This window comes from Aulostomus chinensis, chromosome 1 (genome assembly GCF_037954235.1).
Source record: "Aulostomus chinensis isolate RoL2024-O1b breed Wild chromosome 1, RoL_Achi_v1.0, whole genome shotgun sequence".
NCBI lineage: Eukaryota > Metazoa > Chordata > Actinopteri > Syngnathiformes > Aulostomidae > Aulostomus > Aulostomus chinensis.
The window spans coordinates 9603521-9675609 of NC_141320.1; the positions used below are offsets into that span (position 1 = coordinate 9603521).

At 41.9% G+C, this 72089-nt stretch overlaps 7 non-coding genes and 1 pseudogene across 7 annotated transcripts; 1 reads left to right on the forward strand and 7 right to left on the reverse strand.

The window, feature by feature from the left end:
• Nucleotides 1-19185: 19185 nt before the first annotated feature.
• Nucleotides 19186-19258, reverse strand: trnar-acg (transfer RNA arginine (anticodon ACG)). Its single transcript has one exon. It is a non-coding gene; the product is annotated as a tRNA-Arg (tRNA).
• Nucleotides 19259-32965: 13707 nt separating this feature from the next.
• Nucleotides 32966-33156, reverse strand: LOC147270271 (U2 spliceosomal RNA). The gene has a single exon (XR_015116482.1). It is a non-coding gene; the product is annotated as a U2 spliceosomal RNA (small nuclear RNA).
• Nucleotides 33157-33742: 586 nt separating this feature from the next.
• Nucleotides 33743-33896, reverse strand: LOC147270272 (U1 spliceosomal RNA; annotated as a pseudogene).
• A 284-nt stretch (nt 33897-34180) lies between these two features.
• Nucleotides 34181-34371, reverse strand: LOC147270273 (U2 spliceosomal RNA). Its single transcript, XR_015116416.1, has one exon. It is a non-coding gene; the product is annotated as a U2 spliceosomal RNA (small nuclear RNA).
• A 589-nt stretch (nt 34372-34960) lies between these two features.
• LOC147270274 (U1 spliceosomal RNA) lies at nt 34961-35124 on the reverse strand. The gene has a single exon (XR_015116761.1). It is a non-coding gene; the product is annotated as a U1 spliceosomal RNA (small nuclear RNA).
• A 542-nt stretch (nt 35125-35666) lies between these two features.
• LOC147270275 (U2 spliceosomal RNA) lies at nt 35667-35857 on the reverse strand. The gene has a single exon (XR_015116417.1). It is a non-coding gene; the product is annotated as a U2 spliceosomal RNA (small nuclear RNA).
• A 586-nt stretch (nt 35858-36443) lies between these two features.
• On the reverse strand, nt 36444-36607 carry LOC147270276 (U1 spliceosomal RNA). Its single transcript, XR_015116863.1, has one exon. It is a non-coding gene; the product is annotated as a U1 spliceosomal RNA (small nuclear RNA).
• Nucleotides 36608-61740: 25133 nt separating this feature from the next.
• On the forward strand, nt 61741-61812 carry trnaa-agc (transfer RNA alanine (anticodon AGC)). The gene has a single exon. It is a non-coding gene; the product is annotated as a tRNA-Ala (tRNA).
• Nucleotides 61813-72089: the final 10277 nt, after the last annotated feature.

Here is a 72089-nt window from a genome sequence, read left to right on the forward strand (position 1 = left end):
GTCAGCATCACTTTGAGGTTATTCGAAACTCTTACTACATTACTGTAAGCATCACTGAGTTTATTAGGAACTATCACTACATTACTTTTAGCATCATTTTGAGATCATTAGCAATTCTTCTGACATCACTGTTGCATTATTTTGAGGTTCGTAGCAACTCTTACTACATGACTGTCAGCATTACTTTGAGGTTGTTCAAAACTCTTACTACATTACTGTAAGCATCACTGAGTTGATTAACAACTATCACTACGTTACTGTTAGCATCATTTTGAGTTCAATAGCAATTCTTCCAACATCACTGTCGCATCATTTTTTAGCAACTCTTACTACATTAATTAGCAACTCTTACTACATTACAATCAGCATCATTTTTAGGTTACTCGCAACTCTAACCACATGACTGTCAGCATCGCTTTGAGGTTATTCGAAACTTTCACTACATTACAGTTAGCATCATTTTGAGTTCATTACATTTCTTACGACATCACTGTCGCATCATTTTGAGATAATTAGCAATTCTTCTGACATCACTGTCGCATTATTTTTTAGGTTCATAGCAACTCTTACTACATTACTTTTGTATTTTTTTAAGGTTCGTAGCAACTCTTACTACATGACTATCAGCATCACTTTTAGGTTGTTCAAAACACTTACTACATGACTGTCAGCATCACTTTGAGATCGTTCGAAACACTTACTACATTACTGTAAGCATCACTGAGTTGATTAGCAACTATCACTACGTTACTGTTGTCATCATTTTGAGTTCAATAGCAATTCTTACGACATCAATGTCGCATCATTTTGAGAATATTTGCAATTCTTCCTACATCACTGTATCATTATTTTGAGGTTATTAGCAACTCTTACTACATTACAATCAGCATCATTTTTAGGTTATTCGCAACTCTAACCACATGACTGTCAGCATCACTTTGAGGTTGTTCGAAAAACTTACTATATTACTGTAAGCATCACTGAGTTGATTAGCAATTATCACTACATTACTGTGAGCATCATTTTGAGTTCATTAGCAATTCTTCTTACATGACTGTCGCAATATTTTGAGGTTCGTAGCAACTCTTACTACATTACTGTTGCATCATTTTGAGATCATTAGCAATTCTTCTGACATCACTGTCACATTATTTTGAGATCTTTAGCAATTCTTCTGACATCACTGTCACATTATTTTGAGGTGCGTAGCAACTCTTACTACATGACTGTCAGCATCACTTTGAGGTTATTCGAAACGTTCACTCCATTACTGTTAGCATCATTTTGAGTTCATTAGCAATTCTTACTACATCACTGTCGCATTATTTCGAGATCATTAGCAATTCTTCCGACATCACTGTCGCATTATTTTGAGGTTCGTAGCAACTCTTACTACATTACTGTCAGCATCATTTTGAGTTTATTAGCAATTCATAGACATCACTGTAGCATTAAATTGAGGTTAGTAGCAACTCTAACTACATGACTGTCAGCATCACTTTGACGTTGTTCGAAACTCTTACTACATTACTGAAAGCATCACTGAGTTGATTAGCAACTATCACTACATTACTGTTAGCATCATCTTGAGTTCATTAGCAATTCTTACGACATCACTGTCCCATCAGTTTGAGATCATGACCAATTCTTCTGACATCATTGTCGCATTATTTTGAGGTTCGAAGCAACTCTTACTTCTTTACTGTTGCATTTTTAAGGTTCGTAGCAACCCTTACTACATGACTGTCAGAATCACTTTGAGGTTGTTCGAAACACTTCCTACATTACTGTAAGCATCACTGAGTTGATTAGCAACTATCACTCCATTACTGTTAGCATCATTTTGAGGTTAGAAGCAACTCTTACTACATGACTGTCATCATCACTTTGATGTTGTTCGAAACACTGTCTACATTACTGTAAGCATCACTGAGTTGATTAGCAACTATCACTACATTACTGTTAGCATCATTTTGAGTTCATTAGCAATTCTTCCGACATCACTGTCGCAATATTTTGAGGTTCGTAGCAACTTTTACTACATTACTGTTGCATTATTTAAAGGTTCGTAGCAACTCTTACTACATGACCATCAGCATCATTTTGAGGTTATTCGAAACTTTCACTCCATTTCTTTTAGCATCATTTTGAGTTCATTAGCAATTCTTACTACATCACTGTCGCATCATTTTGCGATCATTAGCAATTCTTCTGACATCACTGTCGCATTATTTTGAGGTTCGTAGCAACTTTTACTACATTACTGTTGCATTATTTAAAGGTTCGTAGCAACTCTTACTACATGACTGTCAGCATCACTTTGAGTTTATTAGCAACTATCACTACATTACTGTTAGCATCATTTTGAGTTCATTAGAAATTCTTACGACATCACTGTAGCATGAAATTGAGTTCATTAGCAACTCTTACTACATGACTGTCAGCATCACTTTGAGGTTGTTTGAAACTCTTACTACATTACTGTAAGCATCACTGAGTTAATAGCAACTATCACTACATTACTTTAAGCATCATTTTGAGTTCATTAGCAATTCTTACGACATCACTGTCCCATCAGTTTGAGATCATTAACAATTCTTTTGACATCACTGTCGCATTACTTTGAGGTTCGAAGCAACTCTTACTACATGACTGTCAGCATCACTTTGAGGTTGTTCAAAACACTTACTACATTACTGTCAGCATCACTTTGAGTTCATTAGCAACTATCACTACATTACTTTTAGCATCATTTTGAGTTTATTAGCAACTATCACTACATTACTGTCGGCGTCATTTTGAGTTTATTAGCAATTCATAGACATCACTGTAGCATTAAATTGAGGTTAGTAGCAACTCTTACTACATGACTGTCAGCATCACTTTGAGGTTGTTTGAAACTCTTACTACATTACTGTCACATTATTTTGAGGTTCGTAGCAACTCTTACTACATTATTGTTGCATTATTTTAAGCACCGTAGCAACTCTTACTACATTACTGTCAGCATCACTTTGAGTTTATTAGCAACTATCACTACATTACTTTTAGCATCATTTTGAGTTAATTAGCAATTCTTACTAAATCACTGTCACGTCATTTTGAGATCATTAGCAATTCTTCTGACATCACCGTCACATTATTTTGAGGTTCGTAGCAACTCTTACTACATGACTGTCAGCATCACTTTGAGGTTATTAGCAACTATCACTACATTACTGTTCGCATCATTTTGAGTTCATGAGCAATTCTCAGGACATCACTGTAGCATTGAATTGAGTTCATTAGCAACTCTTACTACATTATTGTTGCATTATTTTAAGGTTCGTAGCAACTCTTACTACATGACTGTCAGCATCACTTTGAGGTTATTAGCAACTATCACTACATTACTGTTCGCATCATTTTGAGTTCATGAGCAATTCTCACGACATCACTGTAGCATTGAATTGAGTTCATTAGCAACTCTTACTACATTATTGTTGCATTATTTTAAGGTTCGTAGCAACTCTTACTACATTACTGTCAGCATCACTTTGAGTTTATTAGCAACTATCACTACATTACTGTTCGCATCATTTTGAGTTTATGAGCAATTCTCACGACATCACTGTAGCATTGAATTGAGTTCATTAGCAAATCTTACTAAATGACTGTCAGCATCACTTTGAGGTTGTTCGAAACTCTTACTACATTACTGTAAGCATCACTGAGTTTCTTAGCAACTTTCACTACATTACTGATAGCATCATCTTGAGTTCATAAGCGATTCTTTTGACATCACTGTCGCAATATTTTGAGGTTCGTAGCAACTTTTACGACATTACTTTCTCATTATTTTGAGGTTTTATAGCAACACTTACTACATGACTGTCAGCATCACTTTGAGGATATTCGAAACGTTCACTCCATTACTGTTAGCATCACTTTCAGGTTATTCGAAACTTTTACTCCATTACTGTTAGCATCATTTTGAGTTCATTCGCAATTCTTACTACATCACTGTCGCATCATTTTGAGATCATTTGCAATTCTTCTGACATCACTGTCGCAATATTTTGAGGTTCGTAGCAACTTTTACTACATTACTATCACATTATTTTGAGGTTCGTAGCAACTCTTACTACATTATTGTCAGCTTCACTTTGAGTTTATTAGCAACTATCACTACATTACTGTTAGCATCATTTTGAGTTAATGAGCAATTCTCACAACATCACTGTAGCACTGAATTGAGTTCATTAGCAACTCTTACTAAATGACTGTCAGCATCACTTTGAGGTTGTTCGAAACTCTTACTACATTACTGTAAGCATCACTGAGTTTCTTAGCAACTTTCACTACATTACTTTTAGCATCATCTTGAGTTCATTAGCGATTCTTCCGACATCACTGTCGCAATATTTTGAGGTTCGTAGCAACTTTTACTACATTACTGTCCCATTTTTTTGAGGTTCGTAGCAACACTTACTACATGACTGTCAGCATCACTCTGAGGTTATTCAAAACTTTCACTCCATTACTTTAAGCATCATTTTGAGATCATTACCAATTCTTCTGACTTTACTGTCGCATCATTTTGAGATCTTTAGCAATTCTGCTGACATCACTGTCGCATTATTTTGAGGTTCGTAGCAACTCTTACGACATGACTGTCAGCATCACTTTGAGGTTATTCGAAACACTTACTACATTACTGTAAGCATCACTGGGTTGATTAGCAACTATCACTACATTACTGTTAGCATCATTTTGAGTTCATTAGCAATTCTTCCGACATGACTGTCGCAATATTTTGAGGTTCGTAGCAACTTTTACTACATTATTGTTGCATTATTTTGAGGTTCGTAGCAACTTTTACTGCATTATTGTCAGCATCACTTTGAGTTTTTTAGCAACTATCACTACATTACTGTTAGCATCATTTTGAGTTGTTGAGCAATTCTCACGACATCACTGTAGCATTAAATTGAGTTCATTAGCAACTCTTACTAAATGACTGTCAGCATCACTTTGAGGTTGTTATTAGAAACTCTTTCTACATTACTTTAAGCATCACTGAGTTTCTTAGCAACTATCACTACATTACTGTTAGCATCATTTTGAGTTCATTAGCAATTCTTCCGACATCACTGTCGCAATATTTTGAGGTTCGTAGCAACTTTTACTACATTACTGTCGCATTATTTTGAGGTTCGTAGCACCACTTACTACATGACTGTCAGCATCACTTTGAGGTTATTCGAAAGTTTCACTCCATTACTGTTAGCATCATCTTGAGTTCATTTGCAATTTTTCCGACATCACTGTCGCAATATTTTGAGGTTCGTTGCAACTTTTACTACAATAGTGTCGCATTATTTTGAGGTTCGTAGCAACTCTTAGTACATGACTGTCAGCATCACTTTGAGGTTATTCGAAACGTTCACTCCATTACTGTTAGCATCATTTTGAGTTCATTAGCAATTCTTACTAAATCACTGTCGCATCATTTTGAGATCTTTAGGATTTCTTCTGACATCACTGTTGCATTATTTTGAGGTTCGTAGCAACTCTTACTACATGACTGTCAGCATCACTTTGAGGTTTTTCGAAACACTTACTACATCACTGTCAGCATCAATGAGTTGATTAGCAACTGTCACTACATTACTGTTAGTATCATTTTGAGTTCATTAGCAATTCTTCCGACATCACTGTCGCATTATTTTGAGGTTCGTAGCAACACTTACTACATGACTGTCAGCATCACTTTGAGGTTATTCGAAAGTTTCACTGTTAGCATCATCTTGAGTTCATTTGCAATTCTTCTGACATCACTGTCGCAATATTTTGAGGTTCGTAGCAACTTTTACTACATTACTGTCGCATTATTTTGAGGTTCGTAGCAACTCTTAGTACATGACTGTCAGCATCACTTTGAGGTTATTCGAAATGTTCACTCCATTACTGTTAGCGTCATTTTGATTTCATTAGCAATTCTTACTACATCACTGTCGCATTATATTGAGATCATTAGCAATTCTTCTGACATCACCGTCACATTATTTTGAGGTTCGTAGCAACTCTTACTACATGACTGTCAGCATCACATTGAGTTCATTAGCAACTATCACTACATTACTTTTAGCATCATTTTGAGGTTAGAAGCAACTCTTACTAAATGACTGTCAGCATCACTTTGAGGTTGTTAGAAACTCTTTCTACATTACTTTAAGCATCACTGAGTTTCTTAGCAACTATCACTACATTACTGTTAGCATCATTTTGAGTTCATTAGCAATTCTTCCGACATCACTGTCGCAATATTTTGAGGTACGTTGCAACTTTTACTACATTACTGTCGCATTATTTTGAGGTTCGTAGCAACTCTTAGTACATGACTGTCAGCATCACTTTGAGGTTATTCGAAACGTTCACTCCATTACTGTTAGCATCATTTTGAGTTCATTAGCAATTCTTACTAAATCACTGTCGCATCATTTTGAGATCTTTAGGATTTCTTCTGACATCACTGTTGCATTATTTTGAGGTTCGTAGCAACTCTTACTACATGACTGTCAGCATCACTTTGAGGTTTTTCGAAACACTTACTACATCACTGTCAGCATCAATGAGTTGATTAGCAACTATCACTACATTACTGTTAGCATCATTTTGAGTTCATTAGCAATTCTTCCGACATCACTGTCGCATTATTTTTAGGTTCGTAGCAACACTTACTACATGACTGTCAGCATCACTTTGAGGTTATTCGAAAGTTTCACTCCATTACTGTTAGCATCATCTTGAGTTCATTTGCAATTCTTCTGACATCACTGTCGCAATATTTTGAGGTTCGTTGCAACTTTTACTACATTACTGTCGCATTATTTTGAGGTTCGTAGCAACTCTTAGTGCATGACTTTCAGCATCACTTTGAGGTTATTCGAAACGTTCACTCCATTACTGTTAGCATCATTTTGAGTTCATTAGCAATTCTTACTAAATCACTGTCGCATCATTTTGAGATCTTTAGGATTTCTTCTGACATCACTGTCGCATTATTTTGAGGTTCGTAGCAACTCTTACTACATGACTGTCAGCATCACTTTGAGGTTGTTCGAAACACTTACTACATCACTGTCAGCATCAATGAGTTGATTAGCAACTATCACTACATTACTTTTAGCATCATTTTGAGTTCATTAGCAGTTCTTCCGACATCACTGTCGCAATATTTTGAGGTTCCAATTAACTTTTAGTACATTACTGTCGCATTATTTTGAGGTTCGTAGCAACACTTACTACATGACTGTCAGCATCACTTTGAGGTTATTCGAAACTTTCACTCCATTACTGTTAGCATCGTTTTGAGTTCATTAGCAATTCTTACTACGTCACTGTCGCATCATTTTGAGATCATTAGCAATTCTTCCGACATCACTGTCGCATTATTTTGAGGTTCGTAGCAACTCTTACTACATGACTGTCACCATCACTTTGAGGTTATTCGAAACACTTATTACATTACTGTAAGCATCACTGAGTTGATTAGCAACTATCACTACATTACTGTTAGCATCATTTTGAGTTCATTAGCAATTCTTCTGACATCACTGTCGCAATATTTTGTTGGTTCGTAGCAACTTTTACTACATTACTGTCGCATTATATTGAGGTTCGTAGCAACTCTTACTACATTATTGTTGCATTATTTTAAGGTTCGGAGCAACACTTACTACATGACTGTAAGCATCACTTTGAGGTTATTCGAAACACTTACTACATTGCTGTAAGCATCACTGAGTTGATGAGCAACTTTCACTACATTACTGTTAGCATCATTTTGAGTTCATTAGCATTTCTTCCGACATCACTGTCGCAATATTTTGAGGTTCGTAGCAACTTTTACTACATTACTGTCACATTATTTTGAGGTTCGTAGCAACTTTTACTACATTACTGTCACATTATTTTGAGGTTCGTAGCAACTCTTACTAAATGACTGTCAGCATCACTTTGAGGTTGTTCGAAACTCTTACTACATTACTTTAAGCATCACTGAGTTTCTTTGCAACTATCACTACATTACTGTTAGCATCATCTTGAGTTCATTAGCAATTCTTCTGACATCACTGTTGCATCATTTTGAGATCTTTAGCAATTCTTTTGACATCACTGTCGCAGTATTTTGAGGTTCTTAGCAACTCTTACTACATTACTGTCAGCATCACTTTGAGTTTATTAGCAACTATCACTACATTACTGTTAGCATCATTTTGATTTGTTGAGCAATTCTCACGAAATCACTGTAGCACTAAACTGAGTTCATTAGCAACTCTTATTAAATGACTGTCAGCATCACTTTGAGGTTGTTCGAAACTCTTACTACATTACTTTAAGCATCACTGAGTTTCTTAGCAACTATCACTACATTACTGTTAGCATCATCTTGAGTTCATTAGAAATTCTTCCGACATCACTGTCACAATATTTTGAGGTTCGTAGCAACTTTTACTACATCACTGTCGCATCATTTTCACATCTTTAGCAATTCTTCCGACATCACTGTCGAATTATTTTGAGGTTCGTAGCAACTCTTACTACATGACTGTCAGCATCACTTTGAGGACATTCGAAAGTTTCACTCCATTACTGTTAGCATCATTTTGAGTTCATTCGCAATTCTTACTACATCACTGTCGCAATATTTTGAGGTTCGGAGCAACTTTTACTACATTACTGTCAGCATCACTTTGAGTTTATTAGCAACTATCACTACATTACTGTTAGCATCATTTTGAGTTCATGAGCAATTCTCACGACATCACTGTAGCATTAAATTGAGTTCATTAGCAACTCTTACTAAATGACTGTCAGCATCACTTTGAGGTTGTTCGAAACTCTTACTACATTCCTGTAAGCATCACTGAGTTTCTTAGCAACTATCACTACATTACTGTTAGCATCATCTTGAGTTCATTAGCAATTCTTCCGACATCACTGTCGCATTATTTTGAGGTTCGTAGCAACTCTTAGTCCAAGACTGTCAGCATCACTTTGAGGTTATTCGAAACGTTCACTCCATCACTGTCGCATCATTTTAAGATCTTTAGCAATTCTTCTGACATCACTGTCGCATTGTTTTGAGGTTCGTAGCAACTCTTACTACATTACTGTCACCATCACTTTGAGGTTGTTCGAAACACTAACTACATTACTGTAAGCATCACTGACTTGATTAGCAACTATCACTACATTACTGTTTTCATCATTTTGACTTCATTAGCAATTCTTACTACAACCGCAATATTTTGAGGTTCGTAGCAACTTTTACTACATTACTATCGCATTATTTTGAGGTTCGTAGCAACTCTTACTACATTACTGTCGCATTATTTTGAGGTTCGTAGCAACTTTTACTACATTACTGTCGCATTATTTTGAAGTTCGTAGCAACTCTTACTACATGACTGTCAGCATCACTTTGAGGTTATTCGAAAGTTTCACTCCATTTTTGTAAGCATCATTTTGAGTTCATTAGCAATTCTTACTACATCACTGTCGCATCATTTTGAGATCATTTGCAATTCTTCCGACATCACTGTCGCAATATTTTGAGGTTCGTAGCAACTCTTACTACATTATTGTTGCATTATTTTAAGGTTCGTAGCAACTCTTACTACATTACTTTAAGCATCACTGAGTTTCTTAGCAACTATCACTACATTACTGTTAGCATCATATTGAGTTCATTAGAAATTCTTCCGACATCACTGTCACAATATTTTGAGGTTCGTAGCAACTTTTACTACATCACTGTCGCATCATTTTCACATCATTAGCAATTCTTCCGACATCACTGTCGCAATATTTTGAGGTCCGTAGCAACTCTTACTACATTATTGTTGCATTATTTTAAGGTTCGTAGCAACTCTTACTACATCACTGTCAGCATCACTTTGAGTTTATTAGCAACTATCACTACATTGCTGTTAGCATCATTTTGAGTTGTTGAGCAATTCTCATGACATCACTGTAGCATTAAATTGAGTTCATGAGCAACTCTTACTAAATTACTGTCAGCATCACTTTGAGGTTGTTCGAAACTCTTACTACATTACTTTAAGCATCACTGAGTTTCTTTGCAACTATCACTACATTACTGTTAGCATCATCTTGAGTTCATTAGCAATTCTTCCGACATCACTGTCGCAATATTTTGAGGTTCGTAGCAACTTTTACTACATTACTTTCGCATTATTTTGAGGTTTGTAGCAACACTTACTACATGACTGTAAGCTTCACTTTGAGGTTATTCGAAACACATACTACATTACTGTAAGCATCACTGAGTTGATTAGCAACTATCACTACATTACTGTTAGCATCATTTTGAGTTCATTAGCATTTCTTCCGACATCACTGTCGCAATATTTTAAGGTTCGTAGCAACTTTTCCTACATTACTGTCGCATTTTTTTGAGGTTCGTAGCAACATTTACTACATTACTGTCACATTATTTTAAGGTTCATAGCAACTCTTACTACATGATTGTCAGCATCACTTTGAGGTTATTGGAAACTTTCACTCCATTCCTGATAGCATCATTTTGAGTTCATTAGCAATTCTTACTACATCACTGTCGCATCATTTTGAGATCATTAGCAATTCTTACGACATCACTGTCGCATCATTTTGAGATCATTACCAATTCTTCTGACATCACTGTCGCATCATTTTGAGGTTCGTAGCAACTCTTACTACATGACTGTCAGCATCACTTTGAGGCTATTCGAAACACTTACGACATTACTGTAAGCATCACTGACTTGATTAGCAACTATCACTACATTACTGTTAGCATCATTTTGAGTTCATTAGCAATTCTTCCGACATCAATGTTGCAATATTTTGAGGTTCTTTGCAACTTTTACTACATTACTGTCGCATTGTTTTGAGGTTCGTAGCAACTCTTACTTCATGACTGTCAGCATCACTTTGAGGTTATTGGAAACTTTCACTCCATTCCTGTTAGCATCATTTTGAGTTCATTAGCAATTCTTACTACATCACTGTCGCATCATTTTTAGATGATTAGCAATTCTTCTGACATCACTGTCACATTATTTTGAGGTTCGTAGCAACTTTTACTACATTACTGTCGCATTATATTGAGGTTTGTAGCATCTCTTAGTACATGACTGTCAGCATCACTTTGAGGTTATTCGAAACGTTCACTCCATTACTGTTAGCATCATTTTGAGTTCATTAGCAATTCTTACTAAATCACTGTCGCATCATTTTGAGATCTTTAGCAATTCTTCTGACATCACTGTCGCATTGTTTTGAGGTTCGTAGCAACTCTTACTACATGACTGTCACCATCACTTTGAGGTTGTTCGAAACACTTACTACATTATTGTCAGCATCATTTTTAATTTACTCACAACTCAAACCACATTACTTTCAGCATCACTGAGTTTTTTTAGCAACTATCACTACATTACTGTTAGCATCACTTTGAGGTTGTTCGAAACACTTACTACATTACTGTAAGCATCACTGAGTTGATTAGCAACTATCACTACATTACTGTTAGCATCATTTTGAGTTCATTAGAAATTCTTCCGACATCACTGTCGCAATATTTTGAGGTTCGTAGCAACTTTTACTACATTACTGTCGCATTATTTTGAGGTTCGTAGCAACACTTACTACATGACTGTCAGCATCATTTTTAATTTACTCACAACTCAAACCACATTACTGTCAGCATCACTGAGTTTTTTTAGCAACAATCACTACATTACTGTCGCATCATTTTGAGTTTAGAAGCAACACTTACTACATGACTGTCAGCATCACTTTGAGGTTATTCGAAAGTTTCACTCCATTTCTGTCCGCACCATTTTGAGTTCATTTGCAATTCTTACTAAATCACTGTCGCATCATTTTGAGATCTTTAGCAATTCTTCTGACATCACTGTCGCATTATTTTGAGGTTCGTAGCAACTTTTACTACATTACTGTCGCATTATTTCTAAGTTCATAGCAACACTTCCTACATGACTGTCAGCATCACTTTGAGGTTGTTCGAAACTCTTACTACATTACTGTCAGCATCACTGAGTTGATTAGCAACTATCACTACATTACTGTAAGCATCATTTTGAGTTCATTAGCAATTCTTACTCCATCACTGTCGCATCATTTTGAGATCATTAGCAATGCTTCCAACATCACTGTCGCATCATTTTGAGTTTATTAGCAACTCTTACGACATTACTGTCAGCATCACTGAGTTCATTAGCAATTCTTACTCCATCACTGTCGCATCATTTTGAGATCATTAGCAATGCTACCAACATCACTGTCGCAATATTTTGAGGTTCGTAGAAACTTTTACTACATGACTGTTGCATTATTTAAAGGTTCGTAGCAACTCTTACTACATTACTGTAAGCATTACTGTTGCACTTTAATTAAAATGGACTTGACTTGAGAATGTTTTGTTTCAAAATATAGATGAATTCCCAGATTTATAGGTAGCATGAGTATGAAGTTGCACTTGCACCCGGTGGGAAAATGTCCTCTGCATTTGACTCTCACTATGTAGGAGCAGTGGTAGCAGTGTCAGCCTGGGGGCTTGGTCAAGATCAATGACAGGAGTAGCAGACAGGTAATATCCATAGCATGCATGTTGTTTTAGAGGAGTAAGGGTACACTGTTGGTCTCTCACCTGATGCGCTGTCATCAGCACAAATGATCTGTTCCTAAACATCAAAATCTACCATCCCCCTGATTGTTTTTTACAACTGGAGTACTGGTTAACACTTTAGAAAGCCTTCATTCAGAGCTGTGAAGAACCTTGAACCTGATATCCCAGACATCAAAGTGGGCCACTAACTGGCCAGATGAAGCTATGCTAGGCTGCTGTATTCTGAAGAGCTAAAGTAGCAGCTTCTGAGAGGGATGCTAACCTGGATGTGTTCATCTCCTACTTTAATATCAGCGGCCCAACTTGGAGCTCTGACAGCCTCCAGCTTTTTGTTCCTGTTTCTGCTTCAGTCAACAGGGAACTCCAACCTGCAGTAGAATCTTCAACAACAATGGAATAGAAAAGTGAGGAAGAAAAACTAGAATAAACTTACAAAGCTGAGAAATGTTCATGAAGAAGAAAGGCACACGTTATGATTGAGGCCAGAAACTAAAACTCCACACCAAATGTACTTTGACTTGTAGGATAATGAACTTGAATGTGTTGAAACAGCAGATCAGTGAATCCACTACCACACAACAAGATGATGACCCCCTACCACAAGATGGCGTCACAGATCCTGACGCTCTGAGCAGGAAACACCGAGCAAAACATTACAACAAAGCTCCTGTTGTTCCCTCCAGGAAAAACTTTGGCTCCGATGAGAAGAAGGATCCCAGCCTCCTCTGAGGATCCATGGCCGCACCATTGGGTAGAAGGACGATGGGGTCGGCACCAGGAGGAACCCTGGTGTCTCCGATGCAGGGAAGATGGAGCAGTGAAGAGGCCACATTGTGGCGTCCTAAAGAGGACATTTGGTGGAGCCTGAGACAGCAAACATCACGCCCCCTTCATCAGAAGAACCACAGCACCAGAAGAAAGAATCCTGGCAGTGACGACAGGGAGGATCAGGGTGACCTCCTCACCTCCACCTTTGAACCTTCAAATGAACTTTAAAAAGCTTTAGAGTGGAGAAGGATTTTAAAACATTTTATTTTTTTTTCCTTTCATTCTCATTTGTGCGATTGTCTGATTTATTAGAAATAAACACTGTCTGCTGGGTTTCCATTGACTGTGATTCTCTTTTTGCATGCAAGTTGAAAGTTCTGCCAATAAAAACCACGAGTATTTGAAGACCAAAGGAAGAACCCCCAAAGTCAGGACCCTGAGATCAAAGTGAGCGCTCTGATCTCAGAGGTCTGGGATATTTCCCATCCCATGGCCCTTCAAATAAGAGCCCTGTGTCTCTGTCTCAAAGTTTTCAACCGTATTTGTTTGTTAAATTAAAACCAGACGACCACTGTGGTCCTTTTTACACGGTAAGTAAAGCACAGATGCCCTGGTGGACCTGTTGGCACCCTGGACTTTGAATCCAGTGACCTGAGTCCAAGTCTCCGTTCCAGCAGGTTTCCTGCAGCCTTCAGCAGAGCTGCCATGTTTCTCTGTAGAGAACTAAGTGATGCTCTCAGCAGGTTGAGGGCACCACCAACAAGTGAGGGATGAACCTCTGACTTCCTTCTTGTCAAACAGGAAACTCCTAATACCTCATTTGAGTAAAGTACCTCATATTCCTGACATCCAAGTAGTAGTGAAGTGGAGGAAGAAGGTAGGAGATCTCCAACAGGATCCTTCTTCCCTCTGTCCTCCTTGATCTCATGGATCACCACAGTCAAGGGGAGACCCAAGCTCCCGGATGGATCTGGCACTCAGGAACTGCTGAGTTTTCCAGTGGACTTTGTTCCATCCATGGTTCAGGAACAGGACTCCTCCTGGTTAACCTGGTATCTTTCCACCCAACTGTGGGTTCTTGGAGAATTTTTCATGTCATGTCAAGAAATCAGGCTGGAGGGTTTTTCAATGAGAGAAATTCTGGTAACTTAATTAAGTGGCATGTTTGTTGAAGCAGTAATTAACTGATAAATTAAGGAAGGCCTGGCCAGTCTTTGCTCCCAGGTCATACAATGGAGTTAGAAAGTCCTGAATAAATCTGGAGTTCCATGATTTCCTTGTGGTTCTTGTTCCTTTTGCCAATGTAGTCTGGAACAAGAGCAAGATGAACCTCCAAATATCAACAGGTTGATTGCAGGTGATGTCAAGTGGTATTTTGAGGAACCACCTCCTTGTGTTTGGTTCCATGGTGGAAGGGTGAGAACTCTGGATCCAGTGATCCCAGTTCAAGTCTTGGTGGGACCTTCCTGTCTGGAAGGTGTCCCATGTAACAAACTGATCAAGAGATGCAATGTGGTTCTAATGTTCTGGTTCATTTCTTGTCCTTTAGAAAAATGAAAATCATTTCTTACTGCCATGAACTCAGACTGTGTGTTTAATGTTAACAATAAATGCAACAACTAAGGAGCCAGTAGCTCCTGTGGAAAAAATTCTACTTTGTCAGTGAATTAATTCAGTCTGCAACTGTCAGTTTCTTTCAGGATGGCCGAGCGGTCTAAGGCGCTGCGTTCAGGTCGCAGTCTCTCCTGGAGGCGTGGGTTCGAATCCCACTTCTGACAAAGGACATTTTCTCCACATTCCTATGCATCCACAATGGTACATTCCAAACCCAGTTGAAGCTGCTCTCCACTGATGGGAGTGAGTGGTTGAACTGGCAGCAGAGGAGGCAAAGGAGCTTCCCTGTGATGGTCCAACATCGCCTGGTTTCCTCCAACATGGAGCAGCCACCAAACTCTAACTTCAATGTTGGATCAAAGTCTACTGAAGGAATGTGTTTTCTTTCAAGTCACATTTTGTCCATTAATTTCATCATCAGAGTCGCCATCTCATCACATGACTAAAGTCTGGGTTCTGTAGTGGTGGTAAAATATCCTTCCATGCCCCTCACTAGTTTGCACACAGAAAAGCATATTTTACTGGTTTCAGATCTCTTAGCTTGTTCTCTCTCTTAAACCAGCTGAGGCAGCTTTCATTGTGTGATTCATTTTAAAATATAAATATGGAACAGAACCATTGGAATCAGATGTCAGGACATTTGAAGGAATGTCAATCTCCTGTTGAAATGTTGCAGTGTGCAGCTGAGGCTCTCTGGCAGTGGCACCAGGAGCCACAATGGCAGAACCTGGACCCTCCTGGAGGAGAACCACAGGTGAGGGCCTTCTTGGCTCCAGATTGATGGAAATCAAGTGTCTGAGGCTGTTAGCAGCCATGAAGTTGATCTGGTTGGCACTGGTATTTGTTCTTGCTGCAGCTCAGGAGTGATTCAGGAGAAGAGTTTCAGAACAGCCAAGGTTGGGGACTGGAATTTTAAAATTTCCCCTGGAACCAGACAACCTTGGAGGGTAAAAGCTCCAATCCTAGCCACTCAGATGCAGCAGCAGAAGAAGCTGTCATCCACCCTGACAGTCAGAGCATCAAGTCAAGAAAACATCAACCATCTTGTAGTTCCAAACCTCCACCTGTCAGATTCAGCTACTTCTTATTGTGGGACTTTAAACTTGAACACAATGGAATTTGGACAAGGAGTTTTCCTTCCAGTCCAAACATCATCGTCCAGCCTCCAACCAGAGGTCCATCAGTTATCATGGAGCCACAGGTGGAGTCTGGATTCTTTTCTAGAATGAGACGGCAATGACAGTCCTGCCAAGTGACATCACTGACATGAATGGATGACTTCAGTCACGTGACTGGATGACTTCAGTCACGTGACTGGATGACTTCAGTCACGTGACTGGATGACTTCAGTCACGTGACTGGATGACTTCAGTCACGTGACTGGATGACTTCAGTCACATGACTAGATGACAGTGTAGATGCCAATGTAGAGGTTGGGGAAATAGTCTCTGAGAATCCAGCTTGAACCAACAGCCTCCTTGTTTTCCAAAAACCCAAACAGCGACCATCAGTCTCCCTCCAATCCTGTACTTGGGTAAACAACAAAAACAGAGTAAAAGTCTCTGGCAACATATTTGTTTCCTGTAGGGTTTCTTCATGTATGTGTGGTGTACTTGCTTTCCCAGAGGACTGCCATCTTTGTTCTGTGGGCTGACATGTTTTAGTGTCAGCACAGGTCATCGCGCTGAGACTGAACTCTCATTCTCCTCCAAGTATTATTTCCACCTCACACTCCTGCAGATATTCAAGTGAACAGGGAACACAAATTTATGCACAACTTCTCCTGTGTATTCATCCACAGTCACTAAACAACAACCAAACCAAACAAAAGGGGTTTGCTAGCATGGCGATCAGCTGTAGTTCACCATCTTATCCAGGTCACATGACTCAGGAGTAGTGTGGCCGTCTGGCAACCAAAGGGTGGCTGGTTTGATCCTCACTTTCTCCAGTGACCATGTCAAAGTGTCCTTGAGTAAGATACTGAACCCCTAAATACTTCTGATGAGTAGGTTGGCTCCTTGCATGGCAGCCTTCAGCATCAGTGTGTGAGTGTGTGTGAATGAGAGGACATTGTTCAGCTCCTTGAGTGCTGCTGAGGTAGAAAGGCTCTGTACAAACTGAGTCCTTTTACCATTTCTTTCCTGCCTCTAGCAGCGCTGTCGTCACTTCCTGTGACCGTGGGAGGAAAGGGGTCCCCCTTCAGAATACGTTTGATATCATTGTTACTTCCTCTTCAACATGCCTTTAGCAGACCAACTCACAGAACAGCTCAGTGAGGTAGTGTGGCCGAGTGGTCTAAGGTGCTGGATTAAGGCTCTCGTCTCTGAGGAGGCGTGGGTTCAAATCCCACCACTGCCATCATGTCACTGGAGAGGTGTGGCAGGTCTCTCACAGCCTCTCCTCTGACTTCCAGTGGTATCTTCAAACCTGTGACCAAAAGAAGAACCCTCCTCTGAGTCCACAGACCTGAGCATCGCTGCTCTGACTACCAGGTTACCTCCTGGTGATCTGGGTGAAGTCATGGTGAGGTAGTCAGTTGTTCCTTTGTTTTTTGACAGAGGCCTCATTGTGAATTAAATAATGTTAATTCTTTACTTGAAGTTTCACGCTGTTTCGACTAAAAAAGGCGAGTTCCTGGAGGAGATCTTCTAGGGGTCCAGGTTAAAGCAGTGCCCCAGCTGGCACCAGGCGCTGACCCAGGTCCTGCATGGGAGATACTGTCAGTTCTGTTCTGCCCTGCTCACAACCACAGGCTGGTGTTGAGGCCTGCAGCAACCAGGGCCCCAGTCACCAAGAGTATAAAGGCTGGTCATTGTGGCAGTGGGAGGAGTCAAAATGAAGACAGACCAATGTGAGCAGGACGTTCCTGGAGAAGTCAGAAGAACTTGACCATGTTTCCTACAGTACCCAGGAGGCCTGGTAGTTGTTGAAGGAAGCTCCAAAAGCAAAGAGCAGACAGCAGGACATCAAAAGAAAAGATCCAGACACTAAAACTACAAGTAGAAACAAGAAGAAATACTAAAAGCTTTGGAAAGATACTACAAGGTTGGATATACATTATTATATACACTACTATTCTCACTGACTCCTAAAGAGGGACAGGAAACATTAGAATGTGGATTAGATCAGCTGATTTCAGTGCTGAGTCCATCCCTCCATCCACTTTCTGTTCTTATCCTTGAAGGGTCATGGGGGGGGGGGGGGGGGGGCGATCCCAGGTGACATTGGGCAAGAGGCAGGGTTCACCCTGGACAGGTCAGAATTCCTGATGATGTCATCAGGGCTTTGACAGTAGCTAGAATTCTGTCTTTGATCTCAGGAGGACATGAAAGAAACCCAATTGAGGAAAGTAGAGGAGAACATTCAGCTTCATTAGAAACACTTGAACTGTTGAACAGTAGAATTTGTTTGAAACAGTTTACAACACTGAGTGACAGGATTGAAGAGGGAAGGTTTTTCTACTTAAAATTTAATTCTAACTTTAAAGTGGGGATGAACATTTTTAGTAGTTCATATTCTAACATACAGAGGAAGTCATGTCATTCCCTTTTTAAAAAAAGAAAAAACATGTGAAGCTCCTCCCCCCAGCTCCAGATGGACAGACAGACATGAGAGTGGCCAGGAAGCAAAGAAGTGTTGTGCTCCTCTCCAGTGCTCTGGTGTTGTTGTGTTCTTCTCAGCTCCATCATGAAGACCTGCTGGCACTGGGCGCTGGTGGAAGTTTGCAGCTCTCACTGGAAAGTCCTGAGGCTCCTCCCACTCTGAAGCAGGCAGTTGCTCCCAGCCAGCCCACACTTTCACTCTCTGGTGTAGGAGTGAAGAACAAAATCAGAATCAAGAACCATCTCTCTTTCATTGGGGCTCCTTTCTCCTTGTTCTGATCCAGAAACTCAACAGCTTCTATCATTGATTGACAGCAAATGTTGATGACACACTGGGATTTTTGTTCTCCTGCTGTCACTGTCAAGTGCAGCTTAACATGAGAGGTAGCAGGATCATTCATGTGTTCATGTTTCCAGCAGACAAGGAGGAAACCTGGGAGGACTTCAGTGACTTTGATCAGTGGTTCTCACTTCATCTTCTCAGTATAAAGTTCAAAGCGAGCTGGCCAGGAGTTGAACCTAGAATCTTCTGAGCCGTAGTCAGACGCGTTGTCCATTGCGCCACCAGCCCTGTGAAGAAGCTGCTGTGTTCATGTGTCCTTGCTGTTACAGAAAATCCCAACAAGGTGGTGGCATTTTCAGGGGACACAATGGTGCAGTGGTCAGCACTGTGGCCTCCCAGCAAGAAGGTTCAGCTCTCCTCCTATTTGGTTGCTAGGAACCTGAATCAGGCCTCAGTGGAGCGGTGCTGCTGAGGCTGAGTGAGGCTGAGTGAGGGACTGAGCAGGAGCCAGCAGGTCCAAGCAGGTTCAGGCAAACTCCCCTCGGTCCACCAACATCAAAGCAGAGGAACTGAGTTCATCTAACAAAATGATTCATATCATCTCCTCTTGGAATGTTCTGGAACTACAAGTACACTTAAAATGGCTGACTTATGACAACAGAAGGAACTTTGAAGTAGATTTGATTTATTTAAGTCAGTGACAGTCATTTTTTCAAGAATTTAGTAACTTGATTGTTTTACTAAGATGAGCTTTTATGTTATACCATTGAAAAAAGACCTTCATGTATTTATGATGACATCACCAATAGGAGCCTTCCCAGTCTGTCAGGGGGTAGAGTTCAGTCACCACCAATGACATCAGAGTCAGAGTTAGAGATCAAAGACAGACATTAAAGTCTCACATTAAAGTCTCTTATTAAAAAAATTAAAGTGTTATATCTTTGAAAATATACTGCAATACATGAAATATTATATTTACATGAATGGTAACCTCGTTCTTATATTCTTTAATATACTGCAATAGTAATGGACCCTCTATGACACTGCAGTGATGAATCTATCAAGGAGTACAAATGATTATAATCTGAGAATTTTGAAGTCAAGTTTGAGATCAGTTTGATCCTCTCTCTCCCTCCCCCTCTCTCCCTCTGTCTCCCCCCCCTCTCTCCCTCTGTCTCCCCCCTCTCTCCCCCTCTCTCTCCCTCTGTCTCCCCCCTCTCTCCCCCTCTCTCTGTCTACCCCCCCTCTCCCTCTCTCTCTCTGTCTCCCCCCCTCTCTCTCTCTCTCTCTCTCAGGAGCTTTTAAATGAATATTTTAATAAAACAGAACAGGAGACTGAAGAGTGATCACTCAAACCCACAGGCTGAATGGGACATCTCTTAAAAACATTGAACCACTGAGTAAAACCATAGAAGCGCTCCTGTCTAGTCGGTGCTAACAAGTTAGCTGTTGAGTGAGTCCAGCTGTGCTGTCTAGGAATCCTGGTCAAAAGCCTCCACACATCAGACAGCTGGTGTGTTGGTGGATCTGTGGATCCTGCTGGAAGAAGCAGGGTGGAGCTCTGAATGGTTCCTGTCTCAAAGAGCTTCTCTGTGCAGCTCCCATCAGCTCCTAAAAACAGGAAACCAGCAGATTCACTGTTGAACGGTGGCATTAAAATGTCTCAAAAGCTGTCCTGTCCACCATTTGTTGGTGCAAAGACATTTAAAAACACCAGTTGAACATTTTCCAAAGTTGCTCTCACCTTCTTTCAAACACCTGGAATGATTTCCTCCAAATCAAAAGAAACTGGTGAAAAAACAACAACAAAAACCTCCTGGAGAATCAAACTCCACCCTCTGCTCCAACTGGACTTGGGACTTCAAATGACCCCCATTAAAAGTCTGCCTGCATCCCCATTCACTGACGGTTGTACTGTGGGTCTCCTGGACAAACATGGCAGGATCCTCTTGATCTCCAGGAGAATAAAAGAGGGAACCCTAGAAAACAAGTCAGCGTGAAAGAGGAGCAGATTTTAAAACTCCTCAACATTTCCACCTCCAGGAGTGAAGCCTCCCGGGACCCAAGAGGCTCCAGCTGGCAGAGCTCTCACTGGTTTCTCCACCACCTCGCTAACCTGAGCTGGAGCATCTGAGAACCAAACAGTGACCCCCTTCACTCCAGAGCCGACTCCACAAACTCTGAGCCCCCACTTTACCCACAGCCAGCAGGCCTCCTCAACACTGCATGACACACGATGACTAAATTGAAGACTGAAGCGTCTCATCAAGAGATCTGTCACATGAGTCTGCTGTGGAGTGTCAGTCTGTCCGTCCACATTCAGATCATTAATGCAGCGACTCCTAAGCACCAGTAGAGCCTCTTCATCGTCCCTGGGTGGGCTCGAACCACCAGCCTCTCGATTAACAGCCGAGCGCGCTGGCCGATTGCGCCACAGAGACTCTGAGTCACTGCTTTTCATGAAGAGTTTTCAGGCTAAATTCAGTGTGTGAGGTCCACACTGCACATTTGAGGGACCATGAAGGACAGAGGAGAGTCTGACTGTCATAATGAAAGCCTTCAGCACTAGAACTGAAACAGCCCCACCATCTTAACCCCCCCAGACCAAACAGGCTTCATCAGAAACAGACACACCTCCTAGAACATCCAGAGAACATCAGTCTGATTCATAGAACATGACAAACAATCAAGATCTTGTTATTGTTTGATCAGAAGCTGAAACAATGTTTCTATGTTTGTCTGTTCTGGTCTGAATGAAAGAGGAGGTTTTCTTGGTCATGTGACGTGGATGAGAGTTCAACTAGAACTTCCTGATTCAACAGGATTTTAGTTTGTTGGGATTTTTTCAAAACCACCAACCAAACCTCTGAGTGGTGCAGATGTCTGCTGCCTCCTCAGAGCAGACTGGAGCTCAGCCTCACTCACCTGTGGGAGCCCCAGCAGAGCCACCGTGTGATGGAGTTTCAGTTTAGGCTCCAAGGTCCTGGATTGAATTGGTGTTTTGTGTTTTTAGGCCTCCTGGCACCATCAATGGTAGAGCAGAGTGGTGCAGAGGAAGCGTGCTGGGCCCAGAACCCAGAGGTCGATGGATCGAAACTATCCTCTGCTAAAAGAACAAAATAAAATGAACCTGCATCTTTAGAAATGTGTGTCTGTTAAAAAGAGGTTCATAAGGATTTTGTCTTCCTCCACAATCACCAACCATTGTGAGAGTTAACAACAGTCCACTTTCTGACTGAAGCAAAAGTAGACTTCAAAAGGTTTTTCTGATTCAACATAGCAGCTAAATTTCCATTTCCATTTCCTGAACAGGACAGGTTAAAAAAAAGGGAATGCCATGACTTCCTCTGTATGTTAGAATATGAACGACTAAAAATGTTCATGCCCAGTTTTAAGTTAGAATTAAACTGAAAACACAAAAACCTTCCCTCTTCAATCCTGTCAATGTGTTGTAAACTGTTTCAAACAAATTCTACTGTTCAACAGTTCAAGTGTTTCGAATGAAGCTGAATGTTCGCCTCTACTTTCCTCAATTGTGTTTCTTTCATGTCCTCCTGACATCAAAGACAGAATTCTAGGTACAAATAAAGACACCATCAAAGCCTCCTGATGACATCATCATCAATTCTGACTTTGATCTGTGTCTGTCCAGTTTGTCCTGAGTGGATCCAACAGTTTCCCATGGGTGACTCTGTCGTGGTCTCTCTCCTGCTGTCTCCAACTCTCAGAGCGCTTCTACTGGTTTCTCTCCATCGTCCCTGTTGCTAGGCAGAGCACTGGTGAGGACTGAGGCCAGTGATGTCATCACCTCCAGCTGAGACCTGCCAAGTGATCCTGCTTCATTCGACTCTGCTGCCTCTGCCACTGCCCTGACTGGTGAGGCTGACAGCAGGTTCTCTCTCATCTAAACTCTCTGTTTACAATGGAGGCTGAAATCCTTGTGATTGGTGGTTCAATCATCAGGTCTGTTGAACTCCCAGGTGCCATCACCTGCTGTCTTCTTGGTGCCAAAGTTGTGGACATTATTGAACGTCTCCAGGACTCATCGACCTCCACCCCTCCTGCAGGTTCTCCCTGTCTCTGTGGTGGTTCTCTCTGGTACTCCAGCTTCCTCCCACGGTCCAGACATCAAGAGGGTAGTGGTTACCTGGACACTCTAAATGACTGTGAGTGTGAATGGTTGTCTGTCTGTGTGTGTGTGTTGGTCCTGGGATGGACTGGTGACCCATCAAGGGTGAACCCAGGGCTGGACTGGCCACCTGGCCGATGCACATCTTTGGGCCGGCCCATAACTGTCATAATTTTTTTTTCAAAAGTGTATAGATTTTAATCGACCGTAACGGTATCGGAGACGCGAAACGCGGCCCATTGGTTGATTTTCTTGAAGGACATTGGGCTCGTCCAATGAAATCTCTCAGCTCTCTCTCTTTCTCTTAGTCAAGCCATGCTGTTGCAATGGAAGTGGAGGAGTCAGATCAGACAGTTGGAGACTATTTTAGTCGCCCTTCTTCCACACAGAGGACTGATTTTTTAAAGTTTCATCCTCAACAAGATTCCATAAACCCTGTCGTCCAGAGGCTCTTCGTTAGAACGGACGGCACGACGTGGAAATGGCTGACTTATTGTGGTCAACGTCATGCTTTGTTTTGTTTTGTTTGCCCTGCTTTTAGCAAGCCCAGTGATCCAAGTGTCTTCATTAGAGGCCTGACAGACTGGAGGCATGTGCACCAAAGAGTAGAGGAGCATGAGAGAGGCATGGCACAGAGGCAGTGTGCTGAGGCCTATTTTTGAAACTGCTCCAGAGCAAGACTGGCCACCTCCTTGAGGGAAGACAGCTGACAGGACACCGTGAGCAGGTTAAGAAGCAGGGCTGGACTGGGACCAAAAAATGGCCCTGGCATTTTTCATCCCTGGCAGCCCTCCATGGTTATTTACATGATATGTGTAAGCACACGCCATACCAGAGGATGTATGCGCACATTTTGAAGTTTCAAAAATTAAAATAAAGTGCAGTATTCTACATGGAAGACAGTAACCATGTTAAAAGAATGATACTCTTTCACTACTCACAGAGACCTTCTTCTTCCACTACACGTTCCAACACCTGACATCTCTTCTTCCCAGTCCAGCCCTGGAAGAACGCGTCGAGTTTTGGAAATTCGTCTGCTTTTCTTCTCGTGAGTGTCTCTTTTTCGGCTCCTCCTTTCTCCTTCCTCTTACTGGGCAACATTCTTCATGGCTTCTGACTGCAAGGCGGCCGCTGAGTGGTGGCACTACAACTGGATGGGTCTGTTTCTCATTTTAACACAAAAACACCGCTGTTTCTGCGTTTTTACCAGAAATATATATTTTGAAATGCCTGCTCACACCGGCCCATCCGGCTACATCCACCAAACTTTACACACATAATATAATATAATAATATAATATAATAACCCTAAACACAAGCCCCAAAGCAGTAGTTGTTTTGTTTTTCTTCATAAAGGAGGTGCACTGTCATGACTACGATATCTCTGGCAACAAACATGGAAGGGGCTTTGGGGTCTTGTGTTTCAGCTCTGTAACTTCTGGATGGCTGAAAATGTCAGAATCAGTCCTCTCACTGACATCAACCATTGGTGTGACTTTTGGTGGCTTCAGCTCAAATGAAACCAGGGAAGAGGGGCCAGACTTTGAGCAGCCCCTTAGGGTTAGTGGATGCCCCGGGACTGTGCTTGGGCCCCTTAGCACCTAGATGGCTGAAATTCCCAGCACATGCTACTCTGGGGCATCACACTATGTGTGTAAAGTTTGGTGGATGTAGCCCAAGTAGAAACACCAGAACCCAGATTTGATCCTCAATTCTGCTCCAAAAGGCTCTCGGAGTGCAGAAGTCCCAGACCCTGATTTTGCCCAGTTTCACAAGGGGATAGTTTTTTCTCTTTGAACCGAGGAAGTTGAAATTTGAGTGTGTTGTTCTGTTCTTGAAGGATCGCATCTGTGCTGGTTTGACCCCCCTAAGTCCTTTCTGCTGTCCATAAAGGGTGTGGCAAAGTCCAGTAAAGTCTTTAACTTAAGCATCATAACTGGTCAAAGTTGCTCCAAATGAGATGAGCTTTCTGGGAGGAGCTCACACCTCTGCCAGAAACCAATATTTAAAACTTTGAAGCCCCACCTCCTTCCTGAAGCTACTTCCTGTTTGGGAGGGGGTTCTAGAATTATTCCACCAGATTAGGATTTCATAAAGTTTCAGGTCTGTATCCACTGGAGAGGCCAATGAGAGCAAAAGAGCAACAGGGTCAAAGGTCAACAGGCCTCGTGTCTCAGCCAGGCCTCAAAGGGTTAAGTGAGCCTTTTGGAGCTCCTTTGAAAAAAGGCCTGACACCAATCTTGTTCAGGACCAACATGAAGAAGGATCTTTGGAACATTTTCACATCTTTAAGACCGCCTTGACTCCTTTTTATAGCAGGAGTCACTGAACAGCACAAAGCTGCTATTGCAGCCATCAGGCCTCATTTCTGATCAGTTATTATTGTTGAAACAAAGCTGAATATCAATTATTGATTTTTATTGTCATCATTTTGAACACCTGATGAGAGAAACACAATAAAAACATTTGAAAAGGAAGGATCAGAGTGTTGTTGTACTGCAATACTACAGTACAGCATCAGAGACACTCAGTTATTGATTGCCTGAATGATTGATTTCCCCAGAAGAGGAACAGCTTTGTTGGAGCAGTAAAAATACACACATCAGAACGACAAAGTTACATTGGAAAAGAAACTACATGACATTACCAGCACAACATCTGAAGAACAGTTAGGATCAATTTAACTGGCCAGATAGTTAGGATTTCTTTAATGATATCCTTGATGAACCCAGACATCAGAGTGGTTTGTTCCCCTCAATCATAAATCTGTAAATACAGCGTGAAGTGATGGAACTAAAAGGCCACCTCTGAGTGCAGGAGTGAGCCTCTGTGACGGATGTGACGTCAGCAGACCGCCATTAGTTTGAGTCATTGTTTATATTCTTAATGCTGATTGGTCGATCTATAATGGTGACAAATGGACTTCGTAGGTAGAATAAACATCCAGAAATTAAATGAATTTGTAGATTGTCTTATTAATCAAAAGATGAAGTATTAAAAATATTTGTTTTTTTTCCTCGGAGTGAGCGACAACTACCGGATTTTCTCACAGAAGAACGGGGGGCGACTTCCACGGAAGCAGATGTTTGTAATTCCTGGGGCACTAAAATCCATTTCATATTATTCTTTCTTGAACAGCGAATATTATGGAAATAAAATTTATATTTCTCGCCAGAAATGTCCTTAAAATGCTTTTTAAAAATCAAACCTATCTTGAAATGACACTCGTCCGTAATGGCTTCCTTAGCAACCAACATAGCAACAGTAGAAATGTGACACTGTAACGACTCTCTTCCGAGAGGTGAAAGATTCACCGTAATAACGAACAAACCAAAGATTAAACACAAGAACTGAGCGAAGATTATGAAAACAAAATGCATATTTCTCTCTAGAAATGTCATCAGAATGCTTTATTAAATCAAAACTATCTTGGAAGAAGGCACTTTCCTCCGAAAATGACAGGAGCGGCGGCCATGTTTTTGTTTTGAGAGGCCCGCATGAAAGAGTCACATGAGGGAAGGGGGTATGGGGTCATGGGGGGGGGGGGGGGGGCGATCCCAGGTGACATTGTTCAAGAGGCAGGGTTCACCCTGGACAGGTCACCAGTCCATCAGGAGAAATGAGGTGGTCGGTATCATGCAACCTAAACTAAAACATTAGTCAGATCAAATTCAGATTAAAGCAAGAGTCTCCAGATCAAAGTCAGAATTCCTGATGATGTCATCAGGGCTTTGACAGTAGCTAGAATTCTGTCTTTGATCTCAGGAGGACATGAAAGAAACACAATTGAGGAAAGTAGAAGAGAGCATGGCAGCATGATGGTGCAGTGGTGAGCACTGTGGCCTCACAGCAAGAAGGTTCTGGTTTGAGTCCAGGCTCGGGTGGGGAATCTTTCTGTGTAGAGCCTGTATGTTCTCCCCATGAATGCGTGGGTTCTCTCTGGTACTCCAGCTCCTTCCCACTGTCCAAAGACATGTAATTGGGGACGAGGCTGATTGGACACTCTAAATTGACCGTAGGTATGAATGTGAGTGTGAATGGTTGTTCGTCTCTGTATGCTGACCCTGTGATGGACTGGTGACCTGTCCAGGGTGAACCCCGCCTCTGGCCTGTAGATGCTGGGATAGGCTCCAGCCCCCCCCTCGACCATCAGTGTAGGTCTTTTGTTAATTGCATGCCACATGAAATTATTGTTGGTCAGTTTTCTAGCGACTGTCTCACAGTGGCAAGACAAGAACACTTCTACTTTTAATGTTGACAGTTTGTTCAACACTGAACTTCATCCAGTACCATGTTGTCAAACACTGGAACCTCCACAGCACCTGAACAGGGACTTGAACCCTGGACCCTCAGATTAAAAGTCTGATGCTCTACCCTCTGAGCTCCTCAGGCTCTTTCTACAGCATTGAGACAGGAACAGAAACACCTGTGAAGGTCAAACTGATGCTTTCTTGACTTGTTCAGTCCTCCATGTTGAAGTCCACCATGCTTTTGATTGGCTCTGATTCTCTGTGGCAAAATCCAACAAAAGGCTCCAAAAATGTCCTGAATGTCACAAGAATGCACAGGACAAGATGTTAGTTGCCTTCATGTCTGCAGTTCCTCCACTGGAAAGTAAAGTCAATGCTGCTCCTCTGCTGAAACCTGGGATCGGACCAGGGACCTTTAGATCTTCAGTCTAAGGCTCTCCCAACTGAGCTGGTTCAGTTCTGAGTGAGGGCCCTGCTTCTCTCATTTATAATCTCTTCCACTCTCACTGGACCTTAGAGAGGATTGGAGCTTCTGAAGCCCCTGACACATTGAACAGTTCTCCAGGACCATTTTTGATGGATGTCTGAATCACACCAGCCTTTTTTGTTTGTCTTCTTGCACCACCGTGCCGCCCCTACTAGTCGTCTACATATCAGTGTTCTCAGTATTGCACGAACATTCACATCAGTATTGTGCTAATATTTTATTTCCTGGCTCTTCAATCCTCCTATTATGAAGTTGATTGCTTCAGCGACCAGGAGACGTTATCATTGGCAGCTAGTTTACTATTATTGCTGCTGCTGTTGTTGGTTGTGTGTCTGTCTTCCATCCCCCTGTCCCTCTGTCTTTCTCTCTGCTTGTCTTTCACCCTCATCTTGTTCCCATCTTTTTGTCATTCTCTCCCTCCTTTCTCTCTGTCTTTTGTCTTTCCTTCTCTATATTTGTCTTCTGCTGTCTGTCCTGTCCTGCTCTCTTTCAACAACCAACCAGTCAAAGCAGACGTCCGGTTAAAAAAATATGATAAAAGAACTCTTGGTTTGATTTGGCTTGAGGCATGAAGAAGATAGGATTGTTTTCCTTTCATTTTAGAAGCTTTTCCAGATTCATGAAAAGATCATCAATCAGTGCAGTATTTCAGACAGACTTCTGGTCCGTGAGGATGAGGAATCCAGCACAGATCCACAGAACTCCAACTGCCATCTTTGATGGTTCCTTTACAGTCTGTAGGGTGGAGAGATCCTCCTGAGTCTGGCTTGGAATGTTTGTCTGTGGATGTGTTGGCCCTGTGATGGACTGGTGACCTGTCCAGGGTGAACACGGCCTGTCGCCCAAAAGCTGCTGGGATAGGCTCCACCCCCTCATGACCCTGAACAGGATAAGCAGAAGACAATGGACAGAAGTCCTGACACATTGAACAGTTCTCCAGGACCATCTTTGATGAAGGTCTGGATCACACCAGCCTTTTTTGTTTGTCTTCTTCCAGTTGCCTCAACATTGTGTGAGCCAATAATTCCACATCTGTACCAGACACACCTCTGGTTGGTGGGTTGATGGATCTCTCTGTTCTAACAGTGTCTTTTATCTTGCTTTTATCTTTTCTATCTTTTCTTTGTATCTGCATTCTGTGGTGCACGGTGGCTCTGGAAGAGCGCTCTAACTATTGTCACTGTACCCCCCCCCCCTACAACGAAAATAAAAGATTCTGATTCCGATTCTGACACACACACACACACACACACACACACACGTGTATCAACATGATGTTCCGAATGTTTCACTGTCTGTGGTTGTCCAGCTCTCCTTGTCTCTTCACTGTCATTGTCAGAACTCTGAGCAGTCTTCCTCTCCAGGTGATGTCTCTGAGTGATGATGATTGCTGTCTGTTCAACCAGCTTCATTTGTTGATATCTGAGAAGGACTGAAGACAGCAAAGTGTGCTGATTGGCCAACAACCCCTCACAGGTCAAAGGTCACTGCTCTGAGGCGGACCAGTTTACTGTAACAGTGGTGGCACCATCCACTGCTGGCGCTCTCTTCAGTGCTTCTTGTTTCTGCCCTTTGTGTGTGAGCTCCTAGAGCAGCTGGTCCGCCCCCCCCCTTTTCTTTTCTATTCCTCTAATTTATTTTTTGATTTTCTATTTTTGTAATTCATCATCGATCTCGGCTCACGGTCGCTACACTCTTGACCTCCTGTGAGCCTTGAAGAGAGAGAAGCCACCTTTGTGTTGGAGAAGAGCAGCTTAGTCCAGGCAGCCAGCAGCCTGAGACCAGAGGGTAGCCAATCAACGCGCTTCCCTTCTTCATCGAGCGAATCTCAGCGGGAGCCATGGTCGACGAGGTGGAGGCTTTGGAGGCCGTCCTCCCACCAGTTCGTTGGAGAGGCGTCGTACATCGATGGGAGAATCCAGCTGAGAACGTAAGCCGGTTACGTTGGTTTTCACCGATTCAGGCCTGGACTCCTGTCTCGCTGCCAAACTCCGCCTGACTCCGTAGAGCTGGTCAGCCTCCACTCAGTCCTCTTCATTTGATTGGAGGTCACCATCGTTCATCCTACACACCTTTCCACCTGCCTCTTAGCCGTCTACTTGAAGCTCAGATAAATCCAGGCTAATTCATACCTGCTACTCAATATGGGCCTTAATTACTCTGCTGGAATTGTCACTCTGTCTTAAGTGTTTTCTTAATTGTATTAAATCCTCTTTAATTTCCAAGAAGTCTTCCAACTCATTCATTCATGCAAGCCACTGATCCACAAGACCTCATTGATGAGCTTCAACCTGAGACTGATTGTTTCTCATTGGACGAGACACCCATTCAATGAGACTCATTGTCAGTCCATTGAAATCTACTGGTGTTCCTGGTGAGTTGATTTAACAACATGAGCTGACAGAATCTACGTTCAGGTAGGAACCACCACATCCAGGGGTCTGGACCTTTGAGCAGGCAGAGCCATCAAAGTAGCAGACTAAGCTAGCAGACATTAGCATTGAGAAGAAACTGATACCTGAGCCTACTTTTGGGTCTGGTCAAGTGATGACACAATAATATGACATCATTGTCAGACTGACGCCTGCTCAACACTGACCAAACGCCGCCCTATTGCATTGTGGGAAATTTCTGCTTGGCTCGCGTCCATCAAAACACACAAAGAAATTTCTCCAGAATCAGGATTGACAGTGGATACAATTGATTCCACACTGGTTTCAAGTGCAGGTGTGGAATTTCAGACACAGTCTGTGTTTGTGTTGTTCATTCAGTGATTTTTCTTACAATTCCCAATCAAAGCCCCACATTGCTAATGAACTCAAATTGATGCTAACAGTAATGTAGTGATAGTTGCTAATAAACTAAGTGATGCTGACAGACATGTGGTTAGAGTTTCGATTAACCTCAAAGTGATGCTGACAGTAATGTAGTAAGAGTTGCTTCGAACCTCAAAGTAATGGGACAGTGATTTCAGAAGAATTGCTAATGATCTCAAAATGATGCGACAGTGATGTCGAAAGAATTGCTAATAAACTCAAAACGATGCAAACAGTAATGTAGTGATAGTTGCTCATAAACTCAGTGATGCTTACAGTCATGTAGTAAGAGTTGCTAAAAACCACAAAATAATGCGACTGTCATGTCGGAAGAATTGCTCATGATCTCAAAATGATGCGACGGTAATCTAGTAAGAGCTGCTAATAAATTCAAAATGATGCTAACAGTAATGTAGTGAAAGTTTCGAATAACCTCAAAGTAATGCTGACAGTCATGTGGTAAGAGTTTCGAGTAACCTAAAAATGATGCGGACAGTAATGTATTAAGAGTTGCTAATAACCTCAAAATAATGCGACAGTGATTTCAGAAGAATTTCTAATGAACTCAAAATGATGCTAACAGTAACGTAGTGATAGTTGCTAATGAACTCAGTGATACTTACAATAATGTAGGAAGAGTTTCAAACTCCCTCAAAATGATGCTGACAGTCATGTAGTAAGAGTTGCTACTAAACTCAAAATAATGCGACAGTGATGTCGGAAGAGTTGCTAATGAACTCAAAATGATGCTACAGTGATGAAGTAAGAGATGCTAAAAAACTAAAAATGATGCTGACGGTAATGTAGGAAGAGTTGAAACTAACGTTAAAATGATGCTACACTGTTGTCATAAGAATTGCTAATAAACTCAAAATGATGCTAACAGTAATGTAGTAAGTGTTTCGAACTACCTCAAAGTGATGCTGACAATAATGTAGTAAGAGTTGCTACGAACCTCAAAATAATGCGACAGTGATGTTGGAAGAATTGCTAATGGTCTCAAAATGATGCGACAGTGATGTAGCAAGAATTGCTAATGAACTCAAAATGATGCTAACTGTAATGGAATGAAAGTTTCGAATGGCCTCAAAGTGATGCTGACAGTCATATAGTAAGAGTTGCTACAAAACTCAAAATAATGCGACAGCGATGTCGGAAGAATTGCTAATAAACTCAAAATGATGCTGACGGAAATCTAGTAAGAGCTGCTAATGATCTCAAAATGATGCTACAGTGATGTTGTAAGAATTGCTAATGATATCAAAATGATGTGACGGTCATGTAGTGAGAATTGCTAATGAACTCAAAATAATGCCAACAGTAATGTAGCGATAGTTGCTAATAAACTCAGTGATGTTTACAGTAATGTCGTAAGTGTTTCGAACTACCTCAAAGTGATGCTGACAGTCATGTAGTAAGAGTTGCTACGAACCTCAAAATAATGCGACAGTGATGTCGGAAGAACTGCTAAGGAACTCAAAATGATGCTAACTGTAATGTAGTGAAAGTTTCGAATAACCTCAAAGTGATGCTGACAGTCATGCAGTAAGAGTTGCTACGAACCTCAAAATAATGCGACAGTGATGTCAGAAGAATTGCTAATGATCTCAAAATGATGCGACAGTGATGTAGTGAAAGTTTCGAATAACCTCAAAGTGATGCTGACAGTCACCTGGTTAGAGTTGCGAGTAACCTAAAAATGATGCTGAGAGTAATGTAGTAAGAGTTGCTAATAACCTCAAAATAATGCTACAGTGATGTCGGAAGAATTGTAAATGAACTCAAAGTGATGCTGACAGTCATGTAGTGATAGTTGCTAATAAACTCAGTTATGCTTACAGTAACGTAGTAAGTGTTTTGAACAACCTCAAAGTGAAGCTGACAGTCATGTAGTAAGAGTTGCTACTAATGTAGCCGGATGTCGGATATCCCAAGCCCGGGAAGCTCAGGCACATTGAAGGTTCAGGTCTTTCAGAGTGCATTCCAAAGCCTTTTGGGAAAGGCTCCGAGAGCAGTGCCGTCAGCGGACCTCCATCCTTATCTGGAGTGCAAACGGAGCCACAACTTGACGCCCAGCGGCAGCGCGGGCGGAAATCCAGCCCCGGCCTCATGTGCAGCACTCGAGAGTTGGCCTGAAGAGCACGGGATTTGCTCCTGACAAAAGGGGAGGGGCCCGCACTGTTCCTGGAAGGCCATTGCGGCCGCAGGCTGAGGAAAAGCTGCAGTGCAGGAGGAGAACCCTGGTCCGGCTTTGGGTGGAGCAGGTGAGCGAGTGCCTGGCGGAGGCTTGTTTTGTTTCCGACGAGAAATGCGGGGCATTGCACCACTCCTGGACACACTGCAATACCAGGTTGATGCGTGGAAAGGACGGAGCAAACTCCCGTTCCATCTCCCTGTTCCAAAAAGCAATTTAATATATGGTTCCCGGATAGGGAACGTACCAGATATTAAACTGATAAGAACAGATACTACACTTGATGTTAGCCAAAAGGCCGAGAAGCGATGCCTGTCAGCCACCCGACGTGAGAGCCAGCACCCCCGGTACAGCCAATCCCGGCCGCGGCTGTGGGCAGGAACTGCAACATTTTGGGTGGCGACACAAAATGCAGTGCCATAAACACTACATCTGGCACACTGGTTGTCCCCACTGCTATCCAAAGCAAAGGCAATCGGTGCCTTCACCCTGCTATGCTAGTGGGGCGACTCAAAGTAAAACAAAGCGGTGTTCAAAGCCACAAGCCAGCGACTCATCCTGGAGTCGGGGTTTTCCAAGTTGATCTCCTCCCACGCATGAATTCTCTGGTATCATTCCACTTACTGCGAAGACGAGCCGTGGATGTATTGTCCTGAGCCCAGGGCTTGTCAGATACCATGACCCTCAACTAAATGTGGCAGAAACCCTGCCCTCTTCATTTAGGGCTGGAAGGTGTGAGAGATACTGGGAGCTCATCGAGGCTACGTCCTCCGCGGTCTCCTCAGGCTGGCCAGCACAAGAGGAGACCGCCAACTGGCCGGGACAGGTGGTCACCGTTGTTGTTGTTGCCGCCGTGGTCGGCCTTTCTTTCTTTCTTTCCTTTTTTCACACGATCACAGGGGAGAGCGCGGACGCAGTCCCCCACTGTCAGAAATTATGCAGTTGAGATTCCCACATTTGGGGAATTCACCAGGGTCAGCACAGCCCCAGTGCAATGGCTGAGCCTCACCCGGGGAGAACCACCTTGCTGATCATGGTATCTCCCCTGCCCTCCATCCTTATCTGGAGTGCAAACGGAGCCACAACTTGACGCCCAGCGGCAGCGCGGGCGGAAATCCAGCCCCAGCCTCATGTGCAGCACTCGAGAGTTGGCCTGAAGAGCACGGGATTTGCTCCTGACAAAAGGGGAGGGGCCCGCACTGTTCCTGGAAGGCCATTGCGGCCGCAGGCTGAGGAAAAGCTGCAGTGCAGGAGGAGAACCCTGGTCCGGCTTTGGGTGGAGCAGGTGAGCGAGTGCCTGGCGGAGGCTTGTTTTATGTCCGACGAGAAATGCGGGGCATTGCACCACTCCTGGAAACACTGCAATACCAGGTTGATGCGTGGAAAGGACGGAGCAAGCTCCCGTTCCATCTCCCTGTTCCAAAAAGCAATTTAATATATGGTTCCCGGATAGGGAACGTACCAGATATTAAACTGATAAGAACAGATACTACACTTGATGTTAGCCAAAAGGCCGAGAAGCGATGCCTGTCAGCCACCCGACGTGAGAGCCAGCACCCCCGGTACAGCCAATCCCGGCCGCGGCTGTGGGCAGGAACTGCAACATTTTGGGTGGCGACACAAAATGCAGTGCCATAAACACTACATCTGGCACACTGGTTGTCCCCACTGCTATCCAAAGCAAAGGCAATCGGTGCCTTCACCCTGCTATGCTAGTGGGGCGACTCAAAGTAAAACAAAGCGGTGTTCAAAGCCACAAGCCAGCGACTCATCCTGGAGTCGGGGTTTTCCAAGTTGATCTCCTCCCACGCATGAATTCTCTGGTATCATTCCACTTACTGCGAAGACGAGCCGTGGATGTATTGTCCTGAGCCCAGGGCTTGTCAGATACCATGACCCTCAACTAAATGTGGCAGAAACCCTGCCCTCTTCATTTAGGGCTGGAAGGTGTGAGAGATACTGGGAGCTCATCGAGGCTACGTCCTCCGCGGTCTCCTCAGGCTGGCCAGCACAAGAGGAGACCGCCAACTGGCCGGGACAGGCGGTCACCGTTGTTGTTGTTGTTGCCGCCGTGGTCGGCCTTTCTTTCTTTCTTTCCTTTTTTCACACGATCACAGGGGAGAGCGCGGACGCAGTCCCCCACTGTCAGAAATTATGCAGTTGAGATTCCCACATTTGGGGAATTCACCAGGGTCAGCACAGCCCCAGTGCAATGGCTGAGCCTCACCCGGGGAGAACCACCTTGCTGATCATGGTATCTCCTCTGCCAGGTAAGTATGACTCGCTGAGCTTAGGAACAGACATGAGCTCCAGGGACACAGCCTTCTGACTGACAGGCAGGGAGGCCGACACAGCGCCTGATCTTTCCTACCTTGTGCCAATCTGCCGCGTGCGCAGCCCCCTTTGTTTCTCACAACGATGCCGGATGTCGGATATCCCAAGCCCGGGAAGCTCAGGCACATTGAAGGTTCAGGTCTTTCAGAGTGCATTCCAAAGCCTTTTGGGAAAGGCTCCGAGAGCAGTGCCGTCAGCGGACCTCCATCCTTATCTGGAGTGCAAACGGAGCCACAACTTGACGCCCAGCGGCAGCGCGGGCGGAAATCCAGCCCCGGCCTCATGTGCAGCACTCGAGAGTTGGCCTGAAGAGCACGGGATTTGCTCCTGACAAAAGGGGAGGGGCCCGCACTGTTCCTGGAAGGCCATTGCGGCTGCAGGCTGAGGAAAAGCTGCAGTGCAGGAGGAGAACCCTGGTCCGGCTTTGGGTGGAGCAGGTGAGCGAGTGCCTGGCGGAGGCTTGTTTTATTTCCGACGAGAAATGCTGGGCATTGCACCACTCCTGGAAACACTGCAATACCAGGTTGATGCGTGGAAAGGACGGAGCAAGCTCCCGTTCCATCTCCCTGTTCCAAAAAGCAATTTAATATATGGTTCCCGGATAGGGAACGTACCAGATATTAAACTGATAAGAACAGATACTACACTTGATGTTAGCCAAAAGGCCGAGAAGCGATGCCTGTCAGCCACCCGACGTGAGAGCCAGCACCCCCGGTACAGCCAATCCCGGCCGCGGCTGTGGGCAGGAACTGCAACATTTTGGGTGGCGACACAAAATGCAGTGCCATAAACACTACATCTGGCACACTGGTTGTCCCCACTGCTATCCAAAGCAAAGGCAATCGGTGCCTTCACCCTGCTATGCTAGTGGGGCGACTCAAAGTAAAACAAAGCGGTGTTCAAAGCCACAAGCCAGCGACTCATCCTGGAGTCGGGGTTTTCCAAGTTGATCTCCTCCCACGCATGAATTCTCTGGTATCATTCCACTTACTGCGAAGACGAGCCGTGGATGTATTGTCCTGAGCTCAGGGCTTGTCAGATACCATGACCCTCAACTAAATGTGGCAGAAACCCTGCCCTCTTCATTTAGGGCTGGAAGGTGTGAGAGATACTGGGAGCTCATCGAGGCTACGTCCTCCGCGGTCTCCTCAGGCTGGCCAGCACAAGAGGAGACCGCCAACTGGCCGGGACAGGCGGTCACCGTTGTTGTTGTTGCCGCCGTGGTCGGCCTTTCTTTCTTTCTTTCCTTTTTTCACACGATCACAGGGGAGAGCGCGGACGCAGTCCCCCACTGTCAGAAATTATGCAGTTGAGATTCCCACATTTGGGGAATTCACCAGGGTCAGCACAGCCCCAGTGCAATGGCTGAGCCTCACCCGGGGAGAACCACCTTGCTGATCATGGTATCTCCCCTGCCAGGTAAGTATGACTCGCTGAGCTTAGGAACAGACATGAGCTCCAGGGACACAGCCTTCTGACTGACAGGCAGGGAGGCCGACACAGCGCCTGATCTTTCCTACCTTGTGCCAATCTGCCGCGTGCGCAGCCCCCTTTGTTTCTCACAACGATGCCGGATGTCGGATATCCCAAGCCCGGGAAGCTCGACCGATGCCGTTTTCAAGGCTCACTTTGTCGCTTGGTGAACCAGCGTGGCCTCGAGCCGCATTAGAATTGCTAATGAACTCAAAATGATGCTAAAAGTAATGTTGTGAAAGTTTCGAATAACCTCAAAGTAATGCTGACAGTCATGTAGTAAGAGTTTCTATGAACTTCAAAATAATGCGACAATGATGTCGGAAGAATTGCTAATAATCTCAAAATAATGCGACAGTGATGTCGGAAGAAATGCTAATGAACTCAAAATGATGCTGACGGTAATTTTGGAAAAGTTGAAACTAACCTCAAATTGATAATACAGTGATGTCGTAAGAATTGCTAATAAACTCAAAATGATGCTAACAGTAATGTAGTGATAGTTGCTAATAAACTCAGTGATGCTTACAGTAATGTAGTAAGTGTTTCAAACAACCTCAAAGTGATGCTGACAGTCATGTAGTAAGAGTTGCTACTAACCTCAAAATAATGCAACAGTAATGTAGTAAGAATTGCTAATGAACTCAAAATGATGCTGACAGTAATCTAGTGAGAGCTGCTAATAACCTCAAAATGATTCTGACAGTAATGTAGTGAGAGCTGCTAATAACGTCAAAATAATGCAACAGTAAAGTAGAAAGAGTTGCTACGAACCTCAAAATAATGCGATAGTGATGTCGGAAGAATTGCTAATGATCTCAAAATGATGCGACAGTGATGTAGTAAGAATTGCTAATGAACTCAAAATGATGCTAACAGTAATGGAGTGAAAGTTTTGAATAACCTAAAAGTGATGCTGACAGTAATGTAGTAAAAGTTGCTACGAACCTCAAAATATTGCGACAGTGATGTCGGAAGAATTGCTAATGAACTCAAAATGATGTTAACAGTAATGTAGTGATAGTTGCTAATTAACTCAGTGATGCTTAAAGTAATTAGTCAGTGTTTTGAACAACCTCAAAGTGATGCTGACAGTCAGTTAGAAAGAGTTGCTTAAAATAATGCAACAGTAATGTAGTAAGAGTTGCTAACAACCTCAAAATAATGCGACAGTGATGTCAGAAGAATTGGTAATAACCTCAAAATGATGCTGAAAGTGATGTCGGAAGAATTGCTAATGAACTTAAAATGATGCTAACTGTAATGTAGTGATAGTTGTTTATCAACTCAGTGATGCTTACAGCAATGTAGTAAGTGTTTCGAATAACCTCAAAGTGATGCTGACAGTCATGTAGTAAGAGTTGCTACGAAACTCAAAATAATGCTACTGTGATGTCGTAAGAATTGCTAATAAACTCAAAATGATACTAACAGTAATGTAGTGAAAGTTTCGAATAACCTCAAAGTGATGCTGACAGTCATGTGGTTAGAGCTGCGAGTAACCTAAAAATGATGATGACAGTGATGTCGTAAGAATTGCTATTGAACTCAAAACGATGCTAACAGTCACGTGGTGATGGATGCTAATAAACTCAGTGATGCTGACAGTAATGTAGTAATAGTTGCTAATAACCTCAAAATGATGCGACAGTGATGTCGTAAGAATTGCTAATGAACTCAAAATGATGCGACAGTGATGTTGTAAGAATTGCTAATGAACTCAAAATGATGCTGACGGTAATCTAGTAAGAGTTGCTAAAAAACTCAAAATAATGCGAAAGTGATGTCGTAAGAATTGCTAATAAACTCAAAATAATACTGACATTATTGTAGTAATAGTTGCTACGAACCTCAAAATGATGCTACCGTGATGTTCTAAGGATTGCTAACAAACTGAAAGTGATGCTGACAGTAATGTAGTGAAAGTTTCGAATAACCTCAAAGTGATGCTGACAGTCTTGTAGTAATATTTGCTACGAACCTCAAAACGATGCTACAGTGATGTAATTAAAGTTACTAATGATCTCAAAATGATGCTGAGAGTGATGTCGTAAGATTTGCGAATAACCTCAAAAAATGCTACAGTGATGTAGGAAGAGTTGCTAACGACCTCAAAAACAATGCTACAGGGATGTAGGAAGAGTTGCTAATAACCTCAAAATAATGCGACAGAGATGTCGTAAGAATTGCTAATGAAATCAAAATAATGCTAACAGTAATGCAGTGAAAGATTCGAATAACCTCAGTGATAATAATGAACTCAAAATGATGCTGACAGTGATGTAATGAGGGTATCTACTAATTTCAAAAAGATGCGAAAGTGATGTCATGAGAGTTGCTTCTAACCTAATAAATGATGCGAAAGTGATGTGGTGAGAGTTGCTACTATCCTCAAAATGATGCTCCAGTGATGTACTGAGAGTTGCTGAAAACCTTAAAATGATGCTGACAGTCATGTAGTGAGAGTTGCTACTATCCTCCAAATGATGCTACAGTGATGTAGTGAGAGTTTCGATGAACCTCAAAATGATGCTCCAGTGATGTACTGAGAGTTGCTTAAAATCTCAAAATAATGCGACAGTGATGTGGTGAGAGTTGCTTCTGTCACGACCCGGCTCAGAAATCGTGACATCGAAGGAGGGAGACGCAGACTAAACGTGAAACACAACTAATAATTTATTATTAGTAACGCAAAATCAACACAAGGCAAACCATAACGTACAGTGGAGTGTGGTTATCAGTAGTGTCAGTGGTGAGTGCGAGTGTGTGCATGAGTGTACAGGGGGTGTATGTGTGCGGTGTGATGGATGCAGAGAACTAAACAAGACATAACTCAAGAAACACAACCATCGCTCCGACGTGGGCCAGGAGGAGTGAGCGAGAGACAACCGGCCAGGTTGATCGCCTGCTTTATAGCTGGGAGACGCCGGGCCCAGGTGCTCCCAATTAGTCAGCAGCTCCGCCCCATGAAGCTCGAACCTGAGAAGGGAAGGAAGTCAAAAATAATGCAACTCCCCCATGCCCGTGACCATGGGGACGTGACACTACGAACCTCAATATGATGCTCCAGTAATGTAGTGAGAGTTGCTACTAATCTAAGAAATGATGCTCCAGTGATGTAAAAAGAATTGCTACAAACCTAAGAAATGATGCAACAGTGATTTAGTGAGAGTTGCTTAAAACCTCAAAATGATGCTGCAGTGATGTAGTGAGAGTTGCTACGAAGCTCAAAATGATGCTACAGTGATGTCGTAAGAGTTGCTAAAAATCTCAAAATGATGCTTCAGTGATGTTGTGAGAGTTGCTAAAAACCTCAAAATGATGCTCCAGTGATGTAGTGAGAGTTGCTTCAAACCTTAAAATGATGCTGACAGTCATGAAGTGAGAGTTGCTACTTTCCTCAAAATGATGCTACAGTGATGTAGTAAGAGTTGCTAAAAATCTCAAAATGATTCTTCAGTGATGTGGTGAGAGTTGCTAAAAACCTCAAAATGATGCTACAGTAATGTAGTGAGAGTTGCTTAAAACCTCAAAATGATGCTGTCAGTAATGTAGTGAGAGTTGCTACGAACCTCAAAATGATGCTACAGTGATGTGGTGAGAGTTGCGAAAAACCTCAAAATGATGCTACAGTAATGTAGTGAGAGTTGCTACGAACCTCAAAATGATGCTAACAGTAATGTAGTGAGAGTTGCTACGAACCTCAAAATGATGCTACAGTGATGTGGTGAGAGTTGCGAAAAACCTCAAAATGATGCTACAGTGATGTAGTGAGAGTTGCTACTAACCTCAAAATGATGCTACAGTTATGTAGTGAGAGTTGCTTAAAATCTATGAATGATGCTACAGTGATGTGGTGAGAGTTGCTTGAAACCTTAAAATGATGCTGACAGTCATTTAGTGAGAGTTGCTACTATCCTCCAAATGATGCTACAGTGATGTAGTGAGAGTTGCTACTATCCTCAAAATGATGCTACAGTTATGTAGTGAGAGTTGCTAAAAATCTCAAAATGATGCTTCAGTGATGTAGTGAGAGTTGCTACTTATCTCAAAATAATGCTACAGTGATGTAGTGAGAGTTGCTAAAACCCTAAAAATGATACTGACAGTAGTGTAGTGACAGTTTCTGCTTAACTCAAAATAAAGCTACAGTAATGTAGTGAGAGTTGCTACAAACCTCAAAATGATGCCAAAGTGATGTCATGAGAGCTGCTACGAACCTCAAAATGATGCTAAAGTCATTTAGTGAGAGTTGCTAAAAACCTAAAAATGATACTGACAGTAATGTAGTGTGAGTTTCTGTTAACTCAAAATAATGCTACAGTGATGTAGTGAGAGTTGCTACCAACCTCAAAATGATGCTGATAGTGATGTAGTGAGAGTTGCTAAAAATCTCAAAATGATGCTATCAGTAATGTTGTGACAGTTGCTAAAAACCTCAAACTGATGCTACAGTGATGTAGTGAGAGTTGCTACTAATCTCAAAATGATGCTGACACTCATGAAGTGGGAGTTTCAAAAATCCTCAAAATGATGCTACAGTGATGTAGTGAGAGTTGCTACGATGCTCAAATGATGCTACAGTGATGTAATAAGAATTGCCACTAACCAAACAAATGATGCTACAGTGATGTAGTGAGAGTTGCGAAAAACCTCAAAATGATGCCACAATAATGTAGTGAGAGTTGCGACTAACCTCAAAATGATGCTGATAGTGATGTCATGAGAGTTGCTACGAACCTCAAAATGATGCTGAAGTGATGTAATGAGACTTGCTACTAACCTAAGAAAGGATGCTACAGTGATGTGGTGAGAGTTCTACGAACCTCAAAATGATGCTGACAGTAATGTAGTGAGAATTGCTACGAACCTTTAAATGATTCGACAGTGGTGTAGTAAGAGTTACTACTATCCTCAAAATGATGCTTCAGTGATGTAGTAAGAGTTGCTACTACCCTAAGAAATGATGCTCCAGTGATGTGGTGAGAGTTGCTAAAAACCTCAAAATGATGCTGACAGTAATGTAGTGAGAGTTTCTGCTAAACTCAAAATAAGGCTACAGTGATGTAGTGAGAGTTTCAACTATTCTCAAAATGATTCTTCAGTGATGTAGTGAGAGTTGCTACTAACCTCAAAATGATGTTACACTGATGTGGTGAGAGTTCTACGAACCTCAAAATGATGCTCAAGTGATGTAATGACAGTTGCTACTAATTTAAAAATGATGCTAAAGTGATGTCATGAGAGTTGCTACGAACCTCAAAATGATGCTGAAGTGATGTAATGAGACTTGCTACTAACCTAAGAAAGGATGCTACAGTGATGTGGTGAGAGTTCTACGAACCTCAAAATGATGCTGACAGTAATGTAGTGAGAATTGCTACGAACCTTTAAATGATTCGACAGTGGTGTAGTAAGAGTTACTACTATCCTCAAAATGATGCTTCAGTGATGTAGTAAGAGTTGCTACTACCCTCAGAAATGATGCTCCAGTGATGTGGTGAGAGTTGCTAAAAACCTCAAAATGATGCTGACAGTAATGTAGTGAGAGTTTCTGCTAAACTCAAAATAAGGCTACAGTGATGTAGTGAGAGTTTCAACTATTCTCAAAATGATTCTTCAGTGATGTAGTGAGAGTTGCTACTAACCTCAAAATGATGTTACACTGATGTGGTGAGAGTTCTACGAACCTCAAAATGATGCTCAAGTGATGTAATGACAGTTGCTACTAATTTAAAAATGATGCTAAAGTGATGTAATGAGAGTTGCTCCGAACCTAAGAAATGATGCGACAGTGATGTAGTGAGAGTTACTAGGAAGCTCAAATTGATGCTGACAGTAATGTAGTGAGAGTTGATTAAAACCTAAAAATTGATGCTAAAGTCATGGAGTGAGAGTTGCTACGAACCTCAAAATGATGCAGTGATGAAGTAAGAGTTGACACTATCCTCAAATTGATGCTTACAGTAATGTAGTGAGAGTTTCTTCTTAACTGAAAATAAAGCTACAGTAATGTAGTGAGAGTTTCTTCTTAACTGAAAATAAAGCTACAGTGATGTAGTGAGAGTTTCTTCTTAACTGAAAATAAAGCTACAGTGATGTAGTGAGAGTTTCTTCTCACATAAGAAATGATAATCAAGTGATGTAATGAGAGATGCTACGAACCTAAGAAATGATGCTACAGTGTTGTAGTGAGAGTTGCAACTAATGTCAAAATGATGCTAAAGTGATGTAATGAGAGTTGCTAATAACCTCAAAATGATGCTACAGTGATGTAGTAAGAGTTGCTCATGACATCAAAATGATGCTACAGTGATGTGGTGAGAGTTGATAGTAATTTCAAAATCATGCCAAAGTGATGTAATGAGAGTGGCTACTTACTTAAGAAATGATGCTACAGTGATGTGGTGAGAGTTGCTACGAACCTAAAAAATGATGCTACAGTCATGTAGTGAGAGTTGCTAAAAACCTCAAAATGATGCTGACAGTGATGTAATGAGAGTTGCTACTAACCTAAGAAATGATGCCACAGTGATGGGGTGAGAGTTGCGACTAATCTCAAAATGATGCTAAAGTGATGCAGAAAGAGTTGCTTAAAACCTTAAAATGATGCTGACAGTCATGTAGTGAGAGTTGCTTAAAATCTCAAAATGATGCGACAGTGATGTGGTGAGAGTTGCTACTACCCTTCAAATGATGCTACAATGATGTAGTTAGAGTTGCTTAAAACCTCAAAATGATGCTACAGTGATGTAGTGAGAGTTGCTACGAACGTCAAAATGATGCTCCAGTGATGTGGTAAGAGTTGCTAAAAATCTCAAAATGATGCTACAGTGATGTAGTGAGAGTTGCCACGAACCTCAAAATGATGCACCAGTAATGTAGTGAGAGTTGCTCCGAACCTAAAAATGATGCGACAGTGATGTGGTAAGAGTTGCTAAAAATCTCAAAATGAAGCTAAAGTGATGTGGCGAGAGTTGAAAAAAAAATCAAAATGAAGCTGTCAGTAATGTAGTGAGAGTTGCTACGACCCTCAAAATGATGCTACAGTGATGTAGTGAGAGTTGCTAAAAACCTCAAAATGATGCTACAGTGATGTAGTGAGAGTTGCTTCAAATCTCAAAATGATGCTACAGTGATGTGGTGAGAGTTTCTTAAAATCTTAAAATGATGCGACAGTGATATGGTGAGAGTTGCTACTATCCTCCAAATGATGCTACAGTGATGTTGTGAGAGTTGCTTAAAATCTCAAAATGATGCGACAGTGATGTGGTGAGAGTTGCTACTATCCTTCAAATGATGCTACAATGATGTAGTGAGAGTTGCTTAAAATCTCAAAATGATGTGACAGTGATGTGGTAATAGTTTCAAAAAACTCAAAATGATGCTCCAGTGATGTAGTCAGAGTTGCTACCCACCTCAAAATGATGCTGACAGTCATGAAGTGAGATTTGCTACTATCCTCAAAATGATGCTACAGTGATGTGGTGAGAATTGCTAAAAACCTCAAATGATGCTGTCAGTAATGTAGTGAGAGTTGCTACGAACCTCAAAATGATGCTCCAGTGATGTAGTGAGAGTTGCTACGAACCTCAAAATGATTCTACAGTGATGTGGTGAGAGTTTCTTAAAATCTCAAAATGATGCGACAGTGATGTGGTAAGAGTTGCGAAAGACCTCAAAATGATGCTGACAGTAATATGGTGAGAGTTGCTAAAAATCTCAAAATGATGCTAAAGTGATATAGTGAGAGTTGCTACGAACCTCAAAATGATGCTCCAGTGATGTGGTGAGAGTTGCTACTATCCTCCAAATGATGCTACAGTGATGTAGTGAGAGTTGCTTAAAATCTCAAATGATGCAACAGTGATGTAGAGAGAGTTGCTACGATCCTCAAAATGATGCTACAGTAATGTATTAGGTTGCTAAAACCTCAAAATGATGCTACAGTGATGTAGTGAGAGTTGCTACGAACGTCAAAATGATGCTCTAGTGATGTGGTAAGAGTTGCTAAAAATCTCAAAATGATGCTAAAGTGATGTGGTGAGAGTTGCTAAAATCCTCAAAATGATGCTACAGTGATGTAGTGAGAGTTGCCACGAACCTCAAAATGATGCACCAGTAATGTAGTGAGAGTTGCTCCGAACCTAAAAATGATGCGACAGTAATGTGGTAAGAGTTGCTAAAAATCTCAAAATGATGCTAAAGTGATGTGGTGAGAGTTGAAAAAAAAAATCAAAATGATGCTGTCAGTAATGTAGTGAGAGTTGCTACGACCCTCAAAATGATGCTACAGTGATGTAGTGAGAGTTGCTAAAAACCTCAAAATGATGCTACAGTGATACAGTGAGAGTTGCTACTCATCGAAGAAATGATGCTAAAGTGATGTAGTGAGAGTTGCTTCTAATCTCAAAATGATGCTACAGTGATGTGGTGAGAGTTTCTTAAAATCTTAAAATGATGCCCCAGTGATATGGTGAGAGTTGCTACTATCCTCCAAATGATGCTACAGTGATGTTGTGAGAGTTGCTACGAACCTCAAAATGATGCTCCAGTGATGTGGTGAGAGTTGCTTCTATCCTCCAAATGATGCTACAGTGATGTAGTGAGAGTTGCTTAAAATCTCAAATGATGCTACAGTGATGTAGTGAGAGTTGCTACGGACCTCAAAATGATGCTCCAGTGATGCAGTAAGAGTTGCTTAAAACCTCAAAATGATGCTGATAGTAATGTAGTGAGAGTTGTTAAGAACCTCAAAATGATGCTACAGTGATGTGGTGAGAGTTGCTACGAACCTCAAAATGATTCTACAGTGATGTAGAGAGAGTTGCTATGATCCTCAAAATGATGCTACAGTAATGTATTAGGTTGCTAAAAACCTCAAAATGATGCTACAGTGATACAGTGAGAGTTGCTACTCATCGAAGAAATGATGCTAATGTGATGTAGTGAGAGTTGCTTCATATCTCAAAATGATGCTACAGTGATGTGGTGAGAGTTTCTTAAAATCTTAAAATGATGCGACACTGATATGGTGAGATTTTCTACTATCCTCCAAATGATGCTACAGTGATGTAGTGAGAGTTGCTTAAAATCTCAAATGATGCTACAGTGATGTAGTGAGAGTTGCTACGGACCTCAAAATGATGCTCCAGTGATGCAGTAAGAGTTGCTTAAAACCTCAAAATGATGCTGACAGTCATGTAGTGAGAGTTGTTAAGAACCTCAAAATGATGCTACAGTGATGTGGTGAGAGTTGATAGTAATTTCAAAATCATGCCAAAGTGATGTAATGAGAGTTGCTACTTACTTAAGAAATGATGCTACAGTGATGTGGTGAGAGTTGCTACGAACCTCAAAATGATGCTAAAGTAATGTGGTGAGAGTTGCTACGAACCTCAAAATGATTCTACAGTGATGTAGTGAGAGTTGCTACGATCCTCAAAATGATGCTACAGTAATGTATTAGGTTGCTAAAAACCTCAAAATGATGCTACAGTGATGTAGTGAGAGTTGCTACGATCCTCAAAATGATGCTACAGTAATGTATTCGGTTTTCTAAAAACCTCAAAATGATGCTCCAGTGATGCAGTAAGAGTTGCTTAAAACCTTTAAAAATGATGCTGACACTCATGTAGTGAGAGTTGCTACTATCCTCCAAATGATGCTACAGTGATGTCGTGAGAGTTGCTAAAAATCTCAAAATGATGCTGCAGTGATGTCGTGAGAGTTGCTACTAATCTAAGAAATGATGCTACAGTGATGTGGTGAGAGTTGCTACTCACCTTAAAATGATGCTGACAGTGATGTCGTGAGAGTTCCTAAAAACCTCAAAATGATGCTAAAGTGATGTAATAAGAGTTGCTACTAACCTAAGAAATGATTCTACAGTGATGTGGTGAGAGTTGCTACTAACCTCAAAATGATGGTGACAGTCATGTAGTGAGACTTGCTGCTAACCTTAAAATGATGCTGACAGTGATGTCGTGAGAGTTTCTTTGAACCTCAAAATGATGCTACAGTGATGTAATGAGAGTTGCGACAAACCTAAGAAATGATGCCACAGTGATGTAGTGATAGTTGCTAAAAACCTCAAAATGAGGCTCCAGTAATGTCGTGAGAGTTGCTACTATCCTCAAAATGATGCTAAAGTTATATGGTGAGAGTTGCTACTAATCTCAAAATGATGCTGAAAGTGATGTCGTGAGAGTTTCTACGAACCTCAAAATGATGCTACAGTGATGTAATGAGAGTTGCTACAAACCTAAGAAATGATGATACAGTGATGTGGTGAGAGTTGCTACTAATCTCAAAATGATGCTAAAGTGATGTTGTGAAAGTCGCTATGTACCTAAGAAATGATGCTCCAGTGATGTGGTGAGAGTTTTTACCGACCTCAAAATGATGCTAGAGTGATGTCGTGAGAGTTGCTACTAACCTAAAAATGATGCTTACAGTGATGTCGTTAGAGTTGCTACTATCCTCCAAAATGATGCTTCAGTAATGTAGTGAGAGTTACTACTAAATTAAAAATGATGGTGACAGTCATGTAGTGAGACTTGCTACTAACCTTAAAATGATGCTGACAGTGATGTCGTGAGAGTTTCTACGAACCTCAAAATGATGCTACAGTGATGTAATGAGAGTTGCTACTAACCTAAAAATGAGGCTCCAGTGATGTCGTGAGAGTTGCTACTATCCTTAAAATGATGCTAAAGTAATATAGTGAGAGTTGCTACAAACCTAAAAATGATGCTACAGTGATGTAATGAGAGTTGCTACTAACCTAAGAAATGATGCTACAGTGATGTCGTGAGAGTTGCTACTAACCTTAAAATGATGCTGACAGTGATTTCGTGAGAGTTTCTTCGAACCTCAAAATGATGCTACAGTGATGTAATGAGAGTTGCTAAAAACCTAAGAAATGATGCCACTGTGATGTAGTGATAGTTGCTACTAATCTCAAAATGATGCTAAAGTGATGTTGTGACAGTTGCTATGTACCTAAGAAATGATGCTACAGTGATGTGGTGAGAGTTGTTACCGACCTCAAAATGATGCTAGAGTGATGTGGTGAGAGTTGCTACGAATCTCAAAATTATGCTAAAGTGATGTTGTGAAAGTTGCTATGTACCTAAGAAATGATGCTACAGTGATGTGGTGAGAGTTGTTACCGACCTCAAAATGATGCTAGAGTGATGTCGTGAGAGTTGCTACTAACCTAAAAATGATGCTTACAGTGATGTCGTGAGAGTTGCTACTATCCTCAAAATGATGCTGAAAGTGATGAAGTGAGAGTTGCTACAAACCTCAAAATGATGGTGACAGTCATGTAGTGAGAGTTGCTACGAACCTCAAAATGATGCTACAGTAATGTGGTGAGAGTTGCTTAAAACCTCAAAATGATGCTCCAGTGATGCAGTAAGAGTTGCTTAAAACCTCAAAATGATGCTACAGTGATGTGGTGAGAGTTTCTTAAAATCTCAAAATGATGCGACAGTGATGTGGTGAGAGTTGCTAAAAATCTCAAAATGATGCTAAAGTGATATAGTGAGAGTTGCTACTAACCTAAGAAATGATGCTACAGTGATGTGGTGAGAGTTGCTACGAACCTCAAAATGATGCTACAGTAATGTGGTGAGAGTTGCTACGAACCTCAAAATGATGCTCCAGTGATGTAGTAAGAGTTGCTACGAACCTCAAAATGATGCTGACAGTCATGAAGTGAGATTTGCTACTATCCTCAAAATGATGCTACAGTGATGTAGGAAGAGTTGCTAAAAACCTCAAAATGATGCTGCAGTGATGTAGTGAGAGTTGCTACTAATCTAAGAAATGATGGTAAAGTGATGTGGTGAGAGTTGCTTCAAATCTCAAAATGATGCTCCAGTGATGCAGTAAGAGTTTCTTAAAACCTTAATATGATGCCACAGTGATGTGGTGAGAGTTGCTATTAACCTAAAAAATGATGCTACAGTCATGTAGTGAGAGTTGCTAAAAACCTCAAAATGATGCTGACAGTGATGTAATGAGAGTTGCTACTAACCTAAGAAATGATGCCACAGTGATGGGGTGAGAGTTGCTACTAATCTCAAAATGATGCTAAAGTGATGTAATGAGAGTTGCTACTAACCTAAGAAATGATGCTACAGTGATGTGGTGAGAGTTGCTACTAACCTCAAAATGATGGTGACAGTCATGTAGTGAGACTTGCTGCTAACCTTAAAATGATGCTGACAGTGATGTCGTGAGAGTTTCTTTGAACCTCAAAATGATGCTACAGTGATGTAATGAGAGTTGCGACAAACCTAAGAAATGATGCCACAGTGATGTAGTGATAGTTGCTAAAAACCTCAAAATGAGGCTCCAGTAATGTCGTGAGAGTTGCTACTATCCTCAAAATGATGCTAAAGTTATATGGTGAGAGTTGCTACTAATCTCAAAATGATGCTGAAAGTGATGTCGTGAGAGTTTCTACGAACCTCAAAATGATGCTACAGTGATGTAATGAGAGTTGCTACAAACCTAAGAAATGATGCTACAGTGATGTGGTGAGAGTTGCTGCTAATCTCAAAATGATGCAAAAGTGATGTTGTGAAAGTCGCTATGTACCTAAGAAATGATGCTCCAGTGATGTGGTGAGAGTTGTTACCGACCTCAAAATGATGCTAGAGTGATGTCGTGAGAGTTGCTACTATCCTCCAAATGATGCGACAGTAATGTGGTAAGAGTTGCTAAAAAACTCAAAATGATGCTAAAGTGATGTGGTGAGAGTTGAAAAAAAAAAATCAAAATGATGCTGTCAGTAATGTAGTGAGAGTTGCTACGACCCTCAAAATGATGCTACAGTGATGTAGTGAGAGTTGCTAAAAACCTCAAAATGATGCTACAGTGATACAGTGAGAGTTGCTACTCATCTAAGAAATGATGCTAAAGTGATGTCGTGAGAGTTGCTTCAAATCTCAAAATGATGCTACAGTGATGTAGTGAGAGTTGCTTAAAATCTCAAATGATGCTACAGTGATGTAGTGAGAGTTGCTACGGACCTCAAAATGATGCTCCAGTGATGCAGTAAGAGTTGCTTAAAACCTCAAAATGATGCTGACAGTAATGTAGTGAGAGTTGTTAAGAACCTCAAAATGATGCTAAAGTGATGTGGTGAGAGTTGATAGTAATTTCAAAATCATGCCAAAGTGATGTAATGAGAGTTGCTACTTACTTAAGAAATGATGTGACAGTGATGTAGGAAGAGTTGCTAAAAACCTGAAAATGATGCTGCAGTGATGTAGGAAGAGTTGCTAAAAACCTCAAAATGATGCTGCAGTGATGTAGTGACAGTTGCTTCTAATCTCAGAAATGATGCTAAAGTGATGTGGTGAGAGTTGCTAAAAATCTCAAAATGATGCTCCAGTGATGCAGTGAGAGTTGCTTAAAACCTTAAAATGATGCCACAGTGATGTGGTGAGAGTTGCTAAAAACCTCAAAATGATGCTGACAGTGATGTAATGAGAGTTGCTACTAACCTAAGAAATGATGCCACAGTGATGGGGTGAGAGTTACTACGAACCTCAAAATGATTCTACAGTGATGTAGTGAGAGTTGCTACTAATCTCAAAATGATGCTAAAGTGATGTAATGAGAGTTGCTACTAACCTAAGAAATGATTCTACAGTGATGTGGTGAGAGTTGCTACTAACCTCAAAATGATGGTGACAGTCATGTAGTGAGACTTGCTGCTAACCTTAAAATGATGCTGACAGTGATGTCGTGAGAGTTTCTTTGAACCTCAAAATGATGCTACAGTGATGTAATGAGAGTTGCGACAAACCTAAGAAATGATGCCACAGTGATGTAGTGATAGTTGCTAAAAACCTCAAAATGAGGCTCCAGTAATGTCGTGAGAGTTGCTACTATCCTCAAAATGATGCTAAAGTTATATGGTGAGAGTTGCTACTAATCTCAAAATGATGCTGAAAGTGATGTCGTGAGAGTTTCTACGAACCTCAAAATGATGCTACAGTGATGTAATGAGAGTTGCTACAAACCTAAGAAATGATGCTACAGTGATGTGGTGAGAGTTGCTACTAATCTCAAAATGATGCTAAAGTGATGTTGTGAAAGTCGCTATGTACCTAAGAAATGATGCTCCAGTGATGTGGTGAGAGTTGTTACCGACCTCAAAATGATGCTAGAGTGATGTCGTGAGAGTTGCTACTAACCTAAAAATGATGCTTACAGTGATGTCGTTAGAGTTGCTACTATCCTCCAAAATGATGCTTCAGTCATGTAGTGAGAGTTGCTACTATCCTCAAAATGATGCTGAAAGTGATGAAGTGAGAGTTGCTACAAACCTCAAAAGGATGCTGACAGTGATATCGTGAGAGTTGCTAAAAACCTGAAAATGATGCTACAGTGATGTGGTGCAAGTTGCTACTAATCTCAAAATGATGCTACAGTAATGTAATGAGAGTTGCTACTTATTTCAAAATGAGGCTCCACTGATGTAATGAGAGTTGCTACTAACCTAAGAAATGATGCTACAGTAATGTAGTGAGAGTTACTACGAAATTAAAAATAATGGTGACAGTCATGTAGTGAGACTTGCTACTAACCTTAAAATGATGCTGACAGTGATGTCGTGAGAGTTTCTACGAACCTCAAAATGATGCTACAGTGATGTAATGAGAGTTGCTAGTAACCTAAAAATGAGGCTCCAGTGATGTCGTGAGAGTTGCTACTATGCTCAAAATGATGCTAAAGTAATATAGTGAGAGTTGCTACGAACCTAAAAATGATGCTACAGTGATGTAATGAGAGTTGCTACTAACCTAAGAAATGATGCTACAGTGATGTCGTGAGAGTTGCTCCTAACCTGAAAATGATGGTGACCGTCATGTAGTGAGAGTTGCTAAAAACCTCAAAAGGATACTGACAGTAATGTAGTATCCTTGCTAAAAACCTGAAAATGATGCTGACAGTGATGTAATGAGAGTTGCTATGAACCTAAGAAATGATGCTACAGTGATGTGGTGAGAGTTGCTACTATCCTCCAAATGATGCTGACAGTCATGTGAGCTTCATCAAGACCCAGGCCTCTATTTGTGGTCATGCATCATTGTGGCTGACCAATGGTCCAACTTCATCAGTCAGTCAGTCAGAGACATTAGCATTTGTCGGCCTGGCCTGCTGCCAAAGACTAACACTGCTTTAGTTGATTTACCTGTGCAGCCATGTCACACTCCTCTCGGCCACCTCCAAGGTCAGACGTCAGGTTAAACCAGCCAATGGCGGAAGAATCACTCTCAGAATCTGAAGCGCTCGTAGCTGCAGGGTTTTTCCACACAGCTTCTGTTGAGAGACAAAGTCCATCACTTGATTAACTCTCACCAACAGAAATGTGCAGTTTTCCACTCAGGACAGCTGCTGCATGCTGCTGTTTGTAAAAAGAAGGTCCAGTGGATCCGTTCAGTTCTACATTATTCAGCAGAGAGATGTCACCATTGAATAATGACCATATTTCCTAAAATTATAGCTCAACCACAGAGGGACCAGGCTACTAGAATGACCTCTGTTTACTAGAAGTGCTTCTCCTATGGTGGTGAACTCCTCAGCTGTCAGTGGAGTCAAATCTGTCTTAGAGAGGCCAGAGGTTCCCACACTGGTTCCCTCTCATCATGCAGCCCTGACAGCTGTGTGTGCTGTTCCAGCGTGTTGGCACCTCACTGATGAGTTTCAGGGTTGGCCCTCCCATCTGTTGCTGCACCTGAGCCAGCTTCTCCTTGGCTGTAGTGCTGATCTGAAGGATGTGACAGTGTTCCTGGCTTTGTGTCTGATGATGGAAGTGGGGATCTGATCACAGGATTTTCTGACTCCTAGATTCAGACGATGTGCAGTGCAGACTGAGTGGTGAATTTGGAGCTGTCTAGTGGATGCTGTCATGTTTGGTGCTGCGTCGCTCACAAGACACTTGACTTTGTTGGTGATGGCCCAGTCCTCCATCAGGCCTCTTTGGACTGGGGCCAAACTGTCAGCAGGGTGACTTTGTGGAAAGTCTTGCACTCCCAACACATTCATTCTCACTAATGCAGTGACAGGTCAGAGCCAAGGGAGCCTCCATGTCCACAGATGTCCACATGGCAGCTGGACTTCCTTTTTCACTCCTTCCCGTTCCTCCTGGTACTTTTTGGCCACCGTTTGTTTGATGGTCTGAAAATGACACCCAGAGTAAATCAATACATTGAAATTAGAGATGAAATAAACTGGAGATATCAACGACTGCTTTAGATCATTTCCACACAAACCTTTCTGGTTGGCAAACATATGAGGCTCAAGGACCTGAACCAGTTCCCTGAACCCTTCCCTCTCAACAGTGCTGAGGGGCTGGCAGTCCTTCAGGATGAAATTCAGCAGAGCCTCATCCAGCATCTGCTTCCTGGAAGCTGGATGGTTAAAGATGAAGGAGAGAAGAAATGAAGAGGAATTAATGATCAATGAAGCAACTGTGAGTCAGTTGGAGAGTGGCTGTATACCTGAGTTCATCCTGGTGGATCTGGGACTTCATTCTCATGCCTGGCCCCATCATGCCTCAGCACTGAAGAGGTGCTTTTGTTGAGATGAGACGCTTCTGTCCAACAAATGCCACATTCAACCTGCAGAAAAGAACATGAGTACTCAGCTAAAAGTTCCTTTCTTCATGGTGACTGGTGTTTCTTAGTCTTAGACCACCAGGTTTCCAATGAGGTGTATCGGATACGTTGTTGTGTGCCGCTGAAATCCGTCCAATTCCGGCGTTGTTTCCTCATGAAATATGTTTGCCTTAAAGCTCATTAAAGTGTTGAACCACAATATCGTTCACCATAACTTAGTCAACTTCAAGATAACCTACTTCTACATTCCAGTCCCGGCTGCTCCTGTTCTGCTGCAGTCCAGAAAACAACAACCCGATACAATTGGCGCTCCTTCCCACAGCTCCGGCCCGGATCCGCATGGTTCCGCTGACTGACTGTGAGACGCGCTCCCTCCAGAGTGGCACAGCCCGATGGGGGTCCTTATCTGGCACGGGGGCGTAAAACAGGTGCGACTGGAAAGCCTGGTTTATTCTGCGTCGAGGGAACGCGTTGCTCTGCAATTCACCGCCAAGCCGCTAGGGGGTGTGGCTTTGTCTTTGTATTGTTTACGGGGCTCTTGTCGGATTCCTTGGTTTTCTTCCGGTCACAGACAACAATTGTTGGCCATTTGTCAGTCTTTGTAGTGCCGCCAATAATCCTTTCTTCGGCTTGGTCCATTTTTTCTTGACGCTTTCACCACAGAAACTTTGAAAATGGCGGTGTTGTTGTGCTGCGACTGAACCGGAAATGACGTTCTGAGCGGACCAATTACAGTCCTCGACGTTGACGTCACCACGCGTTTACGCGACACGGAGGCAGGATTTTGTTGGGGTTTGCGTCGACGCGACGCAGAAGCATAAATCAGGCTTTCGTGGTTTAGAATCTCACGCCAAGCCGGAGAACCAGGTCTTGAATCAGTCACGTGGTCACTGCCGGTCGGCGAGGCTTTGGACGTCACTAAATACGTCATCGATAACCGTTTTTCAAAACGAAATCCTGGATCACTCCACTCATCACTACCGCTGCTACCAGGTTAGCGAGTCTGGAGTGGCACAGAGAACAGAGCTTGGACTCTGCTCGTTTTGAAGAAGAAGAAGAAGAAAAGAAGCGGAAGGCCTCGGTCTTTGTCTCCTGAAGGCTGAGTGGCGCCGGTAGAACCTCAACATGTGCGCCACGCAGCTGCTGCGGGTGTCGGTCCAGGAGCGGATCCTCGCCGCCGCTGAAGACTTCCTGCTGCAGCTGGGAGAAGGAGACTCAGCGGCTGGAGTCCCGGTGCTGAGAGCGCTGCTCACCGAGCGGCTGGCGGCGGCCGCGGAGCAGATCGTGGCTCTGCTGGAGGAAACCGTGGCGGAGTACGAGCGGGAGAACCACCGGCAGAGGTTGCTGCTCGATGCCGTGCTGAAGCCCCGAGTCAGGCTGGACAGAGCAGGTGAGTCCCCCCACACTGACCAGGAGAACCGAGAGACCGCAGTCCTGCCAGCAAGTGTCTCCGGTCTGGTTGTGTCCGTAATCCGGGTCATTGTGCTCAGACCGTCTGAGCAGGAGTGGAACAACGTAGAAGTGTTTCGTAGTTGACGGCTATTCGGTGTTGGTGGAGCCTTAAAACCTCACCTGGCTCGGGACACGCTGGGCGCCATCTTGGCTGCTTCCTGACCAACAAGTAGATGGCGCTGTTTGGTTTCCAGGCTGCGTCCTTCCCGCCGTAGTTCTACTGCTTTTTGTATTTGTTTGGAAGAAAAAAACAAAACTAAGAAACACGGAGAAACATCTCATAGGTTACACGTTACAAATTTTGTCCCAGCCAGAGTTTTCCTCAATTACTGGAAAGGAAAGGGACATTTCCTGATTATTTTTAATAAACTAATCTTCGACCTTGGCTGACTGCATGTTGCTGTGTTTGGGTGGACTGACATGTTTAGCATCAGTACAGGTTCCCTCTGGTTCTAGGGACTGAACTCTCATTCTCCTACAGGGTCTCATTCTAGAAATGAACATTCTGACTAGCAGATGTGATCATGAATGGACAAAACCATTCAGCAGAGGGGACCTATGACCTTTGACCTGGGTGACACAACGTTGATCCAAGCATCTGAAGCCAGCGTTTCTGTTCCCAGTTTGCTGACTGGTCCTCAGTAGCAGGACGTCTCTTTTCATTGAGTTGATTTCTGTTTCTGTCTGTTGCTCCGCTGTTTCAGAGTCAAATGAAGAGATTTCTGATGTTGCTGTTTGTGTCCTGCAGATGTGGAGCAGCTGCTGGTGATTAAAGAAGAGGTTCCCCCTGAGCTGCAGGACCCAGAGCCCCCCCACATTAAAGAGGAGTGGGAGGAGCTGTGGACCAGTGAGGAGGGAGGGCAGCTTCAAGGGCAGGAGGAGGCTGATATCACCACGTTCCCCTTCACTCTGGTTCCTGTGAAGAGTGAAGGGGACGAAGAGAAACCTCAGTTCCCACATCTTCATCAGAGTCTAACTGAGGAGAACTTGAAAGAAGAGTCTCTGAGCAGCAACCCAATTCATCCTCTGAAAACAGAAGCTGATGGAGAAGAGTGTGGAGGACCAGAACCAGAACCAGAACCAGCCAGCAAGGTAGATCCAGATCCACTTGTACAACCCCAGACTGAAGACCAGATGTCAGACTCTTCTGAAGCTGAGACTGAAGTCAGTGAGGATGATTGGGTCAGACCTGATAACACGGCCACTTCTGAGCACAAGGAACCCTTTGGCTCAAGGAGGAATATGCTTCAGAAATTGAGCCCAGGACAGTAAGCGAGTCATTGCAGCTCAAAAGAACAAAAACTAAAGACTGAAAGAGAATCAGAGATCATCAGGAACGTGACCTTTGGTCCTTCTGAATCTGAGACAGAAGTCAGTGAGGATGAGCGTCCCTTTAGGTGCTCAAAGTGCAGTAAAGGTTTTAGTTACAGAAGGAATTTGGATGTACACATGAAAACACACACTGGAGAAAAACCATACCCCTGCTCAGTTTGCGGCACAGGGTTTTCAGAAAATGGATATCTAAAAAGACACATGAAGAGAACACATACTGGAGAGAAACCATTCCCATGCTCAGTTTGTGGCACCACATTTGCAGAAAAGTAAAGTGTGAAAAGACACATTAGGAGAGCCAATACTGGAGAGAAACCATTCCCATGCGCAGTTTGCAGCACAAGATTTTCAGAAAGGGATTGTCTGAAAAGACACATTAGGAGAGCCCATACTGGAGAGAAACCATTCCCCTGCTCAGTTTGCGGCACAAGATTTTCAGAAAGGGGTTGTCTGAATAGACATATGAGAAGACATACTGGAGAGAAACCATTCGGCTGCTCAGTGTGTGGCAAAACATTCTCAGAACAGGGACATCTGAAAAGGCACCTGAACGTGCACACTGGGGAGAAACCATTTCCCTGTGCACTTTGTGGCAAAAGATTCTCACAAAAGGGAAATCTGGGAAAGCACATGAAAACGCACACTGGGGAGAAACCATTCCCCTGTGCATTTTGTTGCAAAAGATTTTCAGAAAAAGGATGTCTGAAAAGACACATGAGGAGAACACACACTTGAGAGACATTTGTCTTGCTGAATTAGTTGCAAAAACTTCCTAGATGAGGAAAACATGAAACAACACAACAGAAAAATGTCCTTTGTCCATTCTGTGTTGGTGTGACTCAAACTGAGTAGATAATGCAATTTATCATGGTCGTTCAGACCCAACTTGGAGGTTCTGGTTTTAGAAAGCGTTTTTCAGATAATGCAGCAGGAAATGAACTCAGTTAACCTGACATAATGGAGCCATCATTGGATATGACGGTGAGAGGGCTGATCTTATTTTCTCTGAGGTCACCATGGAAAGATCCACCTGGTACCACTTACTGATCTTTATATTGACGTATTGATCACTGATCAAACACTGAATTATCTTTGAGTGTCTTCAGACTATCTTACATGAGTGTATGTTATTGTTACGATGGTTTCTCTTCCTGGTTCCTGTCAATGCATGTGCAGCTGTCAAGTCTTTAATCACTTGTTGGTGCAGCCTGATAATAAAGAATTACAAAAGTCCAGCCTAGATGGAACTCATACATGGAGTTTTAGACAACTGCTGGCCTTCATCCAGCTTTATTGATAAATATAATTGAGTATCATCTGTGTAACAATGGAAATTTATGGACTGTTTCCCAATAATATGACCTAAAGGAAGCATACATAAAGTGAAGAGTATTGGCCCCAGCACTGAACCTTGAGGAACACCGTGTTTAACTTTGGTTTGTATAGAAGATTTATCATGAACGTCTACAAACTGAAATCAACCTGATGAATACGATTGAAACCACTTTAATGTTCCCTGAATGCACAGTTTAATCGTAATAATGGTACACTTCAGAATTAACGACAGCACATATACATTTGTTGTGTATGTACGCTGAACTTGAACAGTCCGTTGTCCCAATGGAGGCAAGTGAGAGTGAGGCCTGCAGCCAGACTACAAGGTCGGCTACAAGAAGGAGTTCTCCTGGAGGATAAACAATGGGGCAGCCGATAAGGAAGCTGTGGGTTTGGGCGGAGGAGCACACATTCCAATCTGTCTTCTCTTTCAGTCCAATCCAAATTGTAAAGTTAAATTTCTGGTCTTCAACATCACTCTCCTCTTTGCAGAGCGGCCAACTGCTCCGAGATGGTTTCCATCCTGGGTTTCAGTTCAAGAGTCTGTTGTTGCCCCGCTCTGCCAACCTCAGTCATTGCGTTGTCAATGACTGAGGTTGTGTGAGCTGCACATCACATCAAGTGTTGATGCCCACCAAGGGGTGTCTTTTCAAAAAGAGGAATATTACGCCTCCATTTCACACAGACGAGACGGCAAATTTGGCACATTTTCTGTCTAAAAAGGGCTGGAGAGAGATGGAGGTGAGGGAGGAGAGGAGACAGAGAGGTGGGGAAGAGAAGAGAGAGAGACCAGACATTATGTTTGCTGCTCCATTTTGATTGTTGCTCTCCAGCTTCAGCTCAATAAAAACCTCTTCATCACATCAGTCCCATGTGGAGCTGCGTTGTTCCAACAACACTGAGCTCTCAGCTCATAGCAGTTCTACAATAAAGGTTCCAACACAACATTCCATTGATCCATGAACAAAGCAGGCAGTGAGACCATGATGATGTCACATCTGTCCACTGTCCAGATGTCAGAGCTGAAAATGATAGGATGCCATGTTCCCTTCAACAACAGTCCAGCAGAAAGCCACCATGAAGACCTGAGGAGGAGCAAGGCAGCTCACCACAGTCAGGAACTCCCAGTCACCTCAACAAGATTTCTGTCCACTCACGTTCAACCAGACCAGCAGATCACCTGCATCCCCACTGCCTCACCACCAGAGGGTAGTAGAACATCAACTATAGAGGCTCCCACTGAGGAATGAACACCACCACCAGCAGACCGCTCTCCCTCCCTGACAGCATTTAAAGGAGATGAATGATGGATCATCAAACTCCACCATTCACTGTGACTCAGGGCCGCTCCCTCTGCTCTGACTCTCTTTGATTGTTTGTCTTTGTTTTATTCAATCAAGTTGTTCCTCCTCTCTCTCTTCTTGCTGCTCTACCCCCCCCCCCATGTGATGTCTACTACCTCCTCCTCCTTGATGACACTCATTGTGAGGTCTCTTCATCAGCCCTCCTCTGCTTTCTGAGCCACAAACAGTTTTTCTGAGTCGCTAAAACCCCGAACTCCATCTTGAACCCAGACTCTCAGAAGCCTGACCACATTTACTGAACTGGTCCCTCTTTGGTGAAACCATCACCACGTTTCTGAAGGCTCTGAATGTCCTGATGCTGATGTCATTCTGCTTCCTCTGACACAGGCAGGTTTGGTCCGTTCTGGCACTGTGACATCAAACACTAAATTCTGAGATCAAGAAGAACATTTACAAAACATGAACAAAACTTGATGACAGAATTCTTTGTCCTCCTCCATCACCGCGATGCCATCGATGGTCCGTTACTGTTGCAGTGCAGTAACATCATGAGTTGTGTCAAACCATCTCTGTCAGCTCTGCGAGTGTCTGGAGTGACGTCTCCAAGGACACTTGCTGCCAGGACTACAGAGTAAACATCAACATCTGTTTGCATCTGGCTTCAACTGTACTTTTCCTCTAGGTTCAACTTTGCTAGGTTACAGTGACTTGTGTACAGAGTAGTGACTTGATCAGCTGGTGGTGATGATGTAGCTTTAGGATGCTAACACAGTTGTTACTCAGGGCACCGCTGGTTGTGATTTAGAGTCCAATGAGAAACGCTCAGTCTCAGGTTCCAGCTTGTCAGTGAGTTCTTTGAGGGTCAGAGGCTTACATACAAATATAAAAACCAGTTGAAACACTTCCTGGAATTTTAAGAGGATTGAATACAAACAAGGAAGCACGTAAGACAGAGGAATAATACCAGTAAAGCAATGAAGGCACATGGAGGATCAGACATGAATCATAAGATTTATCTGAGACTCAAGTGGACGGCAAAGGTAGCAGGTGAGAAGGTGTTCAGGATGAAGGGTCAGTGACCTCCAAACAAAGAAAACTCCTGAATGGAGGTTGAGCAGAGTCTGAGGAGTCAGGTGGAGCTGGCAGTGAGACAGGAGTTGAGGCCTGAACAGATGCAGCACTGGTCTTTGTTACTGTGACAGCACGACAACCAACAGGACCTGCTTACGTTCTCAGCTGGATTGTTCCCATCAATGTACGGAACCTCTCCAACGAACTGGTGGGGGGACGGCCTACCAAGCCTCCATCTCAACGACCGTGGCTCCCACTGGGATCCGCGATGCTCTTCTCAGGCACAAGGTGGTTTCTCTCCACTGGTCAGGATGGAGATTCAAGGCTCACGGGAGGTCAACAGTATTGTGACCGTGAAAAGGGGGAGAGGAGAAGTTCTGTTTAAAGTTAAAGAACAAAGAAACAAAAAAGTAAGCAGAAGAGAAAGAAAAGGGGAGAGACGGACCAGCAGCTGGAGGAGCTCACGGAAAAATAAGAAGCGCTGAAGAGCCTGAACCCAACCCAACTGTAACGGATGGTGTCGTGACTATTATAATAAACTGGTCCGCCGTGGGGGTGACCTTTGACCTGTGTGGGGCTGCTGGCCAATCAGCACCCTTTGCCGTCCTCAGTACTTCTCAGATATTCCTGTATTAAACAGGTCAACAGAGGGCAGTCATGCATCCCTCAGATCCTCCAGAGCAGGGGTTTTCAGTTAAAATTCTCCTGGGTCCAGTTTTCAAACCTCTTCAAGCTTGGGTCTGGAGGCCTAGCACAGTTTTTCATGACTGCTGATTTCAGTGATAGGCCCACGCCTGCATGTTAGCCAGCAGTCGAGCTGTGCTTTATGATCCAGGGGCATCTTTAGCCGATGGAGGTAGACTTTAAGCCTGTTGTATCAGTGTCTGTTTGGTCAACAATGAACTTTCAGATCGAATGAAGTCGCCGGCATTTCAATAATAGTTCAGTCGTATTTATTGTCTGCTTTTTTTCCACATTAACCTTAAACCTATTGTCCAGCAGGGGGCAACATAAAGAAAAGAATGAAATGAAAATGGATTCAAAAATACTCAGAATTTACTGGCATTTGACTGCACGTATATGACTATGTGAGTGTGTGAGTGTGTGTGTGTGTGTGTGTGTTTTGAAGAAGACTTCTTGTCTCCATTTTTGTTGTCACTCTTCTCAATTTTCAGTTTCACTCATTAAAATGAAGCAGCTTTGACGTGTGTACTTCTCTTGTGCATCAACAACTTTGGTCTTTAAGCTCCTGACAAACACACCACACGTCACTCACTCTATAGATTAAATCTGCTGATTACACAAAACACGTGACCTTGTGACCCTGCATGACGTTTTGCTCCAACTTTCCAGAACTAATAGGAGGAACAGCATGGATCGTTCTGAGCAAGAACTCTGACATCACCATCATCATGAACAAGAAGGCAGTAGGACTCAACTTCAACAAATCTGAAATGTCCCCTTTAGCTCCTGCTACTTTGAACTGATGCCTAAACCTTCAGTTTCCATTCATCACTCAGAACCTCTCACAACCACAGAAGAACAAGCAAAGGTTTGGAGCAGTAAAGCCTTTAATAATGACATCATCATGTTTGAGGGTTTTCTTCCCTCAAACTGTTTCTACCAACACGACAGAATCCTGGAAATATTTCAGGTGTTGACCTCCCAGCAGCCTGAAGGTCAACCTGCATTATCTGTTATGTTGCTGAGCAGAGGAGGGAGCTCAATGGTAGAGCGCTAGCTTAGCATGTGAGAGGTGGTGGGATCGGTGCCCTCGTTCTCCAGAAGACTTCAGCTTGTTCTGTTGTTGAGCTCTGATGAAACCACTGACTTTGAACCACACACAAAGTGAAGGAGTGACTTAAGATTGATGGCACCTGAGGAACTTCTAGGTTTCCTAAAATCAACTGGAAATTCATTCACCAGTTAAACAGTGACTCTACCACAGGGGATGTAGCTCAGTGGTAGAGCGCATGCTGAGCATGTGTGAGGCCCTGGGTTCAATCCCCGGCATCTCCAGCTGGACCTGTGTAGCCTTCATCTTATCAGCTCAAGTGATCCTTAAATGTGACAACAGTCGATTCACTATCAGAAGACATCTTCTACATGTTCAAGGTGGGCGAACTTTCCACAAATGTTCAAAATTACTTTTGAAAATGAAAACATAGATCAAACCTGCCCTGTCAATCACCCACAATGGGCGGGTCGTCCCACTCCCTATCAGGTTCCCCACTCCGTGACCCAGGAGGCTCCCTCTCCCTATCAGGACTAGAAATCCATTGGGGTCTCCCTGCTCAGGTAGGAGTCCTGCCCACAACGTTAAGCTGTTGATGTTCTAGAGGAGACAACATCTGATCTTTGTTAGATCCACCAGTCAAAGGTTTTCTTTAAAGGCTGTAGCAGCTGAGAATGAGGGATTAATAACCATCTTAGTGAGGACATTTTGAAACATGATGACATTTTATTGACTTGGAACACTGCAAAAATCATCTCCCCTCCAAAAACCCTCCTCTTCAACTTTGTACTCAAGTTGTCTCCTCATCTGGCACCACAGGATCCAGGACGTTCAGTCAAAAAAATCAGTAGTGATTTCAAAAATGGCCATCAGACACAAAATAAGACTTCAAACAGGTTTACAATTTTATTTTATGTTGACACATTTTGTCCATTTAATATCAGGACTGCTCCCAGATCAGCTCCATGACCTCATCCCTGCACCAGAGTACCGCCCAAGTTCATCAAGGATGGCCAACATGAGCAGGTCGAGATTCACCTCCATCTTTGGAGGCTGATGAATTTCCTCCTGAGGACCGTCAGGCTGTTTCCTTACTTTGCTGTGACCCAACAGCAGACAGCAACAAGGACTGTGGTGCACTTGGTAAAACCACCATCTGGAGTCTGGAGCAAGATGCTGATGTGATCCTTTGATGAGTTTAGAATTAGTCAGAGATCAAAGACTGAAGCAGGAGATCAATGCACAGAACCCAGAGATCATAGACAGAATTCAGACATCACACATAGAATTCAGACATCAAACACAGAATTCAGAGATCAAACACAGAATTCAGACATCAAACACAGAATTCAGAGATCAAAGACAGAATTCAACGATCAATCAATGTGAGGAACCAGCGTCTCATGTGAAGATGCTTCTGAACTCATGAAGTGAAATCCTACCAAATAGAGATGAGTGAGTCCAACTGGACCTGAACAGGAGAGAAATAAAGGAGTTATTGTTATGCAATTGTTATTTATTTCCAGGCCAGGTGAGGGTTGGATTTTGTTCATTCATGTTGAAGTGAACTGACAGTGGGACTGTGGACCTGGGCTGAAGTCCAGCTCACTGCTGGTTTAATGAAACCACCTGATTGTTTTTCCTATCAGCTCTGATCTGATGGAAGAAACAAAAAGCCAAACTTCATTCGTCCGTGTCCAAACTCCACGTCTTTTGATGTACAGCACTCCAGTTATTTGTTTCTTTCCAGACAGAAGCAGGTTGGTGGAGGAATAAAACCTCAACAGTGAACAAACAGCAATGAGAGAAGTGAATCCTGCACTCAGAGAAGTTGTGTCTGCACTCGCCAACCAGGAAACGCGTCTATCTTCTGTGTGACTGGGGCAGCTGCTGTGAGCTGCGTTTCTCAGCTGTGTGGGGGCGGGACTCTGTGTGTGATTGACAGGTCAACTGTCTGCCAGACAATGTTGTGGGACACAAACACAAAATGCGAGGTGCCATTTCCATTCTGGGTCGATCAGCTCTGGGACCGTTTTGTCTTTTGAATGAAGAAATGCATTAATTTCAGGTAGCAGCTTGTAAAAATGCCCCGGCTCAACCACCAGACCTCTGTGTACACTGTCAAGAAAAAAAACTATTAAAAAACAGTAAAAAGTCAGTCAGCAGAGTTTCCAGATGAATACCGTCAAATTACAGTAATGAACTGTTCCACAAAATTACATGGAATAAACTAAAAATACACAGCAGGTTTCACAGTCCCAACTCATTAAATTACAGTCCATTTAGTGTTGATAAATGTGCATTCAACTGCAGGAAAACAGGCCCATCATGGAAAAACACATGAAGAACAAGGACCTTTCAGGTTCTTCTCTAAGTTCAGGGCTCTTACTGGTTCATTTATGAAACAAACCAGTCTATGAGCAGGAATTTCCCATTAAAAAAGTTCATTTGACAGTGGAAAAGCAAGCATAGTGCATTAAAATAGCCAAGTTTAAGGTCAATCACTGTCAATTGAAGCTATTTAGTTGTTACTTTATGAAACTGAGCCAACTTTCTACAGTGATTTCCTGTTAGATTCTTTTTTCTCCAAGTATAAAAACTACAACAATGTATAAACACAGAATCTGTACTTTGAACAATAGAGAATTTCTACATATTTACAGTATCAGTCCATCACTTTAGAGGATTGGAATGTAAAAAAATCATTGGACAATGGAAATCATTTATCCTTTAACAAAACAACTTCAGTGCAGAGTTGATAACTGCACTTCAAACTTTGAACTGGTGTCCACATCAATGTGGAATTTGAGGAGGCCACAGCCACCAAATTTCCCAGAGTTCTTGACTATTTGCAGTCTCTTCCCTTGGAGAAGTCAAGTGGAACTACAAGACAAGGAGCAGAAATCCAAGCTGCTGGTGGACCACGTGGTGCTGTGTTGATGCTACTTTCCCACTCAAAGGGGATCGTGCAGGAATGTTCCACACGGTTGACCAAACTTCCATTGCAGAAGAGATTCAGGCAGTTCCACGCACGCCATGCATCCTTGTATGCTGTAAGTGTGAGGCAATACAATACAGTATGTTTCACTGACATACATTTAGACAGAAGACCTGGTTTATTGGGTGATGCTTATTGACATGCCAATTGGATTGTGGTGCCAATATGGCTGACTTGGTCGGTGTAAATCTTATCATCACAAAAAAAAGGACACATAAATGTTCAAATTACTTTTCTAGACTTTAGTCCCCAAAGGAATTTCAGGCACCTGAAAGTGACTTTCATAAATCTGTGTGTGTGTGTACAGTACATGTCCCCAAAATGGACAATAAAATTATTGGTCCCCAATCTAAAGGATAAAATGATGCTCCAGTGATGTAGTGAGAGTTGCTACAAACCTCAAAATGATGCTGTCAATAATACAGTAAGACTTGCGACTAAGATCAAAATGATGCTAAAGTGATGTAATGAGAGTTTCTTCTCAACTAAGAAATGATGCTACAGTGATGGGGTGAGAGTTGCTACTAACCTAATAAATGATGCTAAAGTCATGTAGTAAAAGTTGCTACTAATCTCAAAATGATGCTGCAGTGATGTAGTGAGAGTTGCTACTATCCTCATAATGATGCTCCAGTGATGTAGTGAGAGTTGCTAAAGACCTCAAAATGATGCTAAAGTGATGAAATGAGAGTTGCTAATAATCCCAAAATGATGCTCCAGTGATGTATTGAGAGTTGCTTCAAACTTCAAAATGATGCTCCAGTGATGTAGTGAGAGTTGCTAAAGACCTCAAAATGATGCTACAGTCATGTAGTGAGAGTTGCTCCGATCCTAAAAATGATGCTGTCGGTCATGTAGTGAGAGTTGCTACTAACCTCAAAATGATGCTAAAGTGATGTAATGAGAGTTGCTACTAATCTCAAAATGATGCTACATTGATGTAGTGATAGTTGCTAAAAATCTCAAAATAAGGCTACAGTGATGTGGTTAGAGTTGCTAAAAACCTAAGAAATGATGCTACAGTGATGTGGTGAGAGATGCTACTAATCTCAAAATGATGCTAAAGTGATGTGGTGAGAGTTGCTACTAATCTGAAAATGATGCGAAAGTGATGTAGTGAGAGTTGCAACTATCCTCAAAATGATGCTGACAGTGATGTAGTGAGAGTTGCTATGTACCTCAAAATTATGCTACAGTGATGCAATGAATGTTTCTACTAACCTAAGAAATGAAGCGACAGTGATGTAGTGAGAGTTGCTACTAACCTAAGAAATGATACACCAGTAATGTGGTGAGAGTTGCGACGAACCTCAAAATGATGCTGACTATGATGTAATTACAGTTGCTACAAACCTCAAAATGATGCTTATAGTGATGACGTGAGAGTTGCTATTAAACTCAAAATGATGCTAAAGTGATGTAATGAGAGTTGCTAAAAACCTCAAAATGATGCTCCAGTGATGTAGTGAGTTGCTTAAAACCTCAAAATGATGCTACAGTGATGTAGTAAGAGTTGCTAGAAACCTCAAAATGATGCTTCAGTGATGTAATGAGAGTTGCTATGAACCTAAGAAATGATGCGACAGTGATGTGGTGAGAGTTGCTACTAATCTCAAAATGATGCTTCAGTGATGTGCTGAGAGTTGCTACTAATCTCAAAATGATGCTCCAGTGATGTAATGGGAGTTGCTACTAACCTAAGAAATGATGCTACAGTGATGTAGTGAGAGTTGCTACTATGCTAAAAATGATGCTGACAGTGATGTAGTGAGAGTTGCTACTATGCTCAAAATTATGCTGACAGTAATGTAGTAAGAGTTGCTAAAAATCTCAAAATGATGCTACAGTGATATAGTGAGAGTTGCTACTAAACCTCAAAATGATGCTCCAGTGATGCAGTAAGAGTTGCTTAAAATCTTAAAATGATGCTGACAGTCATGTAGTGAGAGTTGCTACGCACCTCAAAATGATGCTACAGTAATGTAGTGAGAGTTTCTTATAAAACTCAAAATGATGCGACTGTGATGTGGTGAGAGTTGCTACGAACCTCAAAATGATGCTACAGTAATGTGGTGAGAGTTGCTACGAACCTCAATAATGCTACAGTAATGTTGTAAGTGTTGCTAAAAATCTCAAAATGATGCTAAAGTGATGTGGTGAGAGTTGCTAAAATCTTCAAAATGATGCTACAGTGATGTAGTGAGAGTCTCCACGAACCTCAAAATGATGCTACAGTGATGTATTAAGTTGTAAAAACCTAAAAATGATGCTACAGTGATGTAGTGAGAGTTGTTACGAACCTCAAAATGATACCACAGTGATGTCGTGAGAGTTGCTTAAAAACTCAAAATGATGCGACTGTGATGTGTTGAAAGTTGCAAAAACCTCAAAATGATGCTCCACTGATGTAGTGAGAGTTGCTAAAAATCTCAAAATGATTCCACAGTAATGTAGTGAGAGTTGCTACGAACCTCAAAATGATGCTTCAGTGATGTGGTGAGACTTGCTAAAAATCTCAAAATGATTCCACAGTAATGTCGTGAGAGTTGCTACGAACCTATAAATGATGCTACAGTGATGTGGTAGGAGTTGCTTAAAACCTCAAAATGATTCCACAGTCATGTAGTGAGAGTAGCTTAAAACCTCAAAATGATGCTACAGTAATGTATTAAGTTGCTAAAAACCTCAAAATGATGCTACAGTAATGTATTAAGTTGCTAAAAACCTCAAAATGTTGCTACAGTGATGTAGTAAGAGTTGCTTAAAACCTCAAAATGATGCTCCAGCGGTGTCGTGAGAGTTGCTACTAATCTAAGAAATGATGCTACAGTGATGTGGTGAGAGTTTCTTAAAATCTTAAAAAGATGCGACAGTGATGTGGTGAGAGTTGCTACTATCCTCCTAATGATGCTACAGTGAAGTAGTGAAAGTTGCTAAAAACCTCAAAATGCTGCTACAGTGATGTCGGAAGAGTTGCTAAAAATCTCAAAATGATGCTACAGTGATGTCGGAAGAGTTGCTAAAAATCTCAAAATGATGCTAAAGTGATGTGGCGAGACTTGCTAAAAACCTCACAATAATGCTGTCAGTAATGTAGTGAGAGATGCTACGAACCTCAACATGATGGTACAGTAATGTAGTGAGAGTTGCTAAGAACCTCAAAATGATGCTCCAGTGATGTAGTGAGAGTTGCTACTATCCTCAAAATGATGCTACAGTAATGTAGTGAGAGTTGCTACGAACCTCAAAATGATGCTACAGTAATGTAGTAGGAGTTGCTAAAAATCTAAAAATGATGCTGTAAGTAATGTAGTGAGACTTGCTACGAACCTCAATAATGCTACAGTAATGTTGTAAGTGTTGCTGAAAATCTCAAAATGATGCTAAAGTGATGTAGTGAGAGTTGCAACGAACCTCAAAATGATGCTACAGTGATGTAGTGAGAGTTGCTATGATCCTAAAAATGATGCTCCAGTAATGTATTAAGTTGCTAAAAACCTCAAAATGATGCTCCAGTGATGTAGTGAGAGTTGCCACGAACCTCAAAATGATGCTAAAGTGATGTGGTGAGAGTTGCAAAAAAATTAAAAATGATACTGTCAGTAATGTAGTTAGAGATGCTACGAACCTCAAAATGATGCTACAGTGATGTATTTAGTGTTGGTAAAAACCTTAAAATGATGCTGACATTCATGTAGTGAGAGTTGCTTAAAATCTCAAAATGATGCCACAGTGATGCGGTGAGAGTTTCTCAAAAAACAAAAAATGATGCAACAGTGATGTGGTGAGAGTTGCTACTATCCTTCAAATGATTCTACAGTAATGTAGTGAGAGTTGCAAAAAATCTAAAAATGATGCTGTAAGTAATGTAGTGAGACTTGCTACGAACCTCAGTAATGCTACAGTAATGTTGTAAGTGTTGCTAAAAATCTCAAAATGATGCTCCAGTAATGAAGTGAGAGTTGCTACGAACCTATAAATGATGCTACAGTGATGTAGTGAGAGTTGCTTAAAACCTCAAAATGATTCCACAGTCATGTGGTGAGAGTTGCTTAAAACCTCAAAATGATGCTACAGTAATGTTGTAAGAGTTGCTACGAACCTCAAAATAATGCTACAGTAATGTATTAAGTTGCTAAAAACCTCAAAATGATGCTACAGTAATGTATTAAGTGGCTAAAAACCTCAAAATGTTGCTACAGTGATGTAGTAAGAGTTGCTTAAAACCTCAAAATGATGCTCCAGTGATGTAGTGAGAGTTGCAACTAATCTAAGAAATGATGCTACAGTGATGTGGTGAGAGTTTCTTAAAATCTTAAAAAGATGCGACAGTGATGTGGTGAGAGTTGCTACTATCCTCCAAATGATGCTACAGTGAAGTAGTGAAAGTTGCTAAAAACCTCAAAATGCTGCTACAGTGATGTCCGAAGAGTTGGTAAAAATCTCAAAATGATGCTAAAGTGATGTGGCGAGAGTTGCTAAAAACCTCACAATGATGCTGTCAGTAATGTAGTGAGAGATGCTACGAACCTCAACATGATGCTACAGTAATGTAGTGAGAGTTGCTAAGAACCTCAAAATGATGCTACAGTGATGTAGTGAGAGTTGCTACGAACCTATAAATGATGCTACAGTGATGTGGTAGGAGTTGCTTAAAACCTCAAAATGATTCCACAGTCATGTAGTGAGAGTTGCTTAAAACCTCAAAATGATGCTACAGTAATGTTGTAAGAGTTGCTACGAACCTCAAAATGATGCTACAGTAATGTATTAAGTTGCTAAAAACCTCAAAATGATGCTACAGTAATGTATTAAGTTGCTAAACACCTAAAAATGTTGCTACAGTGATGTAGTAAGAGTTGCTTAAAACCTCAAAATGATGCTCCAGTGAAGTAGTGAAAGTTGCTAAAAACCTTAAAATGCTGCTACAGTGATGTCGGAAGAGTTGCTAAAAATCTCAAAATGATGCTAAAGTGATGTGGCGAGACTTGCTAAAAACCTCACAATAATGCTGTCAGTAATGTAGTGAGAGATGCTACGAACCTCAACATGATGCTACAGTAATGTAGTGAGGGTTGCTACGAACCTCAAAATGATGCAACAGTAATGTAGTGAGAATTGCAAACAAAATCAAAATGATGCTACAGTAATGTAGTAGGAGTTGCTAAAAATCTAAAAATGATGCTGTAAGTAATGTAGTGAGACTTGCTACGAACCTCAATAATGCTACAGTAATGTTGTAAGTGTTGCTTAAAATCTCAAAATGATGCTCCAGTGATGTAGTGAGTTGCTTAAAACCTCAAAATGATGCTAAAGTGATGTAATGAGAGTTGCTATGAACCTAAGAAATGATGCGACAGTGATGTGGTGAGAGTTGCTACTAATCTAAAAATGATGCTTCAGTGATGTGCTGAGAGTTGCTACTAATCTCAAAATGATGCTCCAGTGATGTAATGGGAGTTGCTACTAACCTAAGAAATGATGCTACAGTGATGTAGTGAGAGTTGCTACTATGCTAAAAATGATGCTGACAGTGATGTAGTGAGAGTTGCTACTATGCTCAAAATTATGCTGACAGTAATGTAGTAAGAGTTGCTAAAAATCTCAAAATGATGCTACAGTGATATAGTGAGAGTTGCTACGAACCTCAAAATGATGCTCCAGTGATGCAGTAAGAGTTGCTTAAAATCTTAAAATGATGCTGACAGTCATGTAGTGAGAGTTGCTACGCACCTCAAAATGATGCTACAGTAATGTAGTGAGAGTTTCTTATAAAACTCAAAATGATGCGACTGTGATGTGGTGAGAGTTGCTACGAACCTCAAAATGATGCTACAGTAATGTAGTGAGAGTTGCTACGAACCTCAATAATGCTACAGTAATGTTGTAAGTGTTGCTAAAAATCTCAAAATGATGCTAAAGTGATGTGGTGAGAGTTGCTAAAATCTTCAAAATGATGCTACAGTGACGTAGTGAGAGTTGCCACGAACCTCAAAATGATGCTACAGTGATGTGGTGAGAGTTGCTAAAATCTTCAAAATGATGCTACAGTGACGTAGTGAGAGTTTCACGATCCTCAAAATGATGCTACAGTAATGTATTAAGTTGCTAAAAACCTAAAAATGATGCTACAGTAATGTAGTGAGAGTTGGTTAAAAAATTTAAAAATGATGCTGACAGTCATGTAGTGAGAGTTGCTACTATCCTCCAAATGATGCTACAGTGATGTAGTGAGAGTTGCTTAAAATCTCAAAATGATGTGACAGTGATGTGGTAATAGTTTCAAAAAACTCAAAATGATGCTCCAGTGATGTAGTAAGAGTTGCTACGAACCTCAAAATGATGCTGACAGTCGTGAAGTGAGATTTGCTACTATCCTCAAAATGATGCTACAGTGATGTAGTGAGAGTTGCTACTAATCTAAGAAATGATGCTAAAGTGATGTGGTGAGAGTTGCTTAAAATCTCAAAATGATGCCACAGTGATGCGGTGAGAGTTTCTCAAAAAACTAAAAATGATGCAACAGTGATGTGGTGAGAGTTGCTACTATCCTTCAAATGATTCTACAGTAATGTAGTGAGAGTTGCAAAAAATCTAAAAATGATGCTGTAAGTAATGTATTGAGACTTGCTACGAACCTCAGTAATGCTACAGTAATGTTGTAAGTGTTGCTAAAAATCTCAAAATGATGCTCCAGTAATGAAGTGAGAGTTGCTACGAACCTATAAATGATGCTACAGTGATGTAGTGAGAGTTGCTTAAAACCTCAAAATGATTCCACAGTCATGTGGTGAGAGTTGCTTAAAACCTCAAAATGATGCTACAGTAATGTTGTAAGAGTTGCTACGAACCTCAAAATAATGCTACAGTAATGTATTAAGTTGCTAAAAACCTCAAAATGATGCTACAGTAATGTATTAAGTGGCTAAAAACCTCAAAATGTTGCTACAGTGATGTAGTAAGAGTTGCTTAAAACCTCAAAATGATGCTCCAGTGATGTAGTGAGAGTTGCAACTAATCTAAGAAATGATGCTACAGTGATGTGGTGAGAGTTTCTTAAAATCTTAAAAAGATGCGACAGTGATGTGGTGAGAGTTGCTACTATCCTCCAAATGATGCTACAGTGAAGTAGTGAAAGTTGCTAAAAACCTCAAAATGCTGCTACAGTGATGTCCGAAGAGTTGGTAAAAATCTCAAAATGATGCTAAAGTGATGTGGCGAGAGTTGCTAAAAACCTCACAATGATGCTGTCAGTAATGTAGTGAGAGATGCTACGAACCTCAACATGATGCTACAGTAATGTAGTGAGAGTTGCTAAGAACCTCAAAATGATGCTACAGTGATGTAGTGAGAGTTGCTACGAACCTATAAATGATGCTACAGTGATGTGGTAGGAGTTGCTTAAAACCTCAAAATGATTCCACAGTCATGTAGTGAGAGTTGCTTAAAACCTCAAAATGATGCTACAGTAATGTTGTAAGAGTTGCTACGAACCTCAAAATGATGCTACAGTAATGTATTAAGTTGCTAAAAACCTCAAAATGATGCTACAGTAATGTATTA